This window comes from Pseudorca crassidens, chromosome 11 (assembly GCF_039906515.1).
Source record: "Pseudorca crassidens isolate mPseCra1 chromosome 11, mPseCra1.hap1, whole genome shotgun sequence".
In the NCBI taxonomy this organism is placed as follows: Eukaryota; Metazoa; Chordata; class Mammalia; order Artiodactyla; family Delphinidae; genus Pseudorca; species Pseudorca crassidens.
In genome coordinates, this window is record NC_090306.1 from 6,998,192 (window position 1) to 7,069,682 (window position 71,491).

The window sequence follows — 71,491 nt, forward strand, 5'->3', positions numbered from 1 at the left end:
TCAGACAGTATTCTCTTTTTGATGCCCAAATTATCGTAGCTTTGGCCAGTAGGAGTCCCTTTTAAATTGGCTCCTGTGTCCTTCTGACATGGCTACATTGATCTTTGAAAACTTCTGTGCTTCCTGACACAGTAAGATGTTCCAGCCTTATCTATCTCTTAGCCTCAGGTATGGAATCAGCTATTTCTCTAAGAAGCCTTATTTACTTTCAGTGGAGTCACTGTTAAATCAGTGCTTTAAAAAAAAAAAAAAAATGGGGGCTTCCCTGGTGGCGCAGTGGTTGACAGTCTGCCTGCCGATGCAGGGGACACGGGTTCGTGCCCTGGTCCGGGAAGATACCGCATGCCGCGGAGCGGCTAGGCCGCTGAGCCTGCGTGTCCAGAGCCTGTGCTCCGCAACGGGAGAGGCCACAACAGTGAGAGGCCTGCGTACCGCAAAAAAAAAAAGGAAAGAAGGAAAGAAAAAAAAGGTAGTTCCCTAGTGGCCTAGTGGTTAGGATTCTGGGCTTAAAAAAAAGAAAGAAAGAAGGAAAAAGAAGAAATATCTGATTTGTAGCATTTGCCAATTTCCATGGTGTAAATACCCACACTGTGATAGATGTCTAGCTACCTGCGTGATTTCACTGAACACAGAGCTGGGAAGCAGTGTGCACAACTGGCTCTCAGGAGCTGGCTGCAGTGCACCAGTGCTACCCTCCTTGTGAGTCACAGCCCACAACGGATCCTGGCATTGGAGACTAGTGATACTAGGCAAAAACAAAAATTTCTTTTTTTTTTTTTAATTTATTTATTTATTTTATTTTTGGCCGCATTGGGTCTTTGTTGCTGCGTGCCGGCTTTCTCTAGTTGCGGTGAGCGGGGGCTACTCTTCGTTGCAGTGCGCGGGCTTCTCATTGTGGTGGCTTCTCTTGTTGCGGAGCACGGGCTCTAGGCACGCGGGCTTCAGTAGTTGTGGCACGAGGGCTCAGTAGCTGTGGCTTGCAGGCTCTAGAGCACAGGCTCAGTAGTTGTGGTGCACGGGCTTAGTTGTTCCATGGCATGTGGGATCTTCCCGGACCAAGGCTCGAACCCGTGTCCCCTGCATTAGCAGGCAGATTCTTAACCACTGCCCCACCAGGGAAGTCCCAACAAAAATTTCTTTAAATGAAATTCAAAAAGAATTTTGGTCAACATTAAGACATCAGCTGTTAAAACTATAGACAATGTTTTAATGCATCTGAGTGACAAAAGTGGCTACGATAAAATGAAAGGGCCTGTGGCTGGCAGGTTTAAAGTCCTATTGAAACTTATTATTTAAAAAAAAAAAAAGAGTATTGTGTCTCTCTGTGCTCCGTAATCAATACAACAAACATCAAATCTTTTTATGTGCTAAGCACTTACAAACTTTAAAAGTTTAAAAAATTACAGAGGCTTCCCTCGTGGCGCAGTGGTTAAGAATCCACCTGCCAATGCAGGGGACGGGTTCAAGCCCTGGTCCGGGAAGATCCCACATGCCTCAGAGCAACTAAGCTGGTGTGCCACAACTACTGAGCCTGTGCTCTAGAGCTCACGAGCCACAACTACTGATCCTGCGTGCCACAACTACTGAAGCCTGCGTGCCTAGAGCCCGTACTCCACAACAACAGAAGCTACTGCAATGAGAAGCCCGCACACTACAACGAAGAGTAGCCCCCGCTCACCATAACCAGAGAAAGCCCGTGCACAGCAACAAAGACCCAACACAGCCAAAAATTAAAGAATAGATATATTTATTTTTTAAAAAATTACAGACTGTTGGTGAGAACTCTAAAATCAACATAATGACCAGATTCCCCAGATTTTCCAAAGCAATCCTGATGTCAATATTTTGTCCCATGTGGACTGATTTTCATCATACCATGTGGAATGATTTTAGCAGGTCAGTTATGAGCACAATAGTCTGTGGGTTAGTCTTGCAGCAGGGCTATATTATATATTCAATGATCGCTCTCAGGCGTGTAAAGAGCCCCACATAATTGGTTATGGGTTCATGTACTCACCGAGTTTACTTTCACTGCCAGCCTTGTCCTGTTTGTGTGGTCAGGAAACATGACTATGCTCTTCCTCAAGCAAATAGGAACTCGTATCGATAAGTTTTAATTTGTTCATTCGTTCATCCAGTTGTTTATTCACATGTCCAGCCTTATGTGGAGCCGAGACTGGAGAAAAGAAAAAAAATTCCTACTCTTTTTTTTTTTAAACAGGAGTCCTACTTTATTTATTTATTTTTAATTTTTAAATTTATTTATTTTTGGCTGCATTGGGTCTTCGTTGCTACGCGCAGACTTTCTCTAGTTGCGGCGCGTGGGGGCTACTCTTCATTGTGGTGTGCGGGCTCAGTAGTTGTGGCTCACAGGTTTAGTTGCTCCGTGGCGTGTGGGATCTTCCCAGACCAGGGCTCGAACCTGTTTCCCTTGCATTGGCAGGCGGATTCTTAACCACTGCACCACCAGGGAAGTCCAAAATCCCTACTCTTAAGGGAAATGTGAATGAGGGAGACAGACAAGGAAGACAATTAAAATATGCAGGAGCAGACTGAGGAATCAGTAAAGGTTCTAGAGGAAGCAGTGCTTCAGTCAAATTTGAACCTGTTCTTACTGTTGTTCCATTGCCTTGATCCTACATCTCTCTGAAAGGACTTCATCAGTTTTTCCATCACCTGGCAATTTCCACATATTTCTACAACTTCAGCATACAACGGGACTTCCCTGGTGGTCCAGTGGGTGAGACTCCGCACTCCCAATGCAGGGGGCCCGGGTTTGATCCCTGGTCGGGGAAGAAGTCCACACCCACAGCTAAAAGATCCCTCATGCCGCAACAAAGGTCCCGCATGCTGCAAAATTAATTAATTAATCTTCTTTAAAAAAAATTAAAATCAACATACAACCATTCATTGATTCAACTAACATGTATTGGAACCCTATTCTATTCTGGACCAGACCAGAAAACCCAAACCAGATCCTGCTCCCATGGAGTTCCAACCTAGATATCTAAAATTCAAGATAGAATGGAGTACCATAACATGTATAATCTTCAAATGGCTTTCCTTTGGCTGTGACGATCTCGCATTTTAATTGACCCTTGAAGGATGAAAACGATTTTTACAAGCAGGAGTGAAAAGGATTTTTAAGTCAGAGACAATAGCAAAGTAAAAACTGTGAGGCAGGAAATGTTTGAAACTGTTTGAAAACTGACAAATAGTTCCGTTTGGCTTAGGTAAAAGGAGATATACTTCTTGGGTGTATAGTCTATGTTCTAGACAATACTGGAATGATAGGTTGGATACTGAGCACTTGAAATGTGGTGAGTGCAGCTGAGGAAAATTGTTAATTTTGTCCCATTTAAATTCATTTAAGTTTGTATTTAGACTACATCAAACTAAAAAGTTTCTGCACAGCAAAGGAAATCATCAACAAATGAAAAGGCAACCTACTGAATGGGAGAAAATATTTGCAAATCATGTATCTGATAAGGGGTTAATATTCAAAACATATGTAGGCGCTTCCCTGGTGGCGCAGTGGTTGAGAGTCCGCCTGCCGACGCAGGGGACACGGATTCGTGCCCCGGTCCGGGAAGATCCCACATACCGCGGAGCGGCTGGGCCCGTGAGCCATGGCCACTGAGCCTGCGCGTCTGGAGCCTGTGCTCCGCAACGGGAGAGGCCACAACAGTGAGAGGCCCGCGTACCGCAAAAAAAAAAAAAAATGTAGAACTCATACAACTTAATAGCAAAAGAAAAAAAATCCTTCCAATTAAAAAGCGGACAGAGGATCTGAATAGACATTTTTGTAAAGAAGGCAAACAGATGGCAAAAAACTACATGAAGAGTTGCTCAACATCACTAATCATTAAGTGATGATTAAGGGAATGCAAATCAAAACCACAGTGAGATATCACCTCACATCTGTTAAGGTGGCTGTCATCAAAAAGAGAAGAAATAATTAGTGTTAGTGAGGATCTGGAGAAAAGGAAACTCTCCTACACTGTTGGTAGGAATGTAAATTGGTGCAGCCACTATGGAAAATGGTATGAAGGTTCCTCAAAAAATTAAAAATAGGGACTTCCCTGGTGGTCCAGTGGTTAAGAGTACAGACTCCACGCTCCCAATGCAGGGGGCCCAGGTTCGATCCCTGGTGGGGGAACTAGATCCCACATTTCACAACTAAAAGAGCCCGCCTGCTGCAAGGAAGATCCCACATGCTGCAATTAAGACCTGGCGCAGCCAAATAAATATATATTTTTTTAATCCCCAAATTCTTAAAAAAAAAATTAAAAATAGAACTACCATATGATCCAGTGGTTCTACTTCTGAGTATTTATCCAAAGAAAATGAACACACTAACTAGAAAAGATATATGCTCCCCCACGTTCATTGCAGCAGTATCTACAATAGCCAAGATAGGGAAACAACCTAAATGTCCATGGAATATTACTCAGCCGTAAAAAAGGATGAAATCTTGCCATTTACAGCAACATGAATGGACCTAGAGGGGATCATGCTAAGTGAAGTAAGTCAGGCAGAGAAAGACAAATACTATATGATCTCACTTATATGTAAAATCTAAAAAAAAAAACCCATAGGTACAGAGAACAGTTTATTTGTGGTTGCAACAGGCAAAGGGCTGGGGGAGGCAAAATAGAAGGGAGTCAAAAGGCACAAACTCCCAGTTATAAAATAAATAAGTTATAGTGATGTACAGCATTGACGACTACAGTTAATAATACTGTATTGTATACTTGAAAGTTGCTAACTTTAAAATTTTTAAAATTCTCATCACAAGAGAAAAAAATTCTGTAATTGTGTATGATGACAGATGTTAACTAGACTTATTAAGTAATCACTTCACAGTGTTTACAAACATTGAATCATGTTGCACACCTGAAACCAATATAATGTTGTGTATCAATTATACCTTGATAAAAAAAGAAACATTAAAGAAAAAAAGTTTGTATTTAAAAATTGAAGCAGTGTAGACAAAGACAAATACTGTATGTTATCATTTATATGTGGAATCTACAAAATAAAACAAAGAAATGAATATAGTAAAACAGAAACAGACACACAGATATTGAGATCAACTAGTGGTTACCAGTGGGGAGAGGGAAGGAGGGGCAAAACAGGGGTTGGGGATTGAGAGGCACAAACTACTGTGTATAAAATAAATAAGCGACAAGGATGTATTGTACAGCACAGGGAACATAGCCAATATTTTGTAATACCTTTAAATGGAGTATAAGCTATAAAAATATTGAATCACTATGTTGTACACCTGAAACTAACATAATATTGTAAATCAACTATACTTCAATTAAAAAAAAAATTGAAGCAGTGTAAAAAAAAGTTTTAAGTTGTGTAAAATGTTTTTGTTAAACACAGCCTAATTAATAGGACTACATTTCTCCTTGATCCTTGAAAATTTAGTCTCAATTAAGATGTGCTGTAAGTGTAAAATGAAGATTGGATTTTGAAGATCTAATACCAAAAATAAAGAATAAAATATCTTACTAATAATTTTTATATTAAATATGTGTTGAAATGAGAATATTTGGGGTATATTAAGTTAAATTAAATATAATATTAAAAGTGACAACTCTTTTTTTTTCATTTTTTTAATGTAGCTACTGGAAAATTTTTAATTTCTTGTGTGGCTCATTATATTTCTATTGGACAGAACGGATCTAGACTTTTTCAATAACTTGTTCAAGTTACTTGATTAGGAGATGATGTAATTATATTTTTGATTTAAGGTAATTCATCTAGCACTGGTGTGTGATGGATAAACTTTTGAATATTGGAAGAGGGAAGAAAGTAATAAGGATCTGGGAGCTGGGATTCGGTCCTTCAGGATGGGTTGGAATAATGAATAGCTGCAACCCAGTTCAGACAGGAAAATCAACATTTCTCAAATGTTTTCTTTCTTCACCCTGAGAGTTTATTTTCTAAGGTCTTTTCAGATTCAAAATAAACTCCACCTACACCCAACCTAATAAAAGAAAATTAACAAATAACATTCTATGCAACAGTTGTTCTTTATGAGGAACATTACAAACGCGAGCAAAGAGTAGGATTGGCTTTGGATGTCTTTAAAGCAGTCACTAGCTTTTTCTGTGCCTTGAAATGCCATTTACATTGTCCTGTTGAAGAGGTAGTTTTCCCTGTCTTTACTTTGACAAGGTAAATGTGTTTACAGCCCTTTGTTCCCTGGTTTTAGGATTTTGGCTCTGTTTGTTTTCCTGCTTGGTTATCATATTACCAAACATCCTCTCACAGGGCAACCTGAGAAGGAGATTGAGATCCAAGGTGGCAGATTACCTGCCTTTGGATCTAAGAGATTTCAGATCATGATTCATTCATTCCCATTCTTCTAAGCAGACCTCCATTAAACTGTTAGGTGGGGAGTTCATAACATTCCTCCCCAACCTATTCCATTTTGAAATTTATCGACCACCTTTCCTCCGCTGGCATTCTCCGTGGAGACTGGTCACCAGAGCTGCGGCTCCAGCCTGGGTGGAGCTTCGAATCTCGTGGTGCCTGCTTCCAAAGTGCACCCAAGACCCCAGTCCCCCAGCCAATCCCCCCAACACATCAGTAAACAGTCGTATTGAGCAACTGTTATCTGTGGCCCACAGTGAGGGTTGCTTAACTTGGAGGTCCCTGTCACCTTGGGGACAAGTCCCGTTCCTGATCTGGTTTCTGAGAAGCAGGAACTTATATTAAGTCCCACTTGCTCAAGGAGTATTCATCTCAATATATTCAGCATACTTTTAGATTCCTGAGATCCAGCTGAATTCCAGCTGTTACTGTTTAAAAATATACATTGATAGAAGTGTTCTCTCTCCCTTTAAGCTGCTTAGCTTCCTTAAAGATAATTTTCTCAGACTGAGTTTAGCCAGAGAAAACAGGTTTCAGATCTCTCTCCCCTTCACCCTCCCTATTTTTCTACCAAACAGAAAATACCTACAGATTTCAGACATCTAAATCCTGACCCTCAGTATTGTTTCACTACACTGGTTTTACACAAGTTATTTGGGACAGGTATAATCCTAGGCCTTTACAATTATTTCATCTGTTCTTTCAATAAGTATTGGAAAAATAACTGTGTTCTGGAGTTACATTGGAACCTGCTCTGAGTGAATGAAGGGCAAAAAGACCTACTTTTTTACTTTCACTGGTGCCATTTACTCTTGCAAAACGTTAAGGAATAATTATTCTAAGGCAAGGGAGAGGGAGAAATAAAAGACAGTGATTTAGAGCCAAGAATGACATTGTGAGGGAATTCCCTGGCAGTCCAGTGGTTAGGACTCTGCGCTTTCATTGCTAAAGGTGTGGGTTCGATCCCTGGTCAGAGAACTAAGATCCCACAAGCTGTGTGGACAAAAAAAAAAGAAGAAGAAGAATGACATTTTGAGACAAATAATAAATAAAAGTCAAAGAATGGAGAAAAGACTCGCGTGGGCACATGTCGCTGTGAGGCTTCAGGGTCCAGCCTCCAGCCTCCTGGGGCTGCTGAGAACTTATGTGGCTGGTGGGACTGAGGAACCGAATTGCTAATTTTAGTTCATTTAAAATATTTTCCCGTTAAACACAACTTCATTGTTTTGATTAGAACGACATATTACTTTAGCTGTAGAAAACAGAGTCTAAGTGGGGATGTAAGATACACACGGGATTTCAAAGACTTAGTAGGAAAAAAGTAAACTATCTTAATAATTTTTAAATTGATTATAATTTAATCAATTATAGTTTAATATATTTATAAATCAATTATAATTTAATCGAACTCAAATAGTATTATTTTGGCTATATCAGGTCAAATAAAATAATTATTAAAATTAATTATTCTTGTTTCCTATGTTTTTCTTTTAAAAATTTTAATGCGGCCACTCAGAAAACTTAATATTACATAAATGACTCAGATTGAATGTTTATTGGCAGCGACGCCATACAGGATATTTTGTCCTTTGGCTGCTAAATTCAGTTGCTGTGGTAACTAAAGGGGCCTCTAGGCTCAGGGTTTCCTGGAAGATTGGGAGAGAGGGGGAGGGGAGGAATGACCTCAGGGAAGGTTTTTTTGGTTGTCACGTTTCACCCATCGCCAGTTCTCTCAGCTAACAATGAGATTTAGAAAGTATCCTCATTTAGTGGTTTCGTTTTGTAATATATAAAAATACCGAATCAGTATGTTGTGCACCTAAAACTAATATGATAATGTAAGTCAGTTATACTTCAGTTTTTTTTTAAAAATCCTCATTTCAGGAAAGACCACATGATGTGGTCTGTTTCAGGTCCAGTACTACCAGTTTGAATTCCAGGCTCCCAACCAAAACCCCAAGGGAAGGTGCACTTTCTTCAGTGGCTCCTCTCGCATAATTCTACCTCTTTACCGGCTTGTCGCACCCCACCCGCCCTTCCCCTGCAGGGCCTGCTAGGCTACAGATTAACAGGCATTAGGAATTTGACTACTGATGTTCCCCCCCAGCAAAGCCACCCAGCTCTACCTACGACGAACTCGTCCTCCTTCGTTAACTCTCACACGGGAGCACTTCTCTCTCCTTTTATTTTCCTTCATCTTCCTGTGCTCACAGTTTTCTTACCTGTCTTTCCTACTCAATCTTGCTCGCTTTGCTTGTATGGCTTAGAAATCAGATATTTATCTCACCCTCTTCTTTCAAGAAATTCACAGCCCAGAAGGAATAGGATATTGCTAATTAACTCCAGTTGTGTAAGAATCAGTTGGCCTCGTCCCTTTTTAATGTTTTAAGTGGCAGAAGGGAAGCACCATAAATTCCTTGAGGGCCAGGACTTTTGTGTCCTATATACTGATGAATCCGTCTGATGGGTAGTATGTGCTCCGCAAATACCTGTTGAACGGAATTTGATCATTTCCCTCTCTCTAGGTACTGTAAACCCGAGACTAGAGGCAAAATACTGCAGAATGGGTAGAATTCAGAATGGGTGGGGCATTGGTGAATGCCGTATTTTCAGGAGTTTGGATTGTGTCCCATGGGCAGCTGATTCTCTCCTTTCTGCTGCCCAGGAGAGTTGGTTTGGCTCCTAGACACTCAGGTTTTCTCCCAGGAGAGAGTATGCTCATCAGAGGACAAGTAGAGCCAAAAATTCTTCCAATTCTTCCTTCACTCGCTTTCCTTCTCTCAGACTGTCCTTCCCTCCCCTTCAAGATTGTAGACACAGCCTACAATCAAAGAGCAGCTGATAAATTCATAGGATTAGGAATAGTTTCAGTTTACACTCCGTCAACCAACGTTAACTCTCATATAGTAGCACCCACTCGACTTTCCTTATATAGATAGCGCTTATCCTCATCTCTTTACGGATTGATTCAGTTCTGAGCACTTGCGAGAGCAAAAAATAAAGTGTATCTGCCCTCCCTCCAGGCTTTTCTGGTAGCATTTTTGTCTGTGAAACTAAGAGGCTGTAGCTGCTCTTAGAAGAGGAAAGGAGGACGAGCTTCGGAAAAAAAAAAAAAAAAAACCACGGAGTAGGGAGGGTGGAGGATGTGGTTTTAAAGAGATGGGGGGGTGTGGTCTAGGGTGGGGGCAGAGCTTGAGGTCACAAAATTCCGGGAGGTCCGGAGATCACTGGGGGCGGGGGCGGGGTGGGGCTGGGGGCTTGTCGCCCAGGCTCCGCCCTTTGCGGAGCTTATAAATAGGTGCCCATCCTAAGGGTGCGTGAGGAGACGTTGGAGCGGTACCGAGGACCTGCCTGAAAACTTGCTGCTGAGAAGGACATTTTGGAGGTTTTGTTGGCTGGAAGAGGGGTCTCTGGAATCCCACTTCTAGATCTTTATTGAAGATTGAAAGGAATTAATTTAGGGCCATGGGGACAGCGAAGGTAAGAACGATACAGTTACTGGTTTTTGCTTGTTTGGGGTACGCTCCGAAAGGCAAGCCTTAATGGTGATGGCTGTGCTCTCTTCCTAGCCATCTTGGAACCTTTCCATTTCTTCCCCAGCCTGCAGTGCCACAGTTCCACCAGTTCTCTTTGGATGTCATTTCCTATAAAGGATTTATCCCTGTTTGATTCACCTTCCTGTGGTAGGGAAAGTCACCTGGAGAAGTTGTGTTTGTTTCTCGTTTTTTTTTTTTTTCTTTAATACAATTACAGGCTACTGAGAATGTGAGGATGAAACCGGTTGAGTGTTCAGGGGATCAGGGGCTGCTTGGTTGTGTTGATTACGAGTGTGGGTCTGAGAACCAGCAAGAGGATTTCTCTGGACGCCTTAGACATTGAAAGGACCTGGGATTTGTTGTGGGGCCTGGGTCGGTGTCCAGCCATCTGTTCTATGACCTATGGGATTCCCTGGATACTAAGGAGAGAGAATTCCAGTTGTCCTTCCTGTTGTGGTCGATTGTGAGTGCACAATATTTTAATGTATTATTGTGTTATGGATGCAGTATTTGTAGGGAGAAAGGTATTTTCATTCACTAAGGTAACTTACTTGAAAATAAAAGAAGAGAAGGGATGAAAAAGTGGGAAGGCCCTCAATAATAGTAAATGATGAGAGAAAAAGAAGAGGTTTTTACTAAAAGGAGAGGATTAAACAGAACGCGGTGCCCTGGCGGGGCTTCAGGGGTACTAGATGCCTGGGAGGCAAGGTCAATTTGGGGAACTGAAACTCCTGGCCTGCCACTGTCTGACCTGAGAGGGAAGGAGTTTAAGGTGAGGAGGGGTTGGGGTTCTCAGGCGTAAAAAGTGAGCTACCTTGAGGTGGAAAGTAAGATCACGCCCACTGGAATTATTCCCAGCAAGGTGAGTGATGACTGGGTGGATTACTGCACAGCCCCTCACAAAATGTCTCCATCTGGGGTTGGGCGTGAGCTTGTGCTCGCCCCCTGGTGGGTGGGTGGGGGATAACAGTACATTATTAAGTGAACGGGAAGAATTTCAGATGGGACCAAGGATACAGTAGGTTGATCCTGTAGATTACGTGATGCAGTTAAGACCAGCCTGGTGATGACGACACACCACCAGTACTCGGGCTTCTGTGGAATCTGGGGTACGGGTGAGCATACGCTGGATCTAGCTGTTTCCAGAGTCAATTGTTCTTAGCAATCCTAAGGCATTTTACTGTGCCCTCACAATTTTTTCTATTCCTGAGCACAGTTCTATGCTTGCTCTTACCTGGGGCTGTTTTCTGAATGCTTCCAAACCGACTAACCCAGTTATCTTAACTTCTCCCTTTTCTCAAATTCTCTTGCCACTTTCCCCAAGTTTACTCTGCATGCTCACCCATGTATTTCCAGATAAGCTCTTCAGTTCTTTCGTGTTCCTCATTCATTACCTAAATCGTTAAGTTTTTGTTGTTTTCATACCGCTCACAGGCTGAGTTCTTCTGATATATACATCTTCTTAATAAGAGGCAACCATCCATCAAGAGTTTTGACTGTTTCTTCTCTCCTCCCTCCCCCCCCCCCAGGTCACCGCCCCTCTGATCTTTGCCATCACGATTGCTACAATAGGCTCTTTCCAGTTTGGCTACAACACTGGAGTCATCAATGCTCCTGAGGAGGTGAGTGCCAGGCAGCTAGAGTTTGGAATAGGATAATTATTCCTTTAGGTAGTGTTTCCAGAATTAACAAGTTTAGACACACTTGGTAGGTAGCTTGGCTAAGACCTAGAGGGGGAATGATATTGGTGGGGGTCTATTTGAATCATTGATCAAGGCAAAAGGCTCAGGGGCTCCCTGTACCCGGGACTGTACCCATTCTTCCTCTCACCCTACGGTGACACACTTCCTTTATTATCTCTTAGGGGTTAGTTACAAAGTCTCAGGGTGAGAGGGTGGCTGGGATAGTCACCAAACAAGAGTACATCAGTACTACTACCTACTGGAATTTTCAGGACAAATAAAAAATTATTCTTTTCAGAGCCGGTAACATTAACTCCAGTGTTACCTGTCTCATCCATTGCCATCTATTTATTCCCTTGATCCGCTACCTAGAAAGTAGCTGTAATGCTGTTCTCGTAGGGAGGGGAAGATCCCCAATGTTTGTTTCTTTTCTCTTCCAGTTGTAACTGTCTCTTCTCCCACCAACCATTTTAATTTGCAGATCATAAAGGACTATCTCAATTACACTTTGCAAGAGAGGTTCAAAAACCCTCCCTCTGAGGTGGTACTCACGTCCCTGTGGTCCTTGTCTGTGGCCATCTTCTCCGTTGGTGGTATGGTTGGCTCCTTTTCTGTTGGACTCTTTGTCAACCGGTTTGGCAGGTATTAATACTTTTTTTTTTTTTTGGCTGAGTTGGGTTTTGGTTGCTGCACGCAGGCTTTCTCTAGTTGTGGTGAGCGAGGGCTACTCTTCGTTGCTGTGCACGCGCTTCTCACTGCAGTGGCTTCTTTTGTTGCGGAGCTCAGGCTCTAGGTGCGTGGGCTTCAGTAGCTGTGGCGTGCGGGCTTCAGTAGTTGTGGTGCACGGGCTTAGCTGCTCCGTGGCATGTGGAATCCTCCCAGACCAGGGCTTGAACCTGTGCTCCCTGCATTGGCAGGCAGATTCTTAACCACTGCGCCACCAGGGAAGTCCCAGTTTGGCAGGTCTTGATCAGAAGCTGGGCAAGGAAGGGGTCTATACTGGTTGCATTGAGGACAAGAATTGAGGCTTAGAGCAGGGAGGTGAAGATGCATTTGAATGAGAGAACCTCAAATTCCCATCAAGGGAAAACTAGTCCCACAGATTGCTGGGCTCCAACCCAGATTCAGGCCTAATAATTACTCTGGGGTAGGGTGGGATAATTTTAATTTCTAGCAAATTTCTAGCTGATGCTGTTAGTTTGTGGACCACTTTGAGAACAACTGGCCTTAAAGTGCTTGCTAAAATTCTAGCCTACAGCTAGGACGTAGAGGGGAGAATCTTAAACAAATTCTTTAGGTGAGTGTTATGCATACTGAGGTGTAAGAACCATTGATCTTGATTATCCCAACCAGATATGTTCTGATACTAGAAAGTGGAAAAATTAGACCAAAAGATATGTGAGCCTGGAGAAGAGTAGAATGATTAGGAAAGAAGGGGGGGATCAGGTCTGTTTTGCTAACTTCACTTGTTTTTGTTTAATCTTTCAGGCGCAATTCAATGCTTATTGTCAACCTGTTGGCCATCGCTGGTGGCTGCCTTATGGGGTTCTGCAAAATCGCGGAGTCATTTGAAATGCTGATCCTGGGCCGACTGGTTATTGGCCTCTTCTGTGGACTCTGCACAGGATTCGTGCCCATGTACATTGGAGAGATATCTCCCACGGCCCTGCGGGGGGCCTTTGGCACTCTCAACCAGCTGGGCATCGTTATTGGGATTCTGGTGGCCCAGGTACTCTAGAACTTACTGAGTGTTAGTTTCACAACTCATTAAATGAATTTACATAAAGAAGACAGTCAAGAGAATGTCTGGCACAGAGAACTGTCTTCAATATCCTATGATAAACCATAATGGAAAAGAATATATATTTCTTTAAATATATATATATATATATATGCATAACCGAATCACTGTGCTGTACAGCGGTAATTAACACAACATTGTAAATCAACTATACTTCAATTGAAAAAAAGAACGTCTGGCACACATTCAACTATATATGTTTCAGACATTAATTAATATTACTATAGTTCACAGACAGCTAAGGAAGCAGGCAGGGTAGAAAAAGTAGAAGAGACTATCTTTTCCCGTGATGAAAGAACAGATGATCTTCTGAACATTTTTTTAAAATCAACTTGTAGCCTGTACAGTATGGAATTTATAGTATTGTCTTTGTCTGGTTTCTAGATCTTTGGTCTAAAAAACATCTTGGGGACTAAAGAGCTCTGGCCGCTGCTCTTGGGCTTCACCATCATCCCAGCCATCCTCCAATGTGCTGCCCTTCCATTTTGCCCTGAAAGTCCTAGATTCTTGCTCATTAACAGAAAGGAAGAGGAGAGCGCTAAGGAGAGTGAGTACCCTTCACGCCTTCACTGTAGGAACCTTAGGCTTGTGGTTTGTTTTAGGATGAGGACATTGGATCTGGTTTTCGTCATCTTTCCCTGTCTGATTATGCTTAAGTCAGAAACTTGCAGCCCCTGAAGGATGGGGTGAGAAGGCGAGTTAAAGCCAGATGCTGGTTGAGCCGCCAGATGCAGGGCTCATCTGGGCGGCTTCTTCCCATCCGTCTCATGGGGAAAAAGAATTCGGGACAGCGCCTTACCATTAACCTTTCCTCTTCATGCTTTTCACCAGTTCTCCAGCGATTGTGGGGCACCCAGGATGTGGCTCAGGACATCCAGGAGATGAAAGATGAGAGTATAAGGATGGCACAGGAAAAAAAAGTCACTGTGGTGGAACTCTTCCGAGCCCCCAGCTACCGACAGCCCATCCTCATCTCCATCATGCTCCAGCTCTCTCAGCAGCTCTCGGGGATCAACGCTGTGAGTGCCCACTTGTCTGTCAAACGTGTCCTACAATATTCCACTTAAAACACCTGACCAGAGGTGAATAGCGTTGGTTGCTCACCTTCTTTTATATCCAGGGGTCCCTCACAATGCTTGCCACAGAGCAGCCTCTCAAAACATGCTCTTTACCCAGGTTTCCATTTCGTTTTTTTTTTTTAATTTTTTCATTTTTATTTGTTTATTTTTAAATTTTTTTGGTTGGATCTTAGTTCCCCAACCAGGGATCAAACCCATGCCCCTTGTAGTGGAAGCATGGAGCCCTAACCACTGGACTGCCAGGGAATTCCTATTTCTTAAAATTATCTATAGTACATGTTTTCCATGTGGAAAGATGAGAGAATCAGCTAAAAGTTTGTCACCCTTAGCCTTGGAACTTATAGTTAACGTTTGTCCTCTTCCAGATTTTGTTTTTAATATACAGAGTATCACAATTTGTCAATTTTTATTAATCCTCTTTCTTTGACCACTCATTTTAAAAATTTTCAGTCCTCTTTAACTCTGATCTGTCTTATTACACGATGTTATCAGTGATAACGTAAGCCATATAATCAAAGCAGATCTGAGAGTTGATATACCTTGGGTTTTTCCCCAGGACTGTACAATTTAAAACCAGTGTACAGCCCTGGGGAGCAATTAGGAGGTGTGTGGGCACACAGGCAACCTCAGAGTGAGCTGGGCTCATCATTCTCTATATTTTTTGCAACTTAGAATAGTGACTATGATAGTTAAGCGTGAGGCAAAATGCAAGCTAGCAGTGGGCAGGTAGCCATTGTGTTCTATGCAAAAGTCAGCTTCTGCTCTTGGGTTCTGGTTGTGGGCAGAGAGGGCATTCCTACACCTATCCTTCTGCGGATAAAATATTTGGATATGAAGAACACCCACCCCGTCCCCCTTCTAAGTACTGGTTCACGCCCTGAGGGTTTCCCATCGTAATGTGATCAGGGTGATCAAATCGTTTTGTGACAAAGCGTTTTGCAAAACACATGATAACTCAAAATACAAAGTTTGTCCTTAGCCTTTTCTGCCTAACGCACCACAAGGATACTTGTGTTTGAAATCGCAGTGCATCTCCTGAGGACTCAGAGGCTGTCATATCAGACCTTGGGAGGAAAGATAGTTTGAAAAAGCCTCTCAGGTGGTTTTGATGGATATCAATCTCCAATTTCCACATTTGAAAAACCACTGTAATTCAAATATACTCTCAAGACTTTCCAGAACAGCGAGGCTGGGACTAGAGTGAGGTGTCCAGATACAAGACGTGTCCTGAGAAGGACCGCCTTCTTCAATTCTATACCCCAGGCGCCTGCTTGCCTCCCCCGAGTCGAAGCCCTGCAAAACAGGATCAGAAAAAGACCACCCCGGGAAAGTTACAAATGATAGACGAGTGCTCTGCTGGTAGGACCTACCCATCGCCCAGCCCCTATCTCCGCCCTTTCAGGAAATGGTGTGTGAAAGTCAGTTTTCCAACCTACCTTTGAACAAAGGATGTTTTCTAATTTCCCTTAAAGGCAGAGGGGGTAAGAGGCTGGATAGTGTTTACCCAGCAGAGTAAACTGCCTTCAGGTAAGATGATGTGGCCTAGCTCCATGGCGCCAGGCAGCAAGATTTTACTGTAAGAAGTTTGCTTGAGATGAGCATATAACGTGTTAGGTTTTTGACATGTGAGCTTTTATATAAGGAAGAGAATTGGCATAGCTGTTCATCTCTGGTTTTAACTGTTCAAACGTCTTTCCTCACAAGCTTTATATTATTAAATATTCTTCGATTTTTTTTTTTTTTTAATTCCATGCTTCTCTCCTAGAGCAGCAGTTTTCAATGAGGATGACACCCCATATCTCAGTTTCCAAGAGCTCAGCCTGAATCTTATTTTGGAAAATATACATAGTTTCTATCTTAGGTTGTAGGGATTTGAAGACTTGTTTCTGGAGACGGTCACTCCCATTGTCGAAGCATATGTTCATCAAAAAGTCTGATGAATACTGGCTGCTACGAGGGCAGGTACTCTGGGTGAAATCATAAACCCCTAAACCAAACCTGAGGGACTGAGCCATCTAGATCCTGTTCCCTTGTTATCTTGAGGTCTGAGACCAGTGTTTTGACATCTCTTTAGCTGTGGTAGTTGCAGCAGCCCTACGTATTAGCACAGTGTTGAGCAAATAATAAAAATAGTATACATTAAATTGTAGTTTATTTAATAGTGTCTATTCAATTAAAATAATAGCTGGTGTTAGTTTGTAAAACACTTGCAAAGACCTAGTCCCTGGAATTCCAGCCCAAGTTCTGCTTCTAAATCACGATCAGGCTGAGGTTACTCTTCAGTTTCTTCACTATCAAGTGGAGACATCAATGCCTGTCATTGTTGGTCGGGGTGGGAGTTGGAGTAAGTCTATTGGAAAAGTGTAATTGAAAAACTTAAGGGGACTTAAGCCTTTATATGTAAGTTACTAAAGTAAACTTAAGGAAGAGGCTAAATGGAGCAGTAAGAAGAAGCATAGTTAAAAGGAAAAAAAAGTGGAAATAAGTAGCTAGAATTGAAGACGACTGAAGAAGAGAATAGAGATAAGATAACAGAAGATCATTGTTTGCGGAAAAGATACCGTGATTGAACAAAATCCCTGGGAAGTACTCCTTAACTTCTGGGACTTTTCTGAGTTGATTTTTTGGAGGGTTCCATGTAACTGCTATGCACAATTGTATTTCACAGTTGCATCTTTTGTTCCCTGTTAGGTGTTCTATTACTCGACAGGAATCTTCCAAGATGCAGGTGTCAAGGAGCCGATCTACGCCACTATTGGTGCAGGCGTGGTTAATACCATCTTCACTGTGGTTTCTGTAAGTTGGATGTTTTGATCATTGTTGAGGTGGGAGAAGAATTCTTGCTACACACGTTCAAGGATGCGTTGCATGTCCTTCCACACCCCCCTTCCGTCATTTAGTTAAACTTTTTCTCCTTTAATTCCTTTTGGGGGAAAAGGGCTATTGAATGGGTAATGGGTAAGACAGTCTTCACTCTTCAAACACATAGGGAATGGATGGGCAAGAGGAAGTATAGAGGGGATTCTGTAGGGTGCTTTTAACTTGACGCTGGAAGAGAGCAAGTGTAACTATAGCAGGTAGCCTGCTGTTCGTCAGGCAGGTTCCAGAGCTCATATAGTTGTTTTCATGAAAGGGAATGCAGATATTGCTTTTTTATTCTTTTAGGTGTTCCTGGTAGAAAAGGCAGGGAGGAGGACGCTACACCTGATAGGCCTCGGAGGGATGGCTTTTTGTTCCGTCCTCATGACGATTTCTTTGTTATTAAAGGTGAGTCTTCTTTGCGAAGGAAGGGGGTGGGAAGGGGGTGGTGTGGAAAGGTGAGGGGGTGGGTAGTTGAGGTTTGGAGATCATACAAATGACATTTGGGAGAGGCAACATGCCCAGAGTTTTAAGACAAGTGGATTAGCAGAGATAGATGATTAAATTGCTATAATCCCTATATCTATATAACATATAGTTTGTAAAATACATTATCTCACCTAATTCTTAAAGAAACCTTGAGGTCATTATTCCCCTTTTACAGCTCATAAGATGGTCTCAGTGCAGAATGACACTTGTGATCACACTGCTAGGTTTCAAAGACCCGAGGCTTCTAGGACTTCCCTGGCGGTCCAGTGGTTAAGACTCTGCACTCTCAGTGCAGGGGGCACGGGTTCAATCCCTGGTGGGGGAACTAAGATACCCCATGCCGTATGGTGAGGCCAAAACAAAAAAAGAAGAAAGAAACAAGGACCTAAGGCTTCTAGGTCCAGTAACTCCTTTATACCGCGGGACGGAAGGAACTTTTCATTATCAGTCAGTGCTCATCTCTGGGGAGCTGGATGCTGCCTGGGGCCTGCTTTCTCTGATACTAACTTTCCTTTGTTCCCTTCTCGTAGGATAATTACGGTTGGATGAGCTTTATCTGTATTGGGGCCATCTTACTCTTCGTGGCCTTCTTTGAAATTGGCCCAGGCCCCATCCCCTGGTTTATTGTGGCTGAACTCTTCAGCCAGGGACCCCGCCCGGCTGCCATGGCAGTGGCTGGCTGTTCCAACTGGACCTCCAACTTCTTGGTTGGACTGCTCTTCCCCTCAGCTGCAGTAAGTAACCTAAAACTCACCCAGCCCATCTCGAGACCAGCGAATACACAGTTCTGCCTAGAAACAGAATGGTAATAATAAGCCTTAGGATTCCAAACCAGTATTTAAAATCCATCATCTGGCTTAGCCTTAATGGCTTTATGATGTTGATGATGAGGTGGGTTCTATTATAAGATGGCCTAGAGCTGATTTGTTAAGTAAAGGAACCAGCCGTGGACATCTAGAAGGCATTCCCAGTTCCCATGAGTCTTTCAGAAACCCAGATCTTAAAACTCATAATCAGAAGGCCTAAAATAACTCAATAGGTATTTGGAAACGGCTAACTTCAATGACTCGGAAAAGGAATGACAAAAAATTGCAGAGAAATATAGTAAGCTACCAATGAAATCATAAACAAGTCTCTGAAGAAACCTTACTGTCTTCATGAAGTCTTAGAAGGGTTATGGCTTCAGGCCCATTGGAAATAACGATTGCGAGGGAAACTGGAGTTTATCAGCAACCAGATTTTGACACCGACTCTCCTTGTTTTGTGGCCTTTCCCTAGTTCTATTTAGGAGCCTACGTTTTCATTATCTTCACGGGTTTCCTTGTCATCTTCTGGGTCTTCACCTTCTTCAAAGTCCCTGAGACTCGTGGCAGGACTTTTGAGGAAATTACACGAGCCTTTGAAGGGCCGGTGCCAGCGGGTAACCGAGGTGAGAAAGGTCCCATCGTGGAGATGAACAGCATCCAGCCCACGAAGGACACCAACGTCTAAGCAGTGCCTCCTTCCCACCTCCCTCCTGTCATGAAAAAGCAACCTCTCCCTAAGCAGGGGAGAGACCTCATCAGGTTGTAACCCAGGACCGTTTCTGAATGCTGCTACTCAATTCTTTTCTCATCCCACACACCCTTGGGCGCTCAGAGGATCCCAATGCTGGGGTTAGTTGTTATCTTCAAAGGCTTTTAAAATTTTCATTTCTTGGACAATCTCTTCTGTTCAGGAGAGACCAAGGGAACCTGCCTTCATTTCAGGAGGGATTGGCTGCTTGGCATATGACAACTCTGCCAGCTCCTGCTCCCTTAGGCTCTACTATTGCCTCTCGAGGGCATCTAGGGGAGTGGGCATGAGGCTGCAGTTCCTCCGACCTCGACTTACCAGGAAGCAGATACACGTAAGAATGTGGAGGGCAGAGAGGGATTCCATAAGACCGTCTTCCTCACTTCCATACGGCTCTGCAGAGCAAACTAACTTGAGTTTTATTTATTTGATCTTCTGGTTTTATTGCATAAATATTTATTTTTGTAAGTATAAAGTAATTTTACCAAATAATAAAAGCATGAGGAAATTGAGGTTAGAGGGAGGTGCTTAAAGAGGTTATGGGGGGAAAAAAAAAAAAGAGGTTATGGGGTGGAAGATTTAATACCGAAGAGGTTAGGGTGCAATAAGAAGGGACAAATTCAGGGAGAAATGTGACGCATTGTTGGAGGGTGTATGACGTGGTGTGTGAGGTTTGCACGTTGCCTCTTAACAATTTCTGTCCTTCAGGTGAAAACTCAAATCTCAGAAAAGTCATGTGCCTGTATGAAGAAGCTATTAGTTCCTTTGGAACTTTTTCCTTTGTTTAAGATTATATGTAGTATTACTTGAAATCTAGGATTATCACTAAGATGGGCATTGTAGTTAATGGTAGTTGATGGGTTCTAATTTTGGATGGAGTCCAGAGACGGGATGGTTATTTCTAGAAATCCTCTCTCCCCTCACTGGACCAAACGGCTTCTTTGTAGTGAACTCACTTTTTTTTTTTTTTAATACTCCTATCATCTGGTGGGAGAGCCTTCCAAATGAACAAGCCAAAATATTGGTTCTTGGTAGAGGTTTGTTATTTCTTCAGTTTGTTCTTTAGAAGATTTTAGATGTTGATTTTTATTTTGTTTTAAGCCATAGCTTTAAAAGAATTCAGAGATGTGCATAGCTACCTTGGAATTTGTAACCTCAGCTCTGGGAGAGGATTTTTCCAGAAAGATTATTATCCAGTTGAAGTATGTTGTTACATTAGGGTCATCTCATGCTCATTTATGTCTGTTACCATGTCAAGTTACCCTTGTTACCATGTTACCATAGTATTATGTCAAGTGTCCTTCCAGGGACTTGAACCTTCCCACAGACCACACTTGACAGTATGCGTGGATGTGCAGTGGAGCCCACACTTGAGCGTGAGTGTATGTGCACTGTCACCTTGCTCTGGGTGGAAGTAGTTTATGGGTAACTTGTTTCCTCTATGTTCCTAAGGCCCCCTTTTGGATAGAATGTCGATAGCACTGCCTCTGCTGGGTAGAATTTGAATCTATGGTTTTCTTTCAAACTTTAGAGTTCAGTCTTACCTGGCTGCCTTTCCTTTTTGGAGAGGAAGGGGAGAACTCCCTAAATTTTGAGACTGAGAGTGGAGGACTCACTCCATGCTCCGGGACTCGGTGCCTCTGGGGGGTGCTGGAGGGGAGTCACAGGGGAGAGGGAGGCATTCCTTGAAGGCAGTAAGAAACAAACTGAAGCTTCTAAATTCGGGGCGGTTCAGAGAGTTAGGTGAGATGGAGGGGTCTACACTTGCCAGAGGCCATGGACACCTCCACGCCCATCCAGTTACCCAGTATTTTTAGAAATGGAGATTGGGCCCTTCTTCCCTTTTTCATATGTTGCTTGATCTCCCTCTCCCTCTTTGGTGCTTACATATTTCAGGCCCCTTAGCCAAACCCTTGCCTGTTGCCAGGATTTTGGTTCTAAGTTCTCACCATTCCCTCTGGTCCTTGAGCCTTTGGATAAAAACTCACAGAGCCGTGGGGTGGGGCTCTGCTGGAACGGCTGAGTTTCCTCTAACTGCACCTCCACTCTGGCTCCTCAGAACCAGTGGCTCGGCAGTCATGCAGTGTGGAGGTCTTCCCATTTCTCAGTGACCAGATTGTGAATAATTTCCAAATGGATTTTCTGTTATTGTTACTATGGTTCTTTGTTTTGAAATAAAAATTCTGAATGTATATATAACATCACAGGCTTGGCTTTTTTGTTTTGTTTCGGTCCTTCCTGTGACAACAAAATCAGCTTTAATCCCAATGTGGCCACCCAGTACCTGTTGTAACCTTAAGTAAGTTTCTTCTACGAGAGTCTCGTACAAATGAAAACAGCAATACTTGTTTATTATGCAGATGAAATGGAAAAGCCTTAGCGCATTGCCTTGCATACTTAATAAATTATGTTGCTTGCTTTCCCCAGTGAGAATTCTTCTGATTTTTCTCTTATGCTCCTACCTATTTCCTTTCTCCTCCAGTCTTCAATCTCTAAAATTCATCCTACACTGATGTCAGGGCATCCATATGACATATACATATACATTTAAATCACTGTCCTGCTTAAAAATTCTTCAATAGCTTCCAGTCGACTACAGGAAAAACAGTCCCCTGGCTTAACAACCCCTCCAGGGGCAAGGTTCCTGCTACCTTTCGTTTCGATTCACCATTTCTTTCTTTTTTTGTTTAATTTTTATTTTATATTGGAGTATTGTTGATTAACAATGTTGTGTTAGTTTCAGGTGTACAGTAAAGTGATTCAGTTATACATATGTATTCTATATATATATATATCCCCATTCTTTTTCAGATTATTTTGCCATATAGGTTATCGCAGAATATTGAGTAGAGCTCCCTGTGCTCAACGGTAGGTCCTTGTTGATTATCTATTTTATATACAGTAGTGTGTGTATGTTCATCCCAAGCTCGTCATTTGTCCCCCTCCCCGCCACCTTTCCCTTTTGGTAACCATAAATTTGTTTTCGAAGTCTGTGAGTCTGTTTCTGTTTTGTAAATAAGAGTGCTATGAGTTATAAAAAATAAAAATAAAATTAGTTATAAATAAATAATTAGAAAACAGAAAATAACGCCTCATACCCACTACAGGCACTCCACACCTCCATGCTTTCCTTTCATGTAGTTCTGACACTCCCTTCCCTAGTTTCCATTCATTTACTACAGATATTTCTACTAGCCCAGGCAGGAGCTCCATAAAGGCTTCTTTACCCCCAACATAGTCCTTACACTGTGGTACTCTGTGTGTTAGAGGGGATGAAAGGATGAAACACCCTGGCTATCCTGAAAGAGCCCCAGTGAGTGCACCGTATTCCACAAAATTGTGGTTGCCTTGGCTCCCTTTTTCCACCTTTGCTTCCTTATAATTCATTCTTCACATGATCAGAGTGATCTTTTAAAATCAGATCATGTCACTCGCTGCCCAAAGCCTTCCAGTTCCACTTAAAATAGTATCCAGGGGATGGTATCTAGAGGCATGCAGAATGGCCCAGCGTTTGAGGTACGTCCTAGACTGTCCTACAACAGCCTCTAACAAAACTAGGCCATCTGGAACCCCAAAACCTACATATAGTGTGTGCCCAGGCTGACTTTGAGGGGCTCGTGCTGTGAGACCTAAACTTTTTATAAGGTTGTCTAAAATGAGAAAGCATGTCAGGGGCTTCCCTTGGGGTGCAGTGGTTGGGAATCCGCTTGCCAGTGCAGGGGACAGGGGTTCGAGCCCTGGTCCGGGAAGATCCCGCATGCCGCGGAGCAGCTAAGCCCGTGGGCCACAACTACTGAAGGCTGCGTGCCTAGAGCCTGTGCTGTGCAACGGGAGAGGCCACTGCAATGAGAAGCCCGCGCACCACTACAAGGAGTAGCCCCCGCTCGCCACAACTAGAGAAAGCCCCTGCTTAGCAACAAAGACCCAACGCAGCCATAAATAAATAAATAGATAGATAGATAGATAAATAAGCATGTCAGCAGGACCTGTGGTGGGTCCATGGGAGGTAAATGTGTCCATGACAGGATCAAGCATGCTTTCCTTATTGGGCAGAAAATCAAGAGTGTTGAAGGCAAAAGAACAGAGTCAGAGCTAAATTTTAAAATGGAGATTTTTTTTGTTGTTGGGGGTGGAATTCCCCGGTGGTCTAGCTGTTAGGATTTGGCGCTTTCATTGCAGAGGCCTGGGTTTGATTCCTGGTTGGGGAACTGAGATCCCACCAGCCACACGGTGCGGCAAAAAAATAAAAATAAGTAAATAAATGAAATAAAAATGGAGATTTTTGAGTAACAAAAAAGCAAAAAAAAAAATAGTACCCAGACTTCTTTGCTGTGGCCTATAAACTGGGTGACCATATGGCCTAGTTTACTCTTATGACCCTGGTGTAGCTTTTTGTATCTGCTTGCATTCATTCTCATAACTGTCCTGACACTAAATTCTGCTTTCCTTGCCTAAAGGGTTTGCTGCTTCAAAGGATTTGCTCTTGTTACTTTCTTTGCTCACTGAAGTTTAGCCCCACTGGTCTTTCTAGTTCTCATGTACATCAAGTTCATGATCACTCAGGTTCTTGACATGTATCCTCTCGTGCTTGGAATATTCTGCCTCAGAATTTTGTATGGCTGAGTCTACTTTGTGGATTAGGGTTTAGTTAATCTCTGCAGAGGATAAGCTCCATAAAAGCAAGTACCTTGTCTTGTTATGCCTAGAACACTGCCTGACATATAATTGATTTTTATTAAGTATATCAGTCTGGCTCCTATCAGAATACCAAAACTTCTACAACTAAAAACATAAAGAAGAAGACCAAAACCACACATTGACTTAAACAGGGAAAGTTTAACTAAAAAAAAAAAAAAAAAAAAAAAAATCAGGCTACGATAAGAACAAGTTAAAAATGATGGAAGAGAACTCAATATGGTATCCCAGGGCTGAGGGAGAGTATCCAAGGAAGGACAACTTTGGGAGGCCACCTCCCCAAAGCTGAGGTTCAGATCTCACTGGAAAAGGCATAGTAGCAGTCTACTGGCTAACAGAGGAGTTTGCTAGATTACACAGGCCAGAGCTGGTGTGCATTCCTCAGGCAAGCAGTCGACAACTCTCCAATAGGTGAGAGGCCTGGGGCCTGGGGTGAATAGCGACTGCCAGACGTGGGCCGGGGCCATGAGGTGGCTGAGGGTGCTTGCATTCTTCGTGCTTGGCTGGGGCAGGACACCACCAAATGTTCGCTCATCCACCCTGCTGATCTGTGGTGTAGCCGCTGGAACCAGCAGAAGCCCACTTCCCTCTACAATATCCTTCTCGCACCATCTACTGAGAAAACTTGATTGCACTCAACGCGCTAAGAGATGATCTAAAGGGAATTCCAAGGACTTCCCTGGTGGTGCAGTGGTTTAAGAATCTGCTGCCAGTGCAGGGAACATGAGTTCTATCCCTGGTCCTGGAAGATCCCACGTGCCATGCCACGGAGCAACTAGGCCCCTGCACCACAACTACTGAGCCCACGCGCCGCAACCACTGAAGCCCGTGCGCCTAGAGCCCGTGCTCCGCAACAAGAGAAGCCACCGTGATGAGAAGCCTCACGCACCACAGCGAAGAGTAGCCCCCGCTCGCCGCAACTAGAGGAATCCTGTGCGCATCAACGGAAACCCAGCGCAGCATGAATGAATGAAGAAATAAGTAAGTAAATAAATGGAATTCCATGCATTACCACAAGACAGGTCTTCTTTTTTGGCTGTATTGGGTCTCTGTTGCTGCACACGGGCTTTCTCTATTTACTGAGATCAGGGGCTACTCTTTGTTGCGGTGCGCGGGCTTCTCATCGCGGTGGCTTCTCTTGTTGCGGAGCACGGGCTCTAGGCGTGCGGGCTTCAATAGTTGTGGTGAACGGGCTTAGTTGCTCTACCGCATGTGGGATCTTCGCGGACCAGGGCTCGAACCCGTGTCTCCTACTTTGGCAGACTGATTCTTAACCACTGAGCCACCGGGGAAGGCCCACGAGACAGGTCTTGAAGGACGAATTTGGAGCTGAGGCAGTAAATCGATAACTGGCACAATTGTTAGATGGCTGGCTGAAGGGGTCCTTGATTGACAGCGTCTCCTTCTTCCACAACTCCCAGAGCCTTCTGAACTTCAGATACAATTCAAGTTGCAAAGTGCCATTTTAGGAGGTGGGGAGGTGTGGGGTCCCAAAAGTGTCTGCTTCAGAAATTTGGCCAAGGTTCCAACTGGCTGGCTCCAGCTGAGCTTGCGCTGGAGGCCGCTGCCCAGGACCCAGCAAGTGAGACAGGGGGAGAGGCAGAGGGAGCCCCTCTGCACCTGAGGCCTCTGAGCTGCAGGACGATGTCTGGATCGAGGGTCCAGGTGAGGCTTGAGCCGGCCCGCTCTGGCTCTACGTTCTAGGTCTTCACCGCGCGCCCTCTTGGATGTCAAGTCCCAGAGTGGCACCAACGAATCTAGTAACATCTGTCCGTGATCCGGGCGGGCCACGGTGGCGGCGGCACCGCTGAAGCCTTGGGTCCCGCCGGTCGTCCACCTCCCTCCGCTCCCACCGCTCCAGCTCCAGGGCTGGCCTAGGGCTTGCGCCTGCGCCCGCCCCCTCCTCCGCCCCGCAGTCACGGGAGGCTGGGCGGGCTCTGGACCAAACCGCGGACGCTGCAGGAGGCGGGGCTTCGGCCGCGCCGGGTCTCCCGCGAGCCTTCGCTGCGCAGGCTCGGGCGGCACCAGCAGCCCGCTAGATTCCATGCGGCTGAAGCCATTTCCGGCTAAGACGCAGAACACGCTTGGCGAAGTGCAGACCTTCAAAGGCAGGTATTTCCCGCCTTTCTTATTCTGAAGAGAATTTAACTACCCTTTCTGGATTGCTCTAAGCTTTGTGACTTAATTGATATGACTAAATCATCTGAGTTGGCATAGGTTTCAGAGATTAAATTCAAATCTCACTTTTAAAAAATTGAATCGTCAAAACTGGAACCGGCACCCTGTCTCTTGACTATATGCTCCAGAACTGGACTAAAGTTAAATACCCAATAAGGTTTAAGGGTACCAGTTTTTGTTTTGTTTTGTTTTGTTTTTTTGTGGTACGCGGGCCTCTCACCGCTGTGGCCTCTCGCGTTGCGGAGCACAGGCTCCGGACGCGCAGGCGCAGCGGCCATGGCTCACGGGCCCAGCCGCCCCGCGGCATGTGGGATCTTCCCGGACCGGGGCACGAACCCGCGTCCCCAGCCTCGGCAGGCGGACTCTCAACCACTGCGCCACCAGGGAAGCCCAGGGTACCAGTTTTTATACACTTTTACTAAAACGTTTTATTATGAAACGTTTCATCTTTATCAACCTGAAGTGAGAAAGGAGTCCTGTATTTTATTCTATTTTTTTAAATTTATTATTTTATTTATTTATTTATTTTTAGCTGCGTTGGGTCTTCGTTGCGGTGCACGGGCTCCTCATTGCGGTGGCTTCTCTTGTTGGGAGCACAGGCTCTAGGCGTGCGGGCTTCAGTAGTTGCGGCTTGTGGGCTCAGTAGTTGTGTCGCACGGGCTCTAGAGCACAGGCTCAGTAGTTGTGGTGCATGGGCTTAGTTGCTCCGTGGCATGTGGAATCTTCCTGGACCAAGGCTCGAACCCTTGTCCCCTGCATTAGCAGGCGGATTCTTTTTTCTTTTTTTTTTGCGGTACGCGAGCCCCTCACTGCTGTGGCCTCTCCCACTGCGGAGCACAGGCTCCGGACGCGCAGGCTCAGCGGCCATGGCTCACGGGCCCAGCCGCTCCGCGGCACGCGGGATCCTCCCGGACCAGGGCACGAACCCGTGTCCCCTGCATCAGCAGGCGGACTTCCAACCACTGCGCCACCAGGGAAGCCCAGCAGGCGGATTCTTTAACCACTGTGCCACCAGGGAATCCCGAGTCCTGTATTTTAAATTTGCATTTTTATTACGAGATTGAGCATTTTTTCGGTCTTTGTATTTCCTTATCTGCATACCATTTGTATATGTCAGAGGAGGAATATTTTGAAAAAGATGTGTTTTGGAGAAGAAACAAGACAAAATAAGTAGAGTTTATAAAGAAAATAGTTACTGTATGACCCAGCATTTCCACTCCTAGATATATTACCCATGAAAGATGAAAACTTGTCCACACAAAAACTTGTTCACACGTTTGTTGCAGCATAATTCACACTAACCCCAAACTGGAAGCAAACCATATATCCATTGACAGATATCCATTGACAGATAAACGGAAAACCAAATGTGGTATATCCGTACAATGCAATAGTACTTAGTCACAAGAAGGAATGAAGTACTGATACATGCTGTAATATAGATGACCCTTGAAACCACACGTGTATAAAGCCAGTCACAAAAGACCACATATTATATGACTCAATTTATATGAAATTTCCAGAACAGGCAAATCTATAGAAAGATGGTAGCTTAGTGGTGACCTAGAACTAAGGGGAGAAAAACAAAGGGGGGTGGGGACACAGAGATAAAAAATGACTTCTAATGGGTACAAAGTTTCTTTTTAGGGTGATGGAAACACTCTAAAATTAGATTATTCATCTAATAATCTGGTTCCACAACTCTGTATAAATGCTAAGAATTATTGAATGGTACGCTTTCAGTGGGTGAACCTTATATATAAATTATGTAAAAATAAATCTGTGTAATAAAAAGATTAAAACAAAAAGGAAAATAAGAGAATAAGTAGTCATATAAAAACCTAAATGCAGGGCTTCTCTGGTGGCGCAGTGGTTGAGAGTCCGCCTGCCGATGCAGCGGACACAGGTTCGTGCCCCGGTCCGAGAGGATCCCACATGCCGCAGAGCGGCTGGGCCCGTGAGCCATGGCCAATGAGCCTGCGCGTCAGGAGCCTGTGCTCCGCAATGGGAGAGGCCACAACAGTGAGAGGCCTGCGTATGCAAAAAAACCCAAAAACCTAAATGTCCTGATAGGAAACTGGTAAAACTAAATTTTGAACCATCCTGTAATAGAATATTATGCAGATAGTCAATGTAATTGAATGGGTAGATATTTGTGTCCTGTGTGTGAGGGATTTGATTTCCCTGCATTCTGAACAACCCTTATTAATATCTGACTTTTTGATTTTATGCATCCTAGTGGGTGTGAAATGATATCTCAGAGTGGTTTTCATTTGCATTTCCTTAATGACTAATGCTGTTGAACATCTTTTTTATGGGCTTATTGGCCATTTCTATATCTTCTTTGGTGAAATGTCTATTCAAGTCCTTTGCTTCTGTTTAATTGAGTTACATGAGTTTTTATTTATTTATTTTTAACACCTTTATTGCTTTACAATGGTGTGTTAGTTTCTGCTTTATAACAAAGTGAATCAGTTATACATATACATATGTCCCCATATCTCTTCCCTCTTGCATCTCCCTCCCTCCCACCCTCCCTATCCCACCCCTCTAGCTGGTCACAAAGCACCGAGCTGATCTCCCTGTGCTATGCGGCTGCTTCCCACTAGCTATCTATTTTACGTTTGGTAGTGTATATATGTCCATGCCACTCTCTCACTTTGTGGTAGTGTGTAGTGTGTTTGGTAGTGTGTATATGTCCATGCCACTCTCTCACTTTATTGTTTGTAGATTTTTTGATGATGGCTATTCTGACCAGTGTGAGATGATATCTCATTGTAGTTTTCATTTGCATTTCTCTAATGATTAATGATGTTGAGCATTTTTTCATGTGTCTGCTGGCAATCTGTATATCTTCTTTGGAGAAATGTGTATTTAGGTCTTCTGCCCATTTTTGGATTGGGTTTTGTTTTTTTAATATTGAGCTGCATGAGCTGCTTGTAAATTTTGGAGATTAATCCTTTGTCAGTTGCTTCATATGCAAATATTTTCTCCCATTCTGAGTGTTGGCTTTTCGTCTTGTTTATGGTTTCGTTTGCTGTGCAAAAGCTTTTAAGTTTCATTAGGTCCCATTTGTTTATTTTTGTTTTTATTTCCATTTCTCTGGGAGGTGGGTCAAAAAGGATCTTGCTGTGATTTATGTCATAGAGTGTTCTGCCTATGTTTTCCTCTAAGAGTTTGATGGTGTCTGGCCTTACATTTAGGTCTTTAATTCATTTTGAGTTTATTTTTGTGTATGGTGTTAGGGACTGTTCTAATTTCATTCTTTTACATGTAGCTGTCCAGTTTTCCCAGCACCACTTATTGAAGAGGCTATCTTTTCTCCACTGTATATTCATGCCTCCTTTATCAAAGATAAGGTGACTATATGTGTGTGGGTCTATCTCTGGGCTTTCTATCCTGTTCCATTGATCTATATTTCTGTTTCTGTGCCAGTACCATACTGTCTTGATTACTGTAGCTTTGTAGTATAGTCAGAAGTCAGGGAGCCTGATTCCTCCAGCTCCGTTTTTCTTTCTCAAGATTGCTTTGGCTATTCTTTTTTTTTTTTTTTTTTTTTGCGGTACACGGGCCTCTCACTGTTGTGGCCTCTCCCGCTGCAGAGCACAGGCTCCAGATGCACAGGCTCAGCGGCCATGGCCCACAGGCCCAGCTGCTCCACGGCATGTGGGATCCTCCCGGACTGGGGCACGAACCTGCGTCCCTTGCATTGGCAGGCGGACTCTCAACCACTGTGCCACCAGGGAAGCCCTCTTTATTTTTTATTTATTATTTTTATTGAGTTCTTTATATAGTCTGGATGAGTCTCTTATCAAATATATGATTTGCAAATACCATTCTGTAGATTGTCTTTAAACTTTTTTTTTTTTTTTTTGGCCACACTGCGGCTTGTGGGATCTTAGTCCCCTGACCAGGGATCAGACCCTGTTCCTCAGCAGTGAAAGCGTGGAGTCTTAACCACTGGACTGCCAGGGAATTCCCTCTTTCCATTTTCTTGATAGTGTCCTTTGACATACAGAAGTTTTAAATTTTGTTCGTGGGCTTGTAAAATGGTATAACCACTATGAAAAATACTATGGAGTTTCCTCAAAACATTAAATATAGAGCACTATATGATCTAACAATCCCACTTCTGGATATATGACCAAAAGAATTGAAAGCAGGGTCTTGAGATATTTGCATACCCATGTTCATAGCAGCACTATTCACAATAGCCAAGTGGAAGCAACCCAAGTGTCCAGCAATGGATGAATGGATAAACACAGTGTCCAATATGCATCCAAGGGAATTTTTTTTTAATTTATTTTATTTATTTATTTTTGGCTGCGTTGGGTCTTTGTTGCTGTGTGCAGGCTTTCTCTAGTTGTGGTGAGTGGGGGCTACTCTTCGTTGCAGTGTGCGGGCTCTAGGCGTGCGGGCTTCAATAGTTGTGGCACATGGGCTCAGTAGTTGTGGCTCACAGGCTCTAGAGCGCAGGCTCAGTAGTTGTGACGCACGGGCCTAGTTGCTCCACGGCATGCGGGATCTTCCTGGACCAGGGCTCGAATCCGTGTCCCCTGCATTGGCAGGCGGATTCTTAACCACTGCGCCACCAGGGAAGCCCCACATCCAAGGGAACATTATTCAGGCTGCAAAAGGAAGGAAATCCTGCATATCCCATTGCATGGGTGAATCTTGAGGCCATTATGCTAAGTGAGATAAGCCAGTCACAAGAATAAAAGTACTGTATACTTCTCCTTGCGCGAGGTATTTAAAGCAGTCAAACTCAGGGCTTCCCTGGCAGTCCAGTGTTAAGACTTCTCATTTCCAATGCGGGGGATGTGGGTTTGATCCCTGGTTGGGGAACTAACATCCCACATGCTGCACGGCACAGCCAAAAAAAGATTTTTTTTCAATATATATATATTTTAAATTTATGTATTTGGCTGCGCTGGGTCTTAGTTGCGGCACACAGGATCGTTGTTGCTGCGTGCGAGATCGTTGTTGCCACATGTGGGATCTTCTTTGTGTCATGCAGGATCTAGTACCCTGACCAGGGATGGAACCTGGGGCCCCTGCATTGGGAGCACGGAGTGTTAACCACTGGACTGCCAGGGAAGTCCCCAAATTTTTTTTAAAAAAAGAAAAAAATATTAAAGCAGTCAAACTCATAGAAACATAAAGGAGAATGGTGGTTACCAGGGGCTGGGGGAAGGGGAAACAAGAGTTGTTTAATGGGTATAGAGCTTCATATTTGCAAGATGAAAATGTTCTGGATATTTGCTTCTTCACAACAATGTGAATATACTTCACTCCACTGAACTGTACATTTAAAAATGGTTAATATCGTAGTCCTTTTGGACTGCTTTAACAAGCTACTGTAGACTGGATAGCTTATGAACAGCAGAAATTTATTTCTCACAGTTTTGGTCTGGAGGCTGAAGCCCAAGCTCGGTGTGCCTGCTTGTTTGGATGAGGGCCACCTTCTGGGTTGCAGTCTTCTCGTTGTATTCTTTCATGGCAGAAGGGGCAAGGAAGCTTTCTTATGGAGCTATTATAAGTGCACTAATCCCTTTCATGAGAGCTCCACCCTCATGACCTGATCAGCTCCCAAAGGCCCCCAGCAACTAATACCATCACATTCGTCATTAGGATTTAAACATATGAATTGGGGGGACACAAACATTCAGACCACAGCAGTTAAGATAGTTTATAAAAGTTTTAAATTTTTGATTAAGTCCAGTTCATCCATGTTTTCCTTTTGTTATTCGTGCCTACCAGATTGGCAGACCTTTGAATATCTGTAAATATCAACTGCAGGCAAGAATGCAAAATGGGGACTGTCTTTACTGCTAGTAAGAGTGTAAAGTTGTGGGCTTCCCTGGTGGCGCAGTGGTTGAGAGTCCACCTGCTGATGCAGGGGACACAGGTTCGTGTCCTGGTCTGGGAGGATCCCACATGCCGCGGAGCGGCTGGGCCTGTGAGCCATGGCCGCTGAGCATGCGCGTCCGGAGCCTGTGCTCCGCAGCGGGAGAGGCCACAACAGTGAGAGGCCCGCGTACCGGAAAGAAAAAAAAAAAAAAAAAAAAAAAGAGTGTAAAGTTGTAACAGCACTTTAGAAAACAGTTTGACTTTATGTGGGAAAGTGGAATATGTATGGCCCCTATTCTTCACCCACCTCACCCTACACCCAATTCCATGCTCTCTACCAAGTGGTTTTTGTAGTTCTGTTATGGTCTGAATGTTTGTGTCCCCCAAAATTAATATACTGCAATCCTAACCCCCAAGGTGATGGTATTAGGAGGTGGGGCCTTTGGGAGATGATTAGGTCATGTAGACAGAGCGCTCAGGAATGGGATTAGTGCACTTATAAAAGCCCCACAAGAAAGCTCCCTTGCCCTTTCCACCATGTAAGATTACAGCAAAAAGATGGCAGTCCACGAACCAGGAAGCAGGCTCTCACCAGACACTGAACCTGCTGGTGACTTGATCTTGGAATTCCCAGCCTCCAGCACTGTGAGAAATACATTTCTGCTGTTCATAAGCCACCCATGGTATTTGGTATTTGGTATTTTTGTTTTAGCAGCCCAAATGAACAAAGACAAGTTCCTTCTACTAAAAGGGAGAGATATGCTTCCCCTTAACTTTAGGTTCAGCCGTATGACTTGACTTGGCCAATAGAGTAAGGCAGAAATAACTGTGTGGAAGGGGCAAGGGAGCTGAGTCTCCAATGAGCTTCCTTGATAGAGAGTGTTTCACACATGTTGTCACAAGTCATCGCTGGGAGAATCAAGTATACCCATGACTGCCCTGGGAGAGGACTCAGGGAAGCTTGTACCCAGTTTCCAGGCTTTGCCCTACGAACCCTTTGGTGATTTTGCTTTGTACTCTTTCACTATAATAAATCTTAGCTGTGAGTACTACTCTGTGCTGAGTCCTATGAGTCGTCCTAGTGAATCACTGAGCCTGGGGGTGGTCTTGGCAACTCTTGATACATTAACCTTAGAAGTGTACGGAGGGACTTCCCTGGTGGTCCAGTGGTTGAGACTCAGCATTCCCAATGTAGAGGGCCTGGGTTCGATTCCTGGTCAGGGAACTAGATCCTGCATGCCGAAACGAGAGATTCCGCAACAAAGATCCTGCGTGCCGCAACTAAGACCTGGTACAGCCAAATAAATATTTTTTTAAAAGTGTATGGAATGGCTACTATATATAAAATAGATAACTAATAAGGACCTACTGTATAGCACAGGGAACTCTACTCAATACTCTGTGATGGCCTATATGGGAAAAGAATCTAAAAAAAAGTGGATAGGGACTTCCTTGGTGACGCAGTGGTTAAGAATCCACCTGCCGATGCAGGGAACACGGGTTCAAGCCCTGGTCCAGGAAGATCCCACATGCCGCGGAGCAACTAAGCCCGTGCGCCACAACTACTGAGCCTGCATGCCACAACTACTGATGCCCGCGCACCTAGAGCCCGTGCTGTGCACCTAGAGAAGCCACCACAATAAGAAGCCCAAGCACTGCAACAAAGAGTAGCCCCCGCTTGCCACAACTAGAGAAAGCCCACGTGCAGCAACGAAGACCCAACGCAGCCAAAAATAAATAAATAAATTTATTTTTTAAAAAATGGATTTGCCTAACTATATTAAAAAGAAAAAAAAAAGAATCCTCCTGCCAATGCAGGGGACACAGGTTCAATCCCTGGTCCTGGAAGATCCCACATGCCACGGAACAGCTAAGCCCCTGCACCACAACTACTGAGCCCACCTGCTGCAACTACTGAAGCCCTCGCACCTAGAGCCCATGCTCTGCAACAAGAGAAGCCACTGAAATAAGAAGCCCGTGCACCACAACCGAGAGTAACCCCCGCTCACCAGAACTAGAGAAAGCCCGCTCTCAGCAATGAAGACCCAACGCAGCCAAAAAAAAGAGTGGATATATGTATAACTGATTCACTTTGCTGTACACTTGAAACTAACACAACATTGTAAATCAACTATACTCTAATAAAAATTAAAAAAAATAATTGCAAGGAATGGGAAAGAAAAGTCCCAAGAAATTTACTTTCAGCAGTTTCCTTTAGAACTAAGTGACCAGGTAACTCCTTCATTTCTTAATGGAAACATACTTAATTCTGCCTTTTTGGGTCACTGCCCACTGCTGCATTATTTATTATTTATTAATAATAATAATTATTATTATTTATTATTAATAATAAATAATAACAGTTGTATGGCTGCCTCTAGTTTACAAGACAGTTGCATATCTACTTTCCCCCAAACCCTGAAATGGAAAGGGCAGTTATTATTAATTTGATGTTACTGTTGGGGCAACTGAGGTTCAAAGGGGTTCAGGCAGCTGCCCAACATTACCATAAAAGGCAAGAGAGTTGAGTTAGAATTTAAGTCTTTCAATCTTAGGTCCTATCATCTTTCTAAACGCAGCCCAGGATTGGCTCCCAATCCTGACTGATCATCACGAGTTGAGATATGAAATATGGCCAACGTGTTTTCTAAAGTGGTTGAACCATTTTACATCCTAGCGGTATTGTATGAACATTCTAGTTGCTCCACTTCCGCACCAACATGTGATATGACCAATCTTATTTATTTTAGCCAAAAGACATCCCTGAGATGTGTAGTGAATCTCATTGTAACTTTAATTTTCAGATTTCTAATGACCAGTGATGTTGATCAACTTTTCGTGTGTTTATTTGCCATCTGAGTGTCTTCTTTGGTGAAGTGCCTGTTCAAATATTTTGCCCATTTTTAAAGTGGCTTGTTTGTCTGCCTATTAGTGAGTTTTAAAAAACCAGCTGTAGGGCTTCCCTGTTGGTTCAGTGGTTAAGAATCTGCCTGCCAATGCAGGGGACACGGGTTCAGGCCATGGTCTGGGAAGATCCCACATGCTACGGAGCAACTAAGCCCGTGCGCCACAACTACTGAGCCCACGTGCCACAACTACTGAAGCCCGGGTGCCTAGAGCCCGTACTCTGCAACAAGAGAAGCCACCACAATGAGAAGCCTGCGCACCACAACAAAGATTAGTCCCCGCTTGCTGCAACTAGAGAAAGCCCACGCACAGCAACAAAGACCCAACGCAGCCAAAATAAATAAATAAATAAATTAGTGAAAAAAAAAACCAAAAACAGCTGTATTGAGATTTAATTGACATACCACAAACTGTGCATAAAGTGTACAATTCAGTAATTTATACATCTATGATGTATACACCTGTGAAATCATCACTGCAGTCGTAGAGGTGGGATGGGGAGGGGAAGGGTCAGGGGTTGGTAACAGCTGATTCTGAATACAGCTTATATTCTGTATTAGTCGAACTTTTTGAGAATCTGATAAAAGTTTTTGACTCTACTGAGAAAAACATACATGCACAAACTCAAAAATTTGCTTGCACTCCCAGAAGGATCCTGACTCCCTGGACCCAAACATTCACCTCTTATCTGTGTAGGTAAGATGTGTCTGTTTCTGACTGGGAGGTTCATTCTTGCTAAGACCCCCTGCCACTTATTAGACTGCTTTCTTGCCTTTGTCTTTCTTTTTCTCTTCATTTCTATTTCTTTTCATTCTTTTCCTTATCACAGATGTCTATGCATGTTTTTCTGTTGAGCACTAAGCATGATCCTGGGTAAACAGTGGCATGCAATGCCCTGCTCTGCAGGAGTTTACCAATCATTTGGGGCCATTTTCCGTTAGAGAAGACAGACAAGAAAATAGCCTGTGCTCATTCTGAAAAAGAGCTTGGAAGTGAGTCCTTGAAAATAAGACTACAGTGTGCCCTCTAGGTGTTAAAGGTGAACTGCTGGAATCTTCCTGGGCTCAAGGAGGATTTCCTGTGGGTTGCGCTCCACAATTCATTAACTTGCAGTTTACAGGATACTGGTGATAATTAGAAGCATATAATGACGCAAAGCACATTTTGTTTCTAAATTACTACATCCTTGCTTAGTGTCATAGTTTCCATTCTACCTCATCAGAGCCCTGAGGGTGGTTGAAATTTAATTAGAGCTTTACATTAATGTTGGAAAATTTGCCAGAATAAACCAAGAAAAAAAGGAAAACACCAAAGTTTTTTCTGGTATACCAATTCCAAATTTGCAGAAAGAAAAACATAATAGTTTACAATGAACTAAGTAGGAGTGGGCTCCCATCCTGACCCTTGGGATAAGCCATATTGATACAAAGTAGATGTAGTCTAGGTCCAAAAATAGTAGACTGAAATCTGGGGTCCAAGTAAGAAGCAGTAACAAAGAAGCTACATGGAGATGGGTAAACAGACAGACAGGGTCAGTTTATTATCCTGACCCGAAAACAGCAGTATCTTTCTGAAAACAGCTCAGAAAAATGGAGTTTTCTTGGCACCTGAAGGAAGTAGGGCACCAAGGGATTATGCCATATACACACTAGCTCAGATCTTGGAAGCCCACCTCCACTGGTCTCAGGAGCTGTGTTGCTCTAGATTCGTCCAGGAATGTGCCAGTTTTCTAGTAGAAGTAAAACACTGTCACTTATGAGAACTGTAGTATAGGAAGTAAGTAAAATGCTTAACAGATAGGACCTAGGTACCAGCACCCCAGCTTTTCAATGAAAATTATAGGCTCTCCTTTATATACATGAATACACCAAAGACCCACTCCAAGGTGAGGCACACCTATCATTAGGCAATAGTAGGTAGAAAAAGAGGGGCTTCATCAGTGTGGAAGATGAGACATTTAATGTTTAGCAAGTAAGGAAAAGGTAGACCTTATCATAAATTAGTAAACTCCAAAAAGGTTATTGGAAAGGTCTACTGATAACATACATGTGAAAGAGGTACTGATAACACATATTATAAAAGAGGTCAAATATACATTTGAAAACAAAAGGAACAAAACTTTATTTATTTTTGGTCACTCCATGAGACTTATGGAATCCTAGTTCCTTGACCAGGGATTGAAGCTGGGCCCTCGGCAGTGAGAGCTCAGAGTCCTAACCACTACACCACCAGGGAAGTCCCGGAATAACACTTTAGAAGAACAAAGAAGAGTATAATATTGAAAAACTATAAAGATATTATATGATGTTTTTCCAAGGGAGTTAGACAGTAAGCATCTTTTTTATTAATTTTTATCTTAATACGTGACTTAGAGTTATTTTTATTATGGAAAGGCTGAGTTCTTCCTTACAGCCTAGTAAGATAAGGACTGAGAATTGCCATTGGGTTTAGCAATATGGAGATCGTTAGTGATCTCGAGAGGAACAGTTTTGGTGGACTGATGTCGTTGAAAATTGGATTGGCATAGGTTCAAAATAGAATGGGAGGATATCAGATAAAATATACTTCAAGAAAAGTAGTATTGGGCTTCCCTGGTGGCGCAGTGGTTGAGAGTCCGCCTGCCGATGCAGGGGACACGGGTTCGTGCCCCGGTCCGGGAGGATCCCACATGCTGCGGAGCGGCTGGGCCCCTGGGCCGTGGCCGCTGAGCCTGTGCGTCCGGAGCCTGTGCTCCGCAACGGGAGAGGCCACAACAGTGAGAGGCCTGCGTACCGCAAAAAAAAAATAGTATTGAAAGAGAGTGATAGGGAATTCCCTGGTGGTCCAGTGATTAGGACTCCGCACTTTCACTGCCCAGGGCCCAGTTTCAATCCCTGGCCGGGGAGCTAAGATCCTGCAAGCTGCGCCGTGCAGTCAAAAAAAAAAAAAAAAAAAAAGATAGGATAATGAAATGATTTTTTTTTTTTTTTTTTTTTTGGCGGTACGCGGGCCTCTCACTGTTGTGGCCTCTCCCGTTGTGTAGCACAGGCTCAGCGGCCATGGCTCACGGGCCCAGCCGCTCCGCGGCATGTGGGATCTTCCCGGACCGGGGCACGAACCCGTGTCCACTGCATCGGCAGGTGGACTCTCAACCACTGCGCCACCAGGGAAGCCCCAGCCTTTATTCTTGACAAATATTTGAGTGGATTTTGCACATGGGCAATTTCCTTTTATGAACTATGGTTACCTTGTACCAACTTGTTTAGGCCATCTTGAAATGGATGCTATAATCAATAACTGCTTTATACAATTTATAACCTTCCTTCACGTAACAAAGTCTTACCAAAAGTGTTAATATTTTCTCACTATAAAAACATTCTGGATATGATGTGTGATGTTGAATGAAAATGAGTCAAATTATTTGAAATTGTAATCTTCTTGGAGATAGTATAAAATACAGTCGCAAACACATAGTGAATGCTTAGAATTGCTACAGTTTCCTGGTTCTAATATTTTTTTAGGTGTTTTTTTCTGGTTGTTTCACGGCTGTATCTCTGGCGCTTAGAACATTGGTCTAAGAGAGTAGACCTTAAAAGTTCTCATTATAAGAAAAAAATTTGTACCTACGTATGGGGATGGATGGTAACTAGACTCATTGCGGTGATCATTTTGCAGTATACACTGTTGGGGCTCAGGGCAGGCCATCCCCAAATATTCCCCAATGGCATGTTCATTATTTTGAATTAAAGTTGCTTAAGACATGACCAATGCAAGAGGGACACTCTGACCCTCCGCTCTTTCTCTCTGAAAGCGGGAAATAAATCTCTCCTTTGAAAGGTTCGCTCCCCACCCTTATTGCCAGAGATAGGGAATTCAGGCCAAGAAGCCTGTTACTTCTTTGCTTTACTTCCTCAAGTCTAAACTCCATTTAGATTCCTCACTAACTGAGCACCCCAAACTTAGGTTTCTTTATCATATCAATTCCTCACAAATTTATTGTTTCTTTGTCTAAAAAGTAGAAAAGCTGGCTGCTTTGGCCACTTGTTAGGTCCTATTTCCGTGAAACCTCCAGGCACATGAATTAAAATGTTTCTTTTTCTCCTGTTAATATTTCTTGTGTCAATTTTATTATTAGTCTGGCCACAAGAACCCAAGGGGCAGAGGGGGAAATTTCCCACTCCCCGATAATACAAATATCCAATCGTTCTGTTGTACACCTGAAACTAATATGTTATATGTCAGTTGTACCTCAATTTAAAAAATTAATTAAAAAAAGAGAACAGCGTCTATAACAAATAGCAATGTTTAATAAATATTCGTTCAACACATGAGTGAATTTATGGCATTAATCATTACGTGGGTTTGGTCATGTTCTCCCTGTACGTTTTGGAATAGAATATTGGGGTTTGTATTTTTTCTCATACTTCTTTTTTGATGCCCTCCCCCCCCTCCCGCCCCATCTTCCTGCTGATGCACGGAATCAATATGAATGAGATGGGTAATGCTTTCAGTTAAAAGCCCATAACAGCAGATCTCTTTTCTGCTTGTCCTCAGCCATTTATTTGTACCTTCATCACAATACCTAATCACACTCTGCCCAAAACGTTTGCGTGTTTCCTTCACTACTTGGGGTCAGAACCACTATGAGTCACTTGTCAAACAAGTGTCATTTATCAGGCATATCTATGTACATCTAATTACCATTGTACGTGGATTTCCATCTGAACTACACGCAATTAATTGAACATGCCTAGGCAACCATTCCCTTGTCCTGGAAGGTATGGTGAGGAGAAGGAAACTTCCCAAGGTTCTAAAACAGGAAATTGGTGAGCCCAGAGCGCTGGGAAGTGGTGTGACCCGCCAAGTGAGCTTCATGCCGCCTTTGGTGGCTTTGCCCAAAGCAGACTTGTCTAATCTGTGGTTCAGAACCCAGAGTTCCAGGATTCTAGCCTTCCCTAAAGGTAATAAGACAAATACATGATCTATTTTCATATTTCAAAAAGGTTACTTTTACTGACTGGTAATTATTTATTTCCATAGATGCTACTCTTATTCTTCCCAAATAGAAATATTTATTATTTTTATGTGATAATAGATGCTCTAAAAAGATTCCAGTAATAGAAAGTGAAAATTCCCTCAAAATTTTCCTTCCTAAAGATAAACACTGCTTTTTGGTATATATCTATCTTTACCACATTTTATTTATGTCTGTATATTACATAAATAGAATCACCTTAACTTGTCAAATAACTTGCCTTTTTACCTTAATAAGCAATGGAAATTTTTCCCCATGCATTTAATCTGCCTCATCCTTTTTTGTGTGTGTGTGTGGCTGCATAAATACTGAAGTATTTGGCTATATCAGGACATGTTTAAGCAAAGTCCTACTGGTGGACATTTAAACATAAACATTTTTTTTTCTATCTATTACCAGCAATGCTGCAGTGAGTATCGTTGTGTGGTTGTCTGAATAATGCCTTACATAAATTCCTAGAAATGCTCAAGGGTATTCATACTTTATATTTCCATGCACATAACTGACATTTGTTGCATATATTCTATGAGCTAGAAAAAAAAACATATCAGATGATTACCTAATTAAATCCTCACAGCAAACCTTAATGCATTTTAAATTTATTTTGGTCTTGATATCAAATACTTGCTGTCCCCTGGGATAAGCCAGTTGATAAAGTGAAACATTTTTACACAATACATAATAGCTGATATTACATTCCAAGTTTTTTTCCTTTGTGAACTGGTTTCATAATCTGAATATAATCAATGTCTCAGCAATTGAGATAGAATATATGAAATTACTAACACACACACACATTTATGTAGAGAGATCTGTAGTTACAATATACACCAAATTCTAAAGTTACTTATGCATGAGAGCTGGAGAGGGGTAATAGACAGACATGATGGAAGAAATTGCATTAAAAAAAAAAACTATACATCCTTCAGAATTTCTTTTTTTTTTAACATTGTGCAATAAACGTGGATTTTTCTTTTCAAATTTCAAAACAGATGTCTGAATTATGAAAGTTTTAAAAATCAAGTCATAAGAAGTTCCTTTATTAGTAAATTAATTGAAATTCTTTAATATAGAGTTTTTATTATTAACTTAAAAACATATCCCTACTACTGTTTCTTGGGGTGGTGCACCAAATCTAAAATATAGGTGACCCAAACAATGAAGCAGGACTCTATCAATTTTCCACCACCCAAGCTAAAAAGCAATTATTATTTCTATGTCCTAAATAATTCATCATTTATCCACTCATCTGAAATGCAAACTCTGGGTATATACTTGTAACCTACAAGAACTTTTTTTTCATATACTGTGGCATGTATTTTTAAATCCAAATAGAATAAATTATTCATATGATTTTTGGGCTTGCTTTTTAAACTTAATATTAAAGTGAACTCAGTCAAATATGCAGTTTCCTTATATATTTGGTAGTATTCATGGGCACTCTACCTTGTAAAATTAACCTTACAACTGTGTATCTGCAGCAGCTCTACACTCATTACTATGTAGCAGAAACTGTTCGTTTTCTACTCATACCCTATTGGTTTAACTTGTCCTAGATGCCACTGACTTTTTTTAAATTGAGGTATAGTTGATTTACAATATTATATAAGTTTCAAGTGTACAACAAAGTGATTCACAATTTTTAAATATTATACTCCATTTATAGTTACTAGAAAATATTGGCTATATCCCACGTGCTGTGCAATATATCCTTGTAGCTTTATTTTTTTTTTCCTGGCCATGCTGTACGGCTTGTGGGATCTTAGCTCCCAGGCCAAGGATCCAACCTGTGACCCCCACATTGGAAGGGTGGACCCCTAACCACTGGACCGCCAGGGAAGTCTCCTTATTTATTTTATATCAATAAATAGTAGTTTGTACTTCTTAATCCCCTATCCCTATCTTCCTCCTCCCCACTTCCCTCTCCCCAGTGGTAACCACTACTTTGTTCTCTATATCTGTGAGTCTGTTTTGTTATATTCATTTGTTTTATTTTTTAGATTCCACATATAAAGGATAATATACAGTATTTGTCTTTCTCTGTCTGACTTATTTCACTAAACATGATACCCTCCAGGTCCATATATGTTGTCCCAAATGGCAAAATTTTATCTTTTTTAATGGCTGAGTAGTATTCTTACACACACACACACACACACACACACACACACACACACACATCACACATCTTCTTTATCCATTCATCTGTTGATGGATCCTTTGTTTGTTTCCGTATCCTGGCTATTGTAACTAATGCTGCTGTGAACATTGGGGTGCATATGTCTTTGTGAATTAGTGTTTTCATTTTCTTCAGATATATACCAGCTGTGGAATTGATGGATCTTATGGCAGTTATATTTTTAGTTTTTTTAGGAACCTCCATACTGTTCTCCATAGCAGCTGCACCAATTTACATTCCCATCAACAGTGTAGGAGGGTTCCCTTTTCTCCACGTCCTCACCAACATTTGTTATTTGTGGTCTTTTTTCTTTTATAAATTTATTTATTTTTATTTATTTATTTTTGGCTGCATTGGGACTTCGTTGCTACACGCGGGCTTTCTCTAGTTGTGGCGAGCGGGGGCTACTCTTTGTTGTTGTGCACATGCTTCTCATTGCGGTGGCTTCTCTTGTTGTGGAGGAGCACGGTCTCTAGGCGCACAGGCTTCAGTAGTTGTGGCTCGCGGGGTCTAGAGCGCAGGCTCAGTAGTTGTGGCACACGGGCTTAGTTGCTCTGTGGCATGTGGGATCCTGCACTGACAGGCGGATTCTTAACCACTGCACCACCAGGGAAGTCCCTATTTGTGGTCTTTTTGATGGTAGCCATTCTGACAGGTGTGACATGATATCTCATTGTGGTTTTGTTTTTGTTTTGTTTTTTTTTGCCGTATGCGGGCCTCTCACTGTTGTGGCCTCTCCCATTGCCGAGCACAGGCTCCGGACGCGCAGGCTCCGGACGCGCAGGCTCAGCGGCCATGGCTCACGGGCCCAGACGCTCCGCGGCATATGGGATCTTCCCGGACTGGGGCACGAACCCGTGTCCCCTGCATCAGCAGGCGGACTCTCAACCACTGCGCCACCAGGGAAGCCCTCTCATTGTGGTTTTGATTTGCGTTTCTCTGATGATTAGTGATGCTGAGCATCTTTTCAATGTGTCTGTTGGCCATCTGGATGCCTTCTTTCAAAAAAAAATTATTTATTTTTGGCTGCTTCGGGTCTTAGCTGTGGTGTGTGGGCTTCTCTCCAGTTGCAGTGCGCAGGCTTAGTTGCCCCGTGGCATGGGGGGGGTCTTAGTTCCCCAACCAGATCCCACGTCCCCTGCACTGGAAGGCAGATTCTTAACCACTGGACCACCAGGGAAGTCCCCATCTGTATGCCTTCTTTGGAAAAATGTTCAGGTCTTCTGCCCATTTTTTAATTAGGTTGGGTTTTTTTTTGATATTGAGTTGTATGAGCTGTTATGTATTTTGGACATTAACTCCTTATTGGTCAAATAAGTTGCAAATGTTTTATGCCATTCAGTAGGTTGTCTTTTCCTTTTGTTGAAAATCAACAGTCATCAGAAAAAGCTGTGCAAAAAGCGTTTTAAGTTTAATTGGGTCCCATTTGTTTATTTTTGCTTTTGTTTCCTTTGTAAAGGCCATTGTCTTTTTATCAGGAGGTGAATCTTATTTGATGTAAATCAAGTATGCTGATCTCATTTGTCTGGTCAAATTGTTAGTTTAATCATGGGCTTATATCAATTCTGGGTAATATGTGAGGGAAAGTCTGCTGAAAGGCTTCTGAAATTTTTCTGGCTTTTTAATTGTCTGCATGTAAAGCCAGTAACAGCAGCAGCAGCTCTCTTGGGAACCAGAGTAACCATAGGCAACATCAGTGATGAGAATTTTGGTCTCTGAATATCATTCCTCAGTAAAAGTAACAAGGCTCCTTGGAGAAATGGCCAATTCCAGGGGAATGTATAAAATGGGCCAGAACAGCCAGCTCTCCCTCCAACAAGGAACGATATGACCAGTGTTCTCCCAACAAAAGTACATGGACAACTAACCTGAAGGAACTTTCATTGTCCTAAGACAATACAACTTGAGCATTGAAAAAGGAATGACTGTAAAAGATGGGCCAAACTAGTGTAAAAGTTTGCAAAATTAGCTACAGAAATCCAGTAGGATTTTTTTCATACCTAAACTGATCCAATTTATTTTATATTTACCTCCTTTTGGCTAAAATAATTATGATTTTCTCAAAAGTGGTTTTTTTTAAATTCTATTTTCCAGATTTTCTCAGGTTTATGTAAAAATGAAGATGCCTGGTTTAGCATATGTGCACCTCCTGAAGGAGCTGTAGCCATGTACTTATTGTGACCTTGATCACTGGTTTATTACAAAGAATATAACTCGGGGACAGCCCGATGGAAGAGATGTACAGGGCCAGGTATGGGGGAGAGGTGTGGAGCTTCCATGCCCTCTCCAGGAACATCACCCTCCCAGCACCACCATATGTTCACCAGCCTGGAACCTCCTCCGGTAGGATTTTTTTGTTGTAAAAATGAATTCAAATTCTTTTCAGGAGACTCTGATTCTCTGATTTTACTGTGCTTGAATATTATCTAGGGTACTTGTTAAAAATGTGGATTATTGGGTTTCCCTGGTGGCACACTGGTTAAGAATTCGCCTGCCGGGCTTCCCTGGTGGCGCAGTGGTTGAGAGTCCGCCTGCCAATGCAGGGGACACGGGTTCGTGCCCCGGTCCAGGAAGATCCCACATGCCGCGGAGCGGCTGGGCCTGTGAGTCATGGCTGCTGAGCCTGCGTGTCCGGAGCCTGTGCTCCGCAACGGGAGAGGCCACAACAGTGAAAGGCCCGCGCGTACCGCAAAAAGAAAAAAAAAAAAAAAAAAAGAATTCGCCTGCCAATGCAGGGGACACGGGTTCGAGCCCTGGTCCAGGAAGATCCAGCATGCCTCAGAGCAACTAAGCCTGTGTGCCACAACTACTGAGCCCGCGCGCCTAGAGCCCGTGCTCCGCAACAGGAGAAGCCACTGTAATGAGAAGCCCGCGCACCGCAACGAAGAGTAGCCCCCGCTCGCCGCAACTAGAGAAAACCCGTGCGCAGCAGCAAAGACCCAACGCAGCCAAAAATAAGTAAATAAAATATATTTTTAAAAATCACATGCCATAAAAAGTTTTTAAAAAATGAATATCTCATCTTGTTTTACGAAAACTAAATGAGAGAATGAAATTTAAGTAGTTATCACAGTACCGGGCACATAGTTGCTATAAACGTTAGCTGGAGTCCTCTAAGATAATATCTAATACAACACTGGATGTTACTTAAGTTTCCAGAATGTCAGTTTTTTTCCTTTTTTTTTTTTTTTGCCCCTGCTGCATGGCAGGATCTTAGTTCCCGGACCAGGGATGGAACCTGTGCCCCTGCACTGGAAGTGCAGAGTCTTAACCACTGGACTGCCAGGGAAGTTCAGTTTTTTTATATATAAATGGTACTTACAAGTTCAAGTTCTCTGGCCGCCAGAAGATCCACACCTCCAAGAAGTGGGTTTTTACTAAGTTTAATGCAGATAAACTTGAAAACATGGTGGCAGAAAAGCGGCTCATTCCAGATGGCTGTGGGGTCAAGTACATCCCTAATCATGGCCCCCTGGACAAATGGCGGGCCCTACACTCGTGAGAGCCTTGGCGCTGCCCCCTCCCTACCCATGCCCACCAATAAACTCTACTTTCTTTTCCCTGAAAAAAAAAAAAAGGTAGTTAGCTTCAGAGGGTAGCTTAAGGATCATATGAAATAAAATTTTTAACTATTTTCCTACATAAAAGAGGCCTATATAAATGTAAAATAATTTTATAAGTATTTTCCTCCAAGTTGAACTCGATTTTTTTTTTTTTTTTTGCTGTACGCGGGCCTCTCACTGCTGTGGCCTCTCCCGTTGCGGAGCACAGGCTCCGGACGCGCAGGCTCAGCAGCCATGGCTCACGGGCCCAGCCGCTCCGCGGCATGTGGGATCTTCCCGGACCGGGGCATGAACCCGTGTCCCCTGCATCGGCAAGCGGACTCTCAACCACTGCGCCACCAGGGAAGCCCCTGAAACTCGATTTTTTTACAATTCTTTTGGAAGATGCAAACAGCGTAAGGAAAGGTAAAGAGCCATCCATGGAATTAAGAATAATAAATCATCTTTCTCTTATCCTGACAAAGGCTGATATAGCAGATACTTAAGGGATTTTTATCTGTAGAGGGTAGAGTCTCAGTAGATAAAAGGAACCATTTTTATTGACTTAACGAGATAGAAATTGATCAGGGAATCTGTGGGAATTGGCGCACTTGCGTTTAATGGTTCATCAGACAGCACTGAAGGAATCCACAAAACCTTTCAGTTTGGGGAATGGATTGTTGGTTTTAGTGGCTGAGGACGGATAAGAGACCTAAGAAATGATATCTAGGATCTGGGGGAGGCTAACTAAGAATTAGGGAAGAGTTGCAGAAGGACAGGAATTGTGTGGCTAATGGGTGTAAATCGGTGTAAAGCGCATTTACTGTATTGTCTGAGGATATTCACTCTGACTATGGAAAACAAATGAAATTTACGTAACCTATATGGCACATTAACTATAGCTAAATAAGACATGAGATTTAGATGTACATGTGCACAGAACACAGAACAGAATGGGAGGAGCAAGAGGAACCCAATACTCTTATTTATTCCATCACTCAATATCCTTATGTCCTAGAGGCACCCAACATCCATAGCTCTTAAACTGGCCATCCACTGGTGACACCCATTCCAACTCCACTTGTATTCTGCCTAAGTTGTGAAAATAAACTCCACAGCTGCTCATCAAGCTAAGGAGAACTATGTTCGTGGCCAGGAGTACCTGCCGCCTTCAATGTCCTAGACAGAGCAAGCCTGCCTGACTGTCCAGCTACATTTCTGCAAAACCGTGGCCTTAATTCAATCTCAAATTCTCGTCCTCCATCCTCAGTCATTGTCACATCATGCATCCGAGAAATGGGTCTCACGAACATTGCTACACTTTCTGTCCCTCTTGAGACCCCAAGTGCATTAGACTGACCCATCTCCTGCCCCGTGCTTTGTGCCATGTGAGTTTAATTCATTTAATAGGATTCTAGCATCTCAATTTGATCTGTGAGGTTTTCTGTTCAGTAGCTTGCTTCGCAGTTAATACTTGGAGGTAGAGCTACTTTGCATTAATTTCCCAGGCATTTAACCTTTTAAAATTCTCAAGGACACTCTCTCCCAGGACCACAGGGTTGACATCAACCACCCAGGAACTGGGAAGCCCTTAAGGAGAAGCTCGCCACCAGCTGCTGCTTTTCAATCTGGTTTCACTTCAACCTCACACAGAGGAATCTATTCAAATGCCTACATTTCGGTCGAACTAACTTCCTGTGCCAGAAGCTTTTGTCGGCCCCAACTGCTTCTTTATCTAACAAATTCCCTTTATCTCCCACTTGAGGCAAAGCTCACTGGGCCCCGGGAGGCATGCAGTATTTACTAAGGGCCCTCCCCCTCTTTCCTGCCTCGTCTCGCAGTTGTCTGCCTTTACCTTTGGGTCTCAAAGTCATGGCGTTTTTTTCCCTGTAGACACCAAGTTTTCTGCATAGTAGGATTATTCAGAACAGGATGAAATTTGTCCTTTACCCCGAGAACTGGGTGCTTGAAATTCACTAAGCAAAGTCTATACTCGTCCCACTTCTGGGCTTTGAATCCAGACTGTGGAATTCAGCAGACCCAGGCAAATTCAACCTAGCGTGCCTCTTTTCTTCAGTCACAAACTGAAATGGAGACGCAAGCTGAAAATCAAGACAACGTGAATTTTAAAAGCTAAAATATAATAAAGTAAATATGACATTGGAAGTAACATCCACCTCCTTTAGGAGGATGAAGAGAGAAAGATTTTCAAAAGGGATGTGGAAGGACGAGAGAGGCTGGCAGGTGACTTTATAATTTCCTTTTTCACCTTATTCCCTTCTATTATACTTATATACTTGGTAATCCCATGACCAAAAGCAAGGATAACTGAAAGACTTTAAATTGCTATCATTAACAGCAACATAATTTGTAATGGCAAATAATCAAAACAGAAACAAATTATGTGTAATATTATACAGCAGTTAGCATGAGTCAATACAGCAGTTAAATTCATTGGTGGGGAAAGATACATGCTTACCTGAATTTCACTCTTTTCGTTATCAGAAATGTTTTGATAGAGAATATTGAAGGAAGAAACTATTTCAACCTCGGCTAAAACATTTAATAAGGAAAATAGGGAATCTTAATGTGCTTGAATGTAGTTGTCAGGTTTTAACATTCATCTAAAGTATCTCAGATAGATCTCTAAATTTTGACATGCAAAGAGGCTGAAAAGTGTAATGCCAAGTGGAAAAAAAAAGGCTTTCAGAAGAGGAATGTATGGTATAATCCTGTTACAATGTATTAACAGCCCATTAAAATTGACCTGTAAAAACCACCCATGTTACATATACTAAAAACACCTGTAGGGATATACTAAATTGCTAATGTTTACTAGATTCACTTCATTATGTATTTCTGTTGCTTAAATTAGTTTTTAATAGTAAGATTCTTTTAGTTTTGCAATCAAAATATCCAGTCTTTTAAAAAAACTTTTTAAAGACTTCCTTTGGGGGACTTCCCTGTGGCCCAGTGGTTAAGAATCCACCTGCCAATGCAGGGGACCCGGGTTTGAACCCTGGTCTGGGAAGATCCCACATGCTAGGCCCATGCGCCACAACTACTGAGCCCATGCTCTAGAACCCGCGAACCACAACTACTGAAGCCCGTGCGCCTCGAGCCCGTGCTCTGCAACAAGAGAAGCCACCGCAATGAGAAGCCCGCACACTGCAACTAAGAGTAGCCCCCGCTCGCCACAGCTAGAAAGCCTGCACGCAGCAACGAAGACCCAACGCAGCCAAAAATAAACAAATATATATTAAAAAAATAAAAACTTTCTTTGGTTCCTAGATGGTTGTGGATTTTATTATCCTGCCGCCTTAGGATTTTTACCTTTAATACCTATTGGGGACAAGAAACAATAGATGAGGGACTTCCCTGACAGTCCAGTGGTTTAAGACTTTGCCTTCCAATCAATGCAGGGGGTGCGGGTTCAGTCCCTGGTCAGGGAGCTAAGGATCCCACATGCCTCGGGGCCAAAACACCAAAACATAAAACAGAAGCAATATTGTAACAAATTCAATAAAGACTTTAAAAATGGTCCACATTAATGAAAAATCTTAAAAAAAAAAAAAAAGATGAATGGCATTTCGGTAAATGGCTAATTTCCAAAAGCAAATAAAATGATGAACATCAAAAATCCGTCTCTCTGGGCTTCCCCGATGGCGCAGTCGTTGAGAGTCCGCCTGCCGATGCAGGGGACACAGGTTCATGCCCCAGTCTGGGAAGATCCCACATGCCGCGGAGCAGCTAGGCCCGTGAGCCATGGCCGTTGAGCCTGAGCGTCTGGAGCCTGTGCTCCGCAACGGGAGAGGCCACAACAGTGAGAGGCCCACATACCGGAAAAAAAAAAAAAAAAGTGCTGACAGTGATTTCATGTAGCACAATCAATGCTTTCTGTTTCCATTCTCTGTTCAGTTAACACGATGCTTGACAAAAATATCTGCCAGTCAAAATGAATACTGTGTGAACTTAGGTCTTGGCAGAAATTAATTATCCCTGACTTCCTCTTTAGTCAAATGTCTAAACTCATTGGGTCTGACAGTATTATAGAGCAACATTGGAAAACCGGGGGAAGCCACGAGGGAAATGACTAAGAAAACCTCTCTGGTTATTCTCAGTATCTCTGCTGCTGCAGCAAGTTGGAGGTTTCCATGGAGCAAGAAGGCAGAGTGAGGAATTAAAGGGCTTCCAATCAGATCAACTTGCGGCCAGCCAGGATGGGAAAGGGACATTTAAAAAAAGGGTTAGTATCAGGCATAGTTCCTTCTAAGGGGAGAACACAGTTTACCTGAAAAAAAGATAAAATTATATTCCAAATCAGCCTTAGAATTTACTTATATATTGATCTGTGATTTTTTTTTAATGTTAAACATTAGTAGATTGATACATTAAAACAATGCATTAAGTTGTGCTTTGGGGGGACTTCCCTGGCGGTCCAGTGGTAAAGACTCCGCGCTTCCACTGCAGGGGGCGCGGGTACAAACCCTGGTCAGGGAACTAAGATCCCACAGGCCCCCCCCACCAAAAAAAAAACAAGAACACAAAACTAAACCTGTGCTTTGTAGCTGGTCTACACATTTAAACAGTGTCCTAAAAAATAAAAGCTGTCGGGCTTCCCTGGTGGCGCAGTGGTTGAGAGTCCGCCTGCCAATGCAGGGGACACGGGTTCGTGCCCCGGTCCGGGAAGATCCCGCATGCCGCGGAGCGGCTGGGCCCGTGAGCCATGGCCGCTGGGCCTCGCGTCCGGAGCCTGTGCTCCGCAACGGGAGAGGCCACAACAGTGAGAGGCCCACTTACCGCAAAAAAAAAAAAAATTAAAAGAAGTCAAAGCTGTCATTTAAAAATAAGCTTATTTTGGGACTTCCTTGGTGGTCCAGTGGGTAAGACACAGCACTTCCACTGTAGGGGGCCCAGGGTTCGATCCCTGGTTGGGGAACTAGATCTCTTGCAAGCATGCCACAACTAAGGAGCCCGCCTGCTGCAAGTAAGAGTCCGAATGCTGCAACGAAGATCCCACGTTCTGCAACTAAGACCTGGCGCAGCCAAAAAGAGGAAAAAGAAAAGAAAACCTATTTCAACATAGCTTTTTCTGGCAGAAGAGCAGTCACAGAACCTTTCATATGTGAGTTACAGGGGGAGATTCTCATTCGTCCACCTTTCCCCCTCCTCCCTCAGCTCCCTCTACCTTACATTATTTGCCTCGCCCCTGGCTGCCCTTCATTTAGCCTCTTTACAAACCTAAGAACTCTTGTTTATCACGTCTTTGCTCCCGATCTTCCAGATGTGGCACTCTCCTTTAACTGCAAACAACCACAAATTTTGTTTCAACATTACACACACGAGGAGGAAATAAGTTTGTTCAGGTTTAATTAGTCATCTAGTATTGTATATTTGGTTACCTTTCCTTTACTCCTAAGATAGTAGTCTCCCAGATGTCTAGATTAACTTCTTCCCCCCGTATCAAAAACTATTCCCATGTTTAGTCAGATTTTTACTCATTGAATCACTGGGTGAAATCAGGGGAGAGACAACTAAATGTAAAATGGGTAGTTTTTTTATTTATTTGTACTTATAAATGAACCAGCCAACTGGTAGTAGTATGATGTGGACAAATCAAAACATCTTTCTACAAATACTAGAGTGGTGGAAAAAATTAGGGGTTGTAAGTAAAATAAGGAAAAAGGGGTAGAGGAATCAGTGAAGCACATTGTAGCTTAACCCTTCACCTTAACAACTGAGGTTCTTAACAAGTAAAGCCTCCTCATCCCAGAAAATACGAATAATCCTTCATCACACATCTTTGTACTTTTGCTCCCTATTCTTGAGGTTAGGTTCTAGATCCTAAAGATATCCGAAAAACAGTATTATAAGCTAGTTATCTATAGCCGCCAGTCATCTTTTATCATGTTGTCCGTAGAAGCCAATGCTTCTGAAACCTCTGATTAGACACCAATCATACACCCCCAAATTGACACAAAAGGCACAATGAAAAGCAGCTTATCAAGGCAGAGAGACGTAATTGTAAAAGAAAAATTCTAGGGAAGTAATACAGTCACGGCTCAAATTGAGATTGAATAATACAGCCATCGTTACAAATCTTCAGGCTGTATGTTCAGAGAGTAATTTGGGAATAAATCCATGATTTGCTGTTGGGAATTGAAATACTTAGCAGTTTGCTGTATTATGTTACAGCTTTCCCCGGCAGTTTCCAAGGTGGCCTCCAGATCACTGACAGGAGAATTTTGCTGGTACTGGATCTGGGGCTGCAGGAATTCCTCAACATAGTTGTTGAATTGATTGTTCCAGGTCTGGTTATTCCAGGCTTGGGGGCACCAGGTCTGACTGTTCCAGCTCTGGTTGTTCCAGGACTGACTGTTCCAGCTCTGGTTGCTCCAAGTTGGGTTATTCCAGGTCTGGTTACCCCACATGGGCAGGTTTCCGGAAGAGTTCACCAAGCATCCTTGGTGGTACGAATAGAAGCCCGGGTATTCTGTAGTTGCTGGGCCCTTTTGAAAGAGAAGGATGGATTAATTGAAAAGGTACAAGGAAAATCAGAATTGTCTGAAGTTGGGATTGCATGCTTCAGCAATGGATACAAATCTATCTAAAAAGTCCTTGTTAGGAAAGAGCAGAAAAATAAGTTTCCTGTTACCTGAGTCACAATGTTGCTATTCCTGGGCCAGTTGTTTTTCTGCCACCTCTTACATTTCATTCTCTGGTTCTGGAACCAGGTCTTAACCTGCAGGGAAAAGGTAACAGGAAAACACAAAATACTAGTAATGCAGGATGTACTGGGATCAAAGAATATTAAGTTTTTTTTGTTTGCTTTTTCCGATAGCTACAACCATCTCAAACTCAGAACAAAATTTTAACTTCTAGAGTCCTTTCTTAAACCTTCAATCTGTGAGTGAATTTCAAGCCCCTCAAGTCAGTGGGCTACTTTATGTTTAATAAACCTAACCAGATAGAACAGAACATACCACAAGTCTGCTACTAACTAGGAAGTTCACATATAAATGTCTACCCACGCCATTAGTCACGGTTAAAGGTAATTGGTTTGCAATGAAAAGCCCACCTCCATATAAGCACATTTACACTTAATGTGATAATGGTATTTTAATTCAGGAATTATGAAACATACCACAAGGAGGACAGCTGTTTAGAAAATATCAAATTATGTTGCAGCACAGAATAAACTAAACTTTGCAGATGGTTTTGTAAACTCTGAGTTAGAAAATGAGATCAGAGAGGTAGAAGAATATATATATAAAATAAGATCATGGAATAGGACTTTCCAAGTATGGCGCCAGTAACTGAATAAAATGGCCAATAAATATATGGAAAATGATTAGCAGATAAAAACAAAACATACAATTTTAATTTTAATAAGAACAAGTGTTGCCTAGGGACTCTTCTAACTCGGAAGATAGGGGGGTATATTCTTCCTTTTTTTAAGGAAAATTGTAAACATTTTCACAATTCTGGTTTGTGCAACAAGGGAAGTGGTTAAATAAATTATAACACATTGGGGGAGGGGGTGGGGGAGGGATGCACTGGGAGTTTGGGATTAGCAGATGTAAACTGTTCCATGTAGGATGGATAAGCAAGGTCCTACTGTATAGCACAGGGAACTATACTCAATATCCTGTGATAAACCGTAATGGAAAAGAATATAAAGAAAAGAATGCCAAAAAAAATTGACACATTGCCACAAAACACATTACAAAAAGTTCCATTTTCATATTAAAAGTTAACTTGTGGGGTTCCCTGGTGGCGCAGTGGTTGAGAGTCTGTTTGCCAATGCAGGGGACACGGGTTCGTGCCCGGGTCTGGGAAGATCCCACATGCTGCGGAGCGGCTGGGCCCGTGAGCCATGGCCGCTGAGCCTGCACGTCCGGAGCCTGTGCTCCGCAGTGGCAGAGGCCACAGCAGTGAGAGGCCCGTGTACCGCAAAAAAAAAAAAAAAAAAAGAAGTTAGCTTGTTTGTAGGGGTGCATAAACAGAGTACATAGAAATTAACCTTGTTTCTTATTTCTTGTTGTATCAAACAAGAAAACAACCATACCTGTTTGTAGCTAAGGTTCAGGATGTTGGAAAGTTCTTGCATTTGCTGGAGGCTGAGGTATTTCTGCCTCTGAAATCTGTCATTGAGCACACACAGCTGCGTCTGAGAGAACACGGTTCTGGTCTTCTGCTTCTTGACCAGGACCTTCTCTTCCTTCTTCTCTGTGCTCTTGTCTGCAGCCGTGGCCAGTAGTTTTACTCTGGGGCTTGTGGAAGAATCAGGACTGTCCTGAATAAGCACATCCATGGAGAAGGAAGGAAGAGGAGAGACTGTTGGGAACAAAATGACACTTTTCTCTAAAACTTCAAATATTGAAAGTTTATTGTTTTCAAAGCACTGTTAAAGTCCTCAGAGCTAGATACTAAGTAATAACTTTATTTTTAAGCAATCCTGAACACTTTGCTAACCTTTGCACAAATGCCATTTTGCATGTCAGGGACATGGCTAATATGTATTGCTGGGAAGCGGAGGGGGACTCAAACCTCTTCTTTCTGCCAGTCAAAGCTCAGGAGCCCACACCCTGGCTGTTCTCAAAGGTCAGAATCATCATTTGACTCCCACCTTTGTGTCCTTCCGCAACTTCCTTTATGTACCTTAATCATCACCTCCTTAATTTTTTTTTTTGGTGGAGCCGCGTGGCTTGGGGGAAATCTCAGTTCCCTGACCAGGGATTGAACATGGGCCACGGCAGTGAAAGCGATGAATCCTAACCACTAGACCACCAGGGAACTCCCACGTACTTAATTTTGAAACAGATGATCCGGGTTCTGGGGACCCTATAAAATCAAGTTTGCTGCCCGGTCTTAATACCAGGACTATCGGGAAATGTGAATTTTGATAAAGCTTCTGTTTCAACCCAGACTTTGTGATTTCATCTCCAAAATTATTCCTCCCTCATGGTTTTTTTGTTTTCGCAGTTGGACTAAGCTAATCGTAGGTTGTTTTGGTGGTTTTTTGACTGAAGTATAGTTGCTGTACATTATATAAATACAGGTGTACAATATAGTGATTTACAATTTTTTAAGGTTATACTTCATTTATAGTTATTATAAAATACTGGTCATATTCCCCGTGTTGTACAGTATATCTCACGGAGTTTCTTTCACTGATTAAAATCAGGTAACAGAAATAAAAAATTTAAAAACAAAATGAGGTAACATAAAAAAATTGTCTAGCACAGGGCCTGGCATATATTATTGACTTTGTAACTAAAAATTTATTTCCTGTGTTACTTAGATTTATTTGCACAGACGTATACCCAGTGCTTAACTCCAATTCTACCCTAGTCGTGGAATAAATGGACAGGCTTTAAAAGGCAAAAGACTTCACAATTTCACAAGTAGATCTAAGAAGGAAAGTCCTCAGCTAATGATTAGAAATGGAGCATGTCTTAAAAATTATCTATACAGGGCTTCCCTGGTGGCGCAGTGGTTGAGAGTCCTCCTGCCGATGTAGGGGACTCGGGTTCGTGCCCCGGTCCGAGAAGATCCCACATGCCGCGGAGCGGCTAGGCCTGTGAGCCATGGCCGCTGAGCCTGCGCGTCCGGAGCCTGTGCTCCGCAACGGGAGAGGCCACGACACTGAGAGGCCCGCGTACCGCAAAAAAAAAAAAAAAAAAAAAAATCTATACAGACTTGCACTTGGCTTGCTAGGAGGACATGTCCATTGCTCATTCCTGAGCTATTTGTCTCACCATCCAGCGCTGTAGCTGTATTTTCAACATTTGAAATTATAAAAGGACATAACACAAAATTTGGAAAAACGGGGTAACATTAAAATCCAGCACTCAAATATAAGTTATTTTGTTTACTTATTACTTTCTCCACAACTTACTTCTATGGTAGTAATCATAAATGTAAACAGATTTTAAGCTATTTTATGCCATAAATGTTAAAAATAGCATGCCTGGGTAAAGGTTGGTCTAATGAAAACTGTTACAGTTTTCATTTGTAACAACTACTGCCAAACTGATTTCCAAAAAAGTTTGTGCCAGCGTTACAATATCGCGAGCACCTCTCACACCCAAAATTACCAATTAGAAGCCTAAATATTAAGAGTATAGAATTCAAAGCCAAACTGGATTTCAAATCTGAGCTCTCGCCACTTTGTCGGTATATTAAACCTTTTGGAATCATCCACTGTAAAATGGGGTGAACACTTCCTCGGGATTTAGGAGACTTGAGCATAGCAGGTGCCTACAAACTCAGCTGCCCAATAACGTCCTCGCATCCAGAGGTTAGGGGAAGAGCCAACCGCTACTGTAGTAGAAAGGTAAAACATTTCCAAAAGGTGCGTTTCATATACGTTAAGATTTACACATCAGTTTATCACATCACGGTTGCGTTTCCACAGTGCCTACACACGTAAGCTCTCAAATACACCGCGTACAGTTGAATGGCTGAGTCCCGTATCCCGCGTCTCTCCGTCCACAGCTCTTATCGCCCGGAACATTGGGGAAAGGGCATGACCCCATCAAGTTACCGTTGAAAAAGAGGTGTCGAGAGGATGAATAGATAATGACACCTGCTTATATTGATGGGCTCAAGAGGGAAACAGATAACCCTTAGCCTCTTTCCTTCTTTCCCTTTCCCTGAAGGAACTTAGCCTCTCAAGGATTCAGTATTTACTTACCAGTCTCCATGTCGTGGGTCTCAGCAGATGACATTTGCAAGGACACATAATTTTCTTCAGGCCCATAAATCTCAGGCATTGGTGAAGATTCCCTAGAATTGGATGCTTCGGGGCCACGCAGGCTTTGGGGACAAGCTGGGTCCACACTCATGTTGTTGAATTGAAGGAGAGGGAGAAAACCAAAGAGCTAGATAGATGGTAGGAAAAGTCCAGGCTTAAGAATCTAGGTAGAAGAGCTTAGAGAAAGGTGAAGATGTCCAGGTGTAAAAGTATTAAAAACATGGGATGAAGGGAAGTCACCTGTGTGATAACAGAAGCCTACCAGCCCAGTGTAGGAAAATGACAAAAAAATTTGTGGAGGCTCTAGACTTATAAGTAAGGCTCAGCCATACTTCGACCCGCCCCTCCTGGCAGCCCCACGCCCACACACACCCTTGCGAATTCCGAGTTAATCCTGTCTGCCAGCCTCACCAAGGCCATTGTAATGCAAAAGAGAGCTGCTGAGTAGCCTAGACTGGGTGGGGAACTGGAAAACTGGGACCTCGGAACCTGGAAACAAAATAAACCCAGCAGTGAAGTACTTCTAGGTTCACCCTGTTTCCACCTTTTAAAATCAAAGATGCACTTCCAGTTCCTGAGGCCCAGCTAAGGTGGTTGAAATTCCCACCAGGACAATTAATGCCCTTGACTTGAGACCCCTTAGGGTCTCAAAATCAGGCTAGTTATGCAGAAACTTCAACAAGCGCCCTTTTCCTCTTTGGTTCACTCTTAAGGTCACAATAAAATACATACTGAATGTTAAGGCATCGGTTGATGTTAAGAATAGTACTTGTTTTCAACTCCCACCTAAGTTCTTTCTTGTTTTTTTTAGCTTGCAGAAAAGCAAGCCTTTTCAGCAAGACAAAAGCCAGAGGAAAGAACCTGCGGACCTAGGACCCTGGGTGCCGGGTTAGTCATTATACATAAACCATTACTATGGAGGATTTTAAATTTGTTTTTATACACATATTACTGGATAGAATCTTGGCTCAGCCACTTTAATAAGTCTCAGTTTCCTCATCTATAAATAGGGGCAAAAGTACCTTCTCTGTGTTGTAAGAATCAAGGAAAGTAAAGTGCTAAATACTCATTTGACACATCAGTGATCTACAAACATGGCTGTTAATAGAAATTCTTTCAGGATCCTATATCCATGACCTCTAAATTTGAAATTACCTTTTTGTTGTGATTTTTATTTTAATCTAGAGAACGTGAAATCTAACATTGTGTGATAGAATGAAAGCACCACCTTCTTATTTTACCTGGGACATTACTGGACTCCTAGATATAAAATAATAAAATTTATTGACCTGTAAACGAACCCAATTGAAAAGAGGGAGAAAAAAGAACGTTCTCTAGGCAGGTGATATTCCTGTAACGGACTTGCCAGAGCAAATGTGATAGGTTCATTTTAGAACCAGTGTTCGCCCTCCTGTCTATTCCTCCTTCCCAAGCAGTCATCTTCTTGTCTTTTTTCCCCTCTGGCTCTTTCTTTCTTTCTTTTTTTTTTTTACAGCTTTATTGGAGTATAATTGCTTTACAATGGTGTGTTAGTTTCTGCTTTATAACAAAGTGAATCAGTTATACATATGTTCCCACATCTCTCCCCTCTTGCGTCTCCCTCCCTCCCACCCTCCCTATCCCACCCCTCCAGGCGGTCACAAAGCACCGAGCTGATCTCCCTGTGCTATGCGGCTGCCTCCCACCAGCTATCGATTTTACGTTTGGTAGTGTATGTATGTTGGCGCTTTTTTTAATTAGCTTTTCCTTCTCTGGCCTGGCAATCCTGTCAGGCCCTTCAACCCCACTCCATCCTCATTCTCGTCGTCTTCTTTTATTTTTTTTTGGTTTGTTTTCCAAAGGAACAGTTTTTAATATTGGGTTCCAGCACTAACATATTTATGGGCAGAAGGGTAACAATCTATGGTTCTCAATTTTCCTCCCCATTCCCAAATTCAACATTCAGGAATTCTAAGATTTTTTTTTTCTTCTTTCCCAATCTCCTATCCCCAAAAGTAAACCCTTAGCAAATTCCAATTATATATTTTCCTAAGATACAGTTCTTGGCTAATCCTCCCATGCACTCTGCTGCTCTGGTCTCCATCTGCGGGCTTTGCTCCCACGTAAGCTGATTTTTGCTCATAATTCAAAGATGCCACCTTGCAAGCTCAGGAGTATTGCCAGGCCCACACAAGGGGATGAAATTCTATGTAATCTTTTCTTTGTCTTCTCAGACCATCATTCTGGAGGGGAAAAAGAGTTTGGAAGAGGGGAATCAAGGAGAGGGTGGGTGGAATACATTGTGCCTCAGGCAGATAGCCTCTGTCTCATTAGAAATAGAATATGATTTTTTTAAAAAAGGGAATGTGAGGGACTTCCCTGGAGGTCCAGTGGTTAAGACTCCGCGCTTCCACTGCAGGGGGCATGGGCTGCATCCCTGGTCCAGGAACAAAGATCCCTCACGCCGCACTGCATGGCCAAAAAAGAAAAAAAAAAAAGGAATGTGAGAATGTGAGGTGATGGATGTTAACTAAACTGATTGTGGTGATGATTTTGCTATATATATATATATATATATATATATATAAAATTATTACTTTGTACACTTTGAACTAATACAACATTGTATGTCAATTACATCTCAATAAAATGGGGAAAATAAATTTAAAAGGGGGAAACTAGATTTCCTGGCTCTCAGTCAGCACTGTTTGGTAAATGGGGACAGTCAAGGACACCAAATACTTTGGTTTGCCTGCAGCTCTCTAAACTGCAGGTATGGGAAGTTTTGTTCTTTGCTGATGGGAGTCTTTGCATGAAAACCTGAGATGAATTTACCCCATCCCCCCACCTGGGCCCCATTGTATCTAAGGTAAGAGCCTCCGGAGAGAAAGACCAAAGGGCAGGGGGCTGTTGGCTGGAAGGCAGGCTTACTACATTCTTTGTCCAGGAAAGCAATTTGAATAAGGCTGAGAATGCCTCGGAAGCTGTCAGAGACCCCGGGTTTGTCGGGGTGCTCTGGGTGGGTGGAGGAGGGGTGTGTTATAGGGGACTCGGGTCCAGAGCCTCAAGTGCAAAAAGTGATTCAGTGAAGTCCGGATTGTAAATTTTATTGTTCTAAGAGCAGCATCTGAGAAGAAGGGAAAAAAAAAAGCTGAATATGAGAAAGGAGAAACATTTTACAGATATGATTTACTCTTTATTTATGGATAAGAAATGCACTTTGGGCCACACAGTCTTTTAAGAGAGCGGGCGCTGCTAACTTTGCATTTGTCAAGGATAAGGGGGCGGTAGCAATCATCACAAGTATCAACACAGACTTTCACCGCCCCCCAGTTCTCAGGCATGGGGTATACAGCAAACATGTGGAATTATAAAATTTATTATTGATTTATTACTGGTGGAATTATTGAATTTATTATTGATGGATCATTGCTTTTACTCTTCACCCCATCAGGTAAACTTGAGTTTCTTGTCGATATACATATACACATGTGTGTATATATCTTAGTGATATAACAAACATTGATGGGCCAGGAAATATTTATTTGTCACTGGGTCAACTAATAGTAAAAGAGTGCCTAGCACGTGCCTGAGAGGAAAAAAATAAATAAATGTCATCTCTACTTCTGAGGAGCTAACAGTTTCGTAGAGTAGTCAAAATAGACCAAAAAGACAATTACAATGTTGTGCAATAAGTATTGAAAACCAACCAACCAAACAAACAAACAAATGCCAGGAGGTATTCAAGAGATGCTAAGGGAGAATAAACAAGGAAGATGGGAGTAGGGGAAGGGAGCCAGGGAAGACTTCCTGGAGGATCTTAACTTGAGCTGAGATAGAAAAATGTTGAGAGGATAAGGAAGGGAATTCCAGAAAATGAACAATTTGGGCAAAGGCATTAGAGAAAATGATGGGTTTCAATACTGTCACTTAACATGGCTCGGAGGCAGGGTGCAGTGGAAGGGATTGTGAGAGAAAATGACAGAACTCATCTATAGTGAGCTCTTGCTGCATATAAGGCACTGTTGTGTCAGTGTTGTAGCCACACTAATTAGCATCTAGCCCAGTGTCTGATATGTAGTATGTTTGAGCTTTGTGCTTTTAATAAATAAATAAATACAGATGGAGATGTTTAATAAGTCCTTGGAAATTAGAGTTGAGAGACCTAAGAGGTAAACAGTGACCACAGGAATAGTAAAAAAACAAAAACAAAAAACTAAGCTTTGAATTAAATCTCTTCCTCTCATTAGTTTACACTTTCCTGGTGTTCCTTTTACTAACTTGGTGGTTCTCTGTCTCCTTTCTGGTTCTTCCTCACCCCTATATCTAAAAATTAGAGTGTACCCAAGTTTAGTTCTCAAACCTCTACCTATACTCACTACCTTGGTGATCTCAGCCTATCTTATGACTTTATTTTATTTTATTTGGCCACGAAGCTTGCAGGATCTTAGTTCCCTGACCAGGGATTGAACCCTTGCCCTCGGCAGTGAAAGCGCAGAGTCCTAACCACTGGACCACCAGGGAATTCTATCTTATGCCTTTAAATACCATCTATCAATATAGGCTTTCGTCTTTCACATGTATGTCTTTACCCCAGACCTGTTTCCCAAACTCAAGTCTCTATCTATCCAACTGCCTACTTAACATCTCCACTTGAATTTCTAGTAGGCATCACAAAATTAATATTTCCCAAACCAAATTCTCAGTGTTTCTCTTTACACAGGCTCCTCCTCTAATCTTTTCCATCTCAGTGTATGACAATTCCATCCTTCTAGTCACTCAGGGCAAAATCCTAAAGGCGTCTTTGTTGACTAATGCCATCAAAATATAGAAGAATCTAATTGCTTCTTTCTTTTAATTTTTTTTTCTCCCCATGTTTCCTTTTTCCACTGTTTGAGAGAGGTCCCCCCCCCGCCCCCCCCCCCCGTACGCGGACCTCTCTCTGTTGTGGCCTCTCCCATTGCGGAGCACAGGCTCCCGATGCGCAGGCTCAGCAGCCATGGCTCATGGGCCCAGCCACTCCGCGGCATGTGGGATCTTCCCGGACCAGGGCACGGACCCGTGTCCCCTGCATCGGCAGGCGGACTCTCAACCACTGCGCCACCAGGGAAGCCCATTGAGAGAGTTTTTGATCATCACATGCACTAGGGCATAGAAAATCAGCAGAGTAGCGAGAAATGGTTATTTCTTATAAAGAACATGCATTTATTTTGTTACTGCCTGCGTCACAGGAGAGCTGGGGGCTTGAATTACCTGCGTTCTCTGGCAAAAGAGTAAGCTCACATTGGCATGTGTGCTAGCCCCAGCTGCACTTGACCTTTTCTAAGTGTCTCCAAGGCTACAGCCCTCCCCAAACCACCATGTATCGCTTGGATTATTCCAGTAGCCTCCCAGCTAGTCTTCCTGTTTGCACCCTAGCCTTCAGGCTATAATCTAGTCACCACGTATTGGCCAGAATGATGTTTTTTTTTAAAGACATGTCACACATTGCCCACAGTCCTCCTTTAGTTTTCTCACATTCAGAGTAACAAGTCAATATACTGAATTACAGAAGCCCTCTTCTGGCCTTGTACTTGACCTCCGTCTCGTGTCCTTGTGTTCTCCCTCATCCCCACAAAACTGGCCTCCCTCTCCTGATACTGGAACAAACCAGGAAACCTCCAGAATCAGGGCTTTTGCCCCCGATCAGTTCCTCCCCCAGAATTATAACCAGCTTGATCTCTCCCTTCCTTTAAATCTTTAATTTTCCATTCTCAATTATGTCTCCCTCACCCTATCCTCCACTTGACTTATCTTCATAGTACTTATCATCATCTTGCATAATGTATATTCTATCTATCTGTCTATCTTCTATCTATCTGTCATCATCTATTTCCCACCACCACTGAAATATAAATTCTGTGAGGGCAGCTCTTTCCAGCCCTAGAAGAGTGTGGTCCATAGGCCAGCATCATCAGCATCTCCTGGGAGTTGTTAGGGACGTAAATGGATGGGCTTTACGTCAGAATTGCTGAATAGGAATCTCTGGTAGGGGTGACTGGGAATCTTTGTTTAAAAAGTTCTCCAGGCTTCCCTGGTGGCGCAGTGGTTGAGAGTCCGCCTGCCGATGCAGGGGACACGGGTTCATGCCCCGGTCCAGGAAGATCCCACATGCCGCGGGGCGGCTGGGCCCGTGAGCCATGGCCGCTGAGCCTGCGCGTCCGGAGCCTGTGCTCCGCGGCGGGAGGGGCCATGGCAGTGAGAGGCCCGCGTACCGGGGGGGAAAAAAAAAAAAAAAAAGTTCTCCAGGTGAATCTTTGGCAAGCTGTTGTTTGAGAAGGACTGTTAATAGAACAGTAATAGGCAATAGTAGATGCTCTCGATCATTGTTTGTTAATGAAGGAATGGGTTTAAAAAGATCTAGGACTTTGTAAGTAAATAGAGGGTAGGAGCCATTTCCTAACATTTAAATATTAAATTGCACTTCAATGTGATATTCAAAATAGCCCTTAAAAAACAACAATGCTCTTTGCCTCAGGTTCCCTAAACTGAATTCAATGACTTTGGAACTCTTGGAAAAGAGCTGACTTTTAATTTGCAACAAATAATCCTTCTGGCTCCTCTGGGAGATTACTCTTAAATTACTTGTGTTGTAAAAATGAACCATACAACCACCAAAACTGCGGGTTTAGAGATTACAAATGGAATTACACAGTATATTCTCCACTTACTTCGCGTGTTATAAGAGCACAAACACACCCTTTTTTTTCCCCAAAAAGAAGCTTTTTACCTAGTAGACAATGTGATAAACCCTCAAAATGTATCTATCATCCCGCTTAAGTAAATTACTCATGCCCAATTTTGTTATAGTGACCTTGCCATGAGTACAAGTTTGGAAGTCCAATAAAAGATTCACTTAACAGGAAAATATGTGAGACATCATCATAAAAGATTCAACTAACAGGAAAATATGTGACACATCATTGACTCCTTTTTCCAACATCTGAAACTTCATGTAGTTAAGAATAGCTCTGTCATGATCAATTCATTTCCTAACACTTGACCAGTCTGTCCCCTGGATGTTCTGTACCACGCGCTTTACCCTCATTCAGGCATCATCTGTTGCCCAGACCTCGGCAGACCTCCAGTTCACCTTCCACCGGTTAACTCCGGAGCACCCACTGTGCTCCAGAATGATTTACCTTCAGTTCAACCATATTATCCCTCTGCTTAAGTCTTCTCTGAATAAGCTCACAGCCTGCTGCTCTCTGCCTGCCTCTCAAGCCAATTTCAAGCTTTGGCAAGTTGCTCGACCCAAGCAAACCCTCTGTCCTGAATGCTTCTCTCCCTTCTCTTTGGTTGGTTCATTTTTAGTCTTTCAAGACTCAGATCAGGTGTCACCTGCTATAGTCTCCCTTCTCCAGTGACTTAGGTGCTTCTCTCTGCACCTAACTCCTCCCACGGCAGCTGTCACTTTGCACTTTAGGGACAGTTTTTTTTTATTTGGATTCTGGCTGGAATAATAACTCCTTGAGAGCCTGGTTTGTTACTATAACCCTAGTGCAATGCTAGTCAAAGAATGGTTCCGCTTTCTGACCACATCAGTGTCGTCTGGGAGCTTGTCAGAAATGCAAATTCTTGGGCTGGGTGCTACCCCAGATTTACTGAATCAGAGTCTGGGAGTGGAGCCCAGGAAACTGTCTTTTAAGAATCTCTGATTCTTGTGTGCCCTAAAATTTGAGGAACACTGGTTTAGAATACAATGCTTGGCAGTAGGGGAAAAAATCTCATGCATATTTATTAAGTTAATAAATCAGCTCCAGTGGCTAAAACACTGATATTCAGAAAATTGGAAAATTACAAGAACTCTCAAAAAACAAAAAAAAACCAAATTTCTTCCTTGTGGTTCTGATTTGGATTCGTCAGATCTTACTCTAACTAAAGGCTTTTGATATGCAAGGACTAAATTATTCTGTATCCCAAATTCTAACGTCTCCTAGTGGCGAGTTCGGAAGGGGAAACCATCATCAAATCACATTGTCAGAATCCTGACCCTGTGCAACGCTATTGACACCACAGCATCACTCCCTTCCCCACCCTACCCTCAGGGGATCCTTGACCCCAAGGAAAAATGGATTTTTTTTCACCCCCATAAGGTCTAGCCCCCAGGGAAGGGAGGACCCTCTAGGAATGTCTACCAAAGTTTAGCAAATGTATACAGTTGCTCTGAAACCAGGTGATACTATTGGCCCAGAAGAGAATAAGCTTCCCAGTTTCTCAGTAGGTGTTAGAGAATGAGGAAGGAGAAGTTTAAAAAGTAGGCGATTGTGGAGGGGTTTGAGGAGGGTGATGGTGATGCTGGTGATGCTGGTGGGGGTAGAATAAGGGAAACAATCCAGCACCTTAGTTGTTCCTCTAGTTGACTGGCGTTGGGATGAAATAAAGCTGTTAAACCCTAACAACACTGCATCCAAATACTGTACTTAGAATACTTCAGGACACCAGAGTATTCCAATATTATAAAGAAGTGACAGGAAGAGGGAACAGGAGGTTCCTGCCCCCCGGGAGTAAATAAGTTCACCTCAAGAGAGAAGTCAGAGCTAGGGCAAATTAGCAGGGTGTTGAAAAAGAAATTCAAATTTAAGGAAGGATTCTTTTTTTAAGCATTTTTTATTGACATATAGTTAATTTACTATGTTGTGTTAGTTTCAGGTGTACAACAAAATGATTCAGTTACACATATTTGTATATATATTCTTTTTCAGGTTCTTTTCCATTATAGGTTATTACAAGATATTGAGTATAGTTCCCTATGCTATACAGTAGGTCCTTGTTGTTTATCTATTTTATATATAGTAGTGTATATATGTTAATCCCAAACTCTTAATTTATCTTCCCATGGCCCTGCTGTCCTGTTTGGTAACCATAAGTTTGTTTTCTGTCTGTGGGTCTGTTTCTGTTTGGTAAATGAGTTCATTTGTGTCATTTTTTAGATTCCACATATAAATGATATCATATGGTAACATTCCTTTTTAAATTCCGATTGAGAAATAATGTACAGTGAAGTGACCAAATCTCAAGTTGCACAGCATAATGAATTTTCACTGACGCATAGAACTCAAGCAACAACCACCCAGATGAAGAGAGAAGGCATTTCCTGCACCCCAGCGGGCCAGCGTGCATTTTTGTTAGAGGCCCAGGAATCTCCAAATCCAAGTTCCTTAGACCTTTGTCAGATTCTTTTGTGTTTCAGACACAGCCTGAATTTGAATCCCCTTTCCACCCACTGGTTATGTAACCAGTAGTTTCACATTTCTATGCCTCAGTTTCTTTCATGTACATAAAAAATAAATGACATAATACATACCAACTCATCAGAAAGGTATGTTGGGGCCCAGGGTGGGCTGCCCCAAAATGCGCCTCAACGGCATATTGATTATTTTGAATTAAACTTACTTAAGACACGGTCAATGCAAGAAGGACACTCTGACCCTCCCCTCTGTCTCCCTGAAAACAAGAAATAAATCTCTCACGTGAAAGGTGCACTCCCCACAAATGCAGGTAGAAGTCCACTTCTGAGAAGTCATCCTCAGAAACAGGGGATTCTGACCAAGAAGCCGGTGTAAGCAAACCTTGTTACTTGTTTTTAATTTTTAAATTAAATTTATTTATTTATACAGCAGGTTCTTATTAGTTATCCATTTTATACATATTAGTGTATATATGTCGATCCCAATCTCCCAATTCATCCCACCACCACCACCCCCGAACCTTGTTACTTCTTTAATTTACTACCCCAATTCCAAACTGTGTTTAGATTTTTCTCTAATTTAGCTCCCAAAGTCTGAGTTTCTTGGTCCTGTCAATTCTTCACAAATCTATTGTTTCTTTGTTTAAAAAGTATAAAAGCTGCTTGCTTTGGCCACTTCTTAGGTCCTATTTCTATGAGACCTCCATGCTCACTATTAAGATTTCTTTCTTTTTCTAAAATAAGAATTTTTAGTCCAGCCACGAGAACTCAAGAGGGTTAGAGGGAGAAATTTCCCAACAGGTACATGGCATGTTGTAAGTGCTCAGTAAGTGTTAGCTATTATTATTTTCTCTATGTATGCTACATTTTGGGAAATCCATGAATTCATTCACTCAACATACTTATGAAGCATCTCTGAAGTGTCAGATGCTGGAAGAAAGAAATAGATTATACATGCTTCCCAGTACCAAAGTTTTTATAGTGTAATATGAAGAAGCCATGCAGACAAATGAGTGGATTAAAGTGTTACTGGATTAAGCTGGATTAAAGTGTTACTGCATTAAAGTGTTACTGGAACTGTGGTATAAATATGTGTGAGACAGGCAGGAGTCCAAAGGAGGGACGTCTCTTGGAGGGACAAGATTTCAGAATATCATAAAAGTGGTACTTGAATTCAAGCTTGGTAGGTGAGCAGGGAGTTAAGAGAAAAGGCAGCAAGCACGAAAAAGCCTGACATCTACTGGGGACTAAGCAGAGTTTGGTGCAAGTATGGACAGAGGTGATGCTACAATTAGTGTACAGATAACAGTGAGATTATACAAGCCTATGTCATGTTAAAGAGTTTGGATCTTATTCTTTTATATATTTATTTATATATATATTTATTTATTTTTGGCTGCGTTGTGTCTTCATTGCTGTGCGTGGGTTTTCCCTAGTTGCGGCGAGTGGGGGGCTACTCTGTTGCGGTTGCGCAGGCTTCTTATTGCCGTGGTTTCTCTTGTTGTGGAGCACGGCCTCTAGGTGCACGGGCTTCAGTAGTCGCAGCACGCAGGCTCAGTAGTTGTGGCTCGCGGGCTTTAGAGCGCAGACTCAGTAGTTGTGGCACACAGGCTTAGTTGTTCTGCGGCATGTGGGATCTTCCCAGACCAGGGATCGAACCTGTGTCCCCTGCATTGGCAGGTGGATTCCTAACCACTGCACCACCAGGGAAGTCCCCAGTCATTCAATTTTGAATTACAAGCAGAGAAGTAATTAAATTTTAGATATGTTTATTTTTTTAAGGAATATATTACACAAATTTATTTATAATGAATTTTTATTGGAGTATAGTTGATTTATAATGTGTTAGTTTCAGGTGCACAGCAAAGTGAATCAGTTATACATATACATATGTCCACTCTTTTTTAGATTCTTTTCCCATAGAGGCCATTACAGAGTACTGAGCAGAGTTCCCTGTGCTATACAGTAGGTCCTTATTAGTTATCTATTTTATATATAGTAGTGTGTATGTGTCAATCCCAATCTCCCAATTTATCCCTCTCCCCACCCCCTGTAACCATAAGTTTGCTTTCTACATCTGTGACTCTATTTCTGTTTTGTAAATAAGTTCATTTGTTCTTTTTTTTTTTTAGATTCCACATATAAGTGATATCATATGGTATTTGTCTTTCTCTGTCTGACTTACTTCACTCAGTATGACAACCTCTAAGTCCATCCGTGTTGCTGCAAATGGCATTATTTTGTTCTCCAGGTATATTTAGACTGATGTACCTGAAATACATCTAGATATTGTTAGGATAAGGGATGAAACTCTTGAGAGAGGTCTCGTCTCATAGAGATTAGTGTGTTCATAGTGTTCCACTGGTAGTTGAAGCTGTGAAATCAACCAGACTGAACAGGTAGAACAGGGCTGTAAACTCAGACATCTTAGGGACCAAGCAGACAGGGTGTAAGAAAAAATTTGATAGCGAAAACTTGACAGAGATTTGAGTGTTAAAAATAACTCACTTTCCCCTTAATTTTTATATAATGGCAAAATAAACATTTCAATAGCAAAGATATTTGGCAAATTTCTCTTGGATTGGAGGGGAGATAGGGAGTCCAGGAGACAACAGGGTGTAGTGGGGAGTAGAATGATGTCAGGAACGGAGGTTGTGGATGGGCTTAGCAACATGGACTTCCATCCACCAAGACTGACTTGGCTGTAGCCACTGCTCTGTGCCCCATCTGCCAGCAGCAAAGGCCAATACTTTGTCCCCAGTATGGCACCGTTCCCCGGGGTGGGTGGTCAGCCATCTACCTGGTGGCAGGTTGAGTACCGTGGACCACTTCTGTTTTGGAAGAGACAGCACTTTGTTCTTACTGGAATAGACACTTAACTCTGGATATGGGTCTACCTTCCTTGTATGCAACGATTCTTCCAAAACTATCATCTGTGGACTTATAGAATGCATTATGCACCATCATGGTATCTGCACGGCATTGCTTCTGTCTGAGGAGCTCACTTCATCGCAAATGAAGTGCTGCAGTGAGCCCAGGCTTATGGAATTGACTGAACTCACAATGCTTCCCATCATCCTAAAGTAGTTGGCTTGATATTACTACTGTAGGGGGAACAGCCTCGGGACTTCCCTGGTGGTCCAGTGGTCAAGACTTTGCTCTTGTACTGCAGGGGGCACGGGTTCGATCCCTGGTCGGGGAACTAAGATCCCACATGCCACGTGGTGTGGCCAGAAAAAAAAAGGGGGGGGTTTAGAAGACTTAGTTATAGTGCCAGCTAGGTGGCAGTACCTTTCAGGTCTGGGGCAACGTCGTCCTCCAGGAGGGCTGTATGTGCTCTAAATGGCATCCAATACATGGTAATGTTTCTCCCATAGCCAGGATTTACAAGTCCAGGAATCCAGGGGTTAGAAATGGGAGTGGCATCACCTACTCTTATCGTATTGATACACTAGCAAAATTTTTGCTTCCAGTCACCAAGACCTTATGCTCTGCTGATCTAGAAGTCATGCCCTGTGGTTAAAGTCAATAGAAAACTACAACAGCCCAAGCTAAACAGGACTACTACTGGCCCAGACTCTTCTTCAGGAATGAAGGTTTGAGTCATTCCATTAGGCAGAGAATCACTAGAGCTGAAGTGCTTGCTGAGGGCAAAGGGAATATGTTCTAGTCTTTTAGCAAGCTTGATGATTAAAATACAATATTGTGTCTATAATCACTATAGTATGCATTAGATCTCTGTATACTACTTTTTTTTTTTTAATTTATTTTTAGCTGCATTGGGTCTTCATTGCTGCAAGCAGGCTTTCTCTAGTTGCGGCGAGCGGGGGCTACTTTTCGTAGCGGTGCACGGGCTTCTCATTGCAGTGCCTTCTCTTGTTGTGGAGCACGGGCTCTAGGCGCATGGGCTCCAGTAGTTGTGGCACGCGGGCTCTAGAGCGCAGGCTCAGTAGTTGTGGCACATGGGCTTAGTTGCTCTGCAGCATGTGGGATCTTCCTGGACCAGGGCTCGAACCCGTGTCCCCTGCATTGGCAGGCGGATTCTTAACCACTGCGCCACCAGGGAAGCCCCCTGTATACTACTATTGGCATGCAAAGGAAATATGGAATGCGTAGTGGAAGAAAGTAGTATTTATTCCTACTTCTTATGACCATGTGACCATGTGACCAGGTGCAGAAACAGACTGTAATTGTCATGAGTATTTCTTCCCTTTTTGGTTACCGTATTAATCTGCTCAGGCTGTCATAACAGAATACCACAGATTTGGTCACTTAGACCACAAAGATTCATTTTCTCACAGTTCTGGAGGCTGGAAGTCCAAGATCTTGATCTCTTCGGGCGTGTAGATAGCTGCCTTCTTGGTGTGCCCTCACATGGCCTTTCCTCTGTGTGTGTGCGCTCATGGTATCTCTTCCTCTTACAAGGACATTAGTCCTATTAGATTCGCACCCTACCTTATGGTCTCATTTAACCTTATTTACTTCCTTAAAGGACCTATCTGGGGACTTTCCTGGTGGTCCAGTGTTTAAGATTCTGAGCTTCTACTACAGTGGGTATGGGTTCCATCACTGGTCGGGGAACTAAGATCCTGCATGCTGCACGGTGCAGCAAAAAAAAGAAAAAAAAACCCTATCTGCACACATAGTCACATTGTGAGTTAGGGCTACAATGCAAGAGGTTGAGGAGAACATAATTCATTCCATAACAGTTACAAATGTGTGTGTGTGTAGCAAATATTTTTGTTTGCATCCTTCTCTGATCCTCGTATCATCTAACATAGAGGTATTGATAATAATTAACTTTATTTTATTTTTTAGCCACACCACAAAGCATGCGGAACTTCCCCAGACCCGGGATTGAACCCATGCCCCTGCAGTGGTAGCACGGAGTCTTAACCACTGGACAGCCAGGCAAGTCCGATAATAATTAACTGTACATCATAGTGTTTAAGATACAGTGTATCAAGAAGAGTAAACATCACCCACACTTTGCATTTTCTTACTGGGAAAGGGCACGTTTTTGGTTGTACACAGGATAGTTGTGTTACGTTAGGTAGAAATATGACTTTGCTATTTTCTTTACTTGGAGATTACATATGGTTTAAGGAGATGTGTATGGGTGTCGTGTTGACAAGGGATGAGCTATGACGCTTAATTTTATGTGTCAACTTGGCTAGTCAAAATAGTACCCAGTTATTCAATTAAACATTACTCTGGGTGTTGCTGTGAAAGTATTTTGTAGATGCAGTTAACATCTACCAGTAGCTGACTTTATGTAAAAGAACATTATCCTTATTAATGTGGGTGGGCTTCATCCAATCAGTTGAAAAGGCTTAAGCAAAACAGAGGTTTTCCTGAAGAAGAAATTCCACCTGTGGACTGAAGCTTCAGCTCCTACCTGAGAGCTGCTAGCCAGCTGGACTACCCTCTGGATTTTGGGTTTATTGGATCCACAGAGCCACATAACCAATTCCTTGAAATAGATATCTATATATTAGGTTGGCCAAAAAGTTCGTTCGGGCTTTTCCGTAAGACATTGCAGAAACCCGAACAAACTTTTTGGCCACCCCAATACATGTATATGTATAACCTACCGGTAGAATCCTGACTGATTCAGCTGTTTTGTATGTTACCTATGAATAAACTCAAAGTTAACACCTAGGTGTTGAAAGTGGCAGTTGACATATTTGGTTTGTTGAATTTGGCGTTCATTACTAACAAAGTTCTTTTCATTTGGCGTATATAAATATTTCTTGATCTTTAAAAAAA

General features: G+C 42.7%; 2 protein-coding genes across 4 annotated transcripts; one reads left to right on the plus strand and one right to left on the minus strand.

The window, feature by feature from the left end:
- Positions 1-9,676: 9,676 nt before the first annotated feature.
- Positions 9,677-21,591, plus strand: LOC137201597 (solute carrier family 2, facilitated glucose transporter member 3). Of its 3 annotated transcripts, XM_067695640.1 has the most exons (11): positions 9,677-9,870; positions 9,991-10,073; positions 11,456-11,548; positions 12,090-12,250; positions 13,097-13,337; positions 13,794-13,956; positions 14,241-14,428; positions 17,180-17,284; positions 17,654-17,755; positions 18,367-18,570; positions 19,115-21,591. In XM_067695640.1, exons 4-11 carry the CDS (start codon positions 12,204-12,206, stop codon positions 19,325-19,327), a joined length of 1,263 nt encoding a protein of 420 aa, XP_067551741.1. In that variant the 5' UTR covers positions 9,677-9,870; positions 9,991-10,073; positions 11,456-11,548; positions 12,090-12,203; the 3' UTR covers positions 19,328-21,591. The 3 variants fall into 3 exon arrangements, with proteins under 3 accessions (XP_067551741.1, XP_067551740.1, XP_067551742.1); XM_067695639.1 differs by lacking the exon at positions 9,991-10,073 and having other exon boundaries at positions 9,685-9,870; XM_067695641.1 differs by lacking the exons at positions 9,677-9,870; positions 9,991-10,073 and adding an exon at positions 10,080-11,035.
- A 30,211-nt stretch (positions 21,592-51,802) lies between these two features.
- On the minus strand, positions 51,803-56,834 carry NANOG (Nanog homeobox). Its single transcript, XM_067698615.1, has 4 exons — positions 56,455-56,834; positions 53,824-54,092; positions 52,411-52,497; positions 51,803-52,264 (listed from the first exon to the last, which is right to left on the minus strand). The coding sequence occupies exons 1-4, from the start codon at positions 56,603-56,605 to the stop codon at positions 51,848-51,850; spliced, it is 924 nt and encodes a 307-aa protein (XP_067554716.1). The 5' UTR covers positions 56,606-56,834; the 3' UTR covers positions 51,803-51,847.
- Positions 56,835-71,491: the final 14,657 nt, after the last annotated feature.

What these genes read in the sequence shown, in the direction of transcription:
- LOC137201597 (XM_067695639.1), top strand. An exon ending in TTGGGATTCTGGTGGCCCAG is followed by an intron (nt 13,338 to 13,793) that starts GTACTCTAGAAC and finishes TCTGGTTTCTAG; the next exon opens with ATCTTTGGTCTAAAAAACAT. An exon ending in TGCTCTTCCCCTCAGCTGCA is followed by an intron (nt 18,571 to 19,114) that starts GTAAGTAACCTA and finishes GCCTTTCCCTAG; the next exon opens with TTCTATTTAGGAGCCTACGT.
- NANOG (XM_067698615.1), bottom strand. Translation starts at nt 56,605, where the DNA reads ATGAGTGTGGACCCAGCTTGTCCCCAAAGCCTGCGTGGCCCCGAAGCA. An exon ending in GACCCACGACATGGAGACTG is followed by an intron (nt 54,093 to 56,454) that starts GTAAGTAAATAC and finishes TGTTCCCAACAG; the next exon opens with TCTCTCCTCTTCCTTCCTTC. An exon ending in ATAGCAACATTGTGACTCAG is followed by an intron (nt 52,265 to 52,410) that starts GTAACAGGAAAC and finishes CTCTTTCAAAAG; the next exon opens with GGCCCAGCAACTACAGAATA.